Below are 72,089 nucleotides of genomic sequence, written 5' to 3' on the forward strand. Positions count from 1 at the left end.
CATCAGACATGGCCCAATGGGCACGCATAGATCTGGCCCAATAAGGTCCCCAAAGTTAGCCTCTAAATGGATCATTTATGCAATAAAATTCATTGCAGGGACCAATACCTAATTACGGTGTACTGTTCTGTAATAAAACTTGAGTGAAGGGACTAAATAATTTGTTGCCCAAGAAGACAACCCAAGAGGGGGGGTGAATTGGGTTTGGATTAAATCTTGACCAATTAAAAACTATGATTAGTAATTAACTAAATTTATTGCAAGCAAACTAGTTAAGTTACTAGATGAAGTGAATGAAGAGAGAGAGAGAGAGGACAGCAGCCAATACAAACACAAACCAATTTATAGTAGTTCGGAGCTAACCCTTGCTCCTACGTCCACTTCCCAAGCTTCACTTGGGAGTTCACTATAATTCCTTGGATTACAGTCGGTTGTTTTACAAGTTCACAACCCAACTTGTTGTTTTCGCGAGATCACAACGAACTCGGTCGGTTTTCACAGGCTCACCGACTAGAACCACCCGATTGTTTTTCCGGGATCACAATCGAACCCTTACACCGTTGGTTTCAACCTTGGCTCACCAACAAACCTTACAACCCTTGATTCAATCCCCTGATTGAATCAAGTAAGAAAATAGTTTGGAAAAAGTTACAAGGAAAGCTTCTTAATAAGCAAATATTAACCAATATGAATAGAGTAGAGTTAGAAGCCCTCAAACAGATTTTTGAAGAGGAAGAAGGGGCTTCTCGATCTCTGAGTCTCCTCTTTGAGTGCACTGAAGATCTGATGTCAGAGGAAGAGCCTTGAATGCGAAGGAAAGACTTCTAGGTATTGAATGTGTTTCTTCCTTCTTTTGCTTGTCTTTTCTCTCAATAGACTCTTGGTAGATGGAAAACACTTAATGCACAAATGGAGTAACTCTCTTGGTGTCTACTACTGTTCAATCAGGCTATTTAAACAGTCCCACTTGAGAAATAGCCGTTAGACACTGATTTATGGCCGTTCTGCACAGTCTGCACCTCCTGACAATGTATCCGTTGAGGTCGGAGTCGACTCGGCTGTTGCTGGAGTCGACTCTTGCTTTACTGGAGACGACTCGCCCACTGTACAGGATTTGAATTAAAGTGCTGTCCCGTTCTAAAGTCGACTCGGCCAAACCTGGAGTCGACTCACCAATATCCAAAGATGACTCGACACTTTTGGAGACGGCTCGTTCTCAGGGTTACAGAGATCTATATTGAAAGGGAATCCTAGGTTCTTCGGTATTAAGCATGCTGAATTTTTTTTTTTAAACCATGGTTGAATCTGATCGGGTTGCCTACATACCCCTTCATAAGGGGGATCAAGCCATACGTAGTTCTTTTTAAGTTTTAAAACGCAGCGGAAAAATCGAATCAAACAATTTATTTCATGCATGCTTACAAGATCAAATCTAGAAATCAGCACCTTAAGAACACATAGGATTATGCCGGAATCGTTTGAACAATTATGCTAAAACTTTCATGCATGATTAACTATCAGATCTGAAACTTAAGAACTCTATTTCGATTAATCTCCGAATATCCATCGAATGGATTCTGGAGATAACTCTGTGAGGAGCCCCAAAGGAGGGTAAAACCTCGGGGAATCAGACCTAGACCCTGACTACCAAAAAAAATATTGATGTGGGATTAATACCTTTTATGATGGAAGAAACTTATGGATCTGATCCTTGACTTCACAGCTGATAGTCAACTTTAAAGACCACGCAATAGCACGTATCTAGTAGGATAGTGATTACGGGTATCGATCCACAGGGATTGGGGTACAGTTGTTTTTCTTTTAAAAAAAAATAAAATATTTAAAAAGGAAGAGTTGGTGAAGAAAATTAAACTAAGGAATTTTAATAAAGCAAAATGCAATTAAAAAGATATCAGTTTGGGAGAACCTAGGGCAAGGAATTCACCACTAATATCGGAACAAGGGTTATTTATATTTTAATTTATTCTTGGATAAACATGCAAATTGGCTACAAGCCTAATAAGCATTTAAATAAAAATTCACAAAAGTAATTTGGGCATAATCCATCTTCAGTTGGCATGAAATGTCTACCCTAATCTAAGGTGGTAGCACATCGCATCTTCTCTAAGCATGGACTATCTTATATTTACTGAGTGATCATGAAGAACAGTTGTACGAACATCATACTTAAAATCACAGAAATTAAATATGATTCAAAAGAAGATATCCATTATAAACAATAAGTTCATACAACTCCAAGAATATAAATAAAATATAAAAACCCTTGGCCCTTTGTTAGGGCTACATCCAGCCCTAGTGAAGAAATCAGCCTTCCATGAAGTTGTAGGCGGCAGCAGCAGCACAGCAGCGGGCTCCCATTTTGCATCATGATCAGCTTCCTTTCTTCCTCCCTCATGCACTGGGATTTCAGCCTCCGAGAAGCGATGATCGAAGGAGGATAGCTCTTCTCCTTTTATAGCTTCACCAGCACCCCACCCTCCTTGCTTTGTGGTTGATCCGAACGGTGAAGCTGAAATTTGTTGGCCGCGGGAGAGTCGGACGCGGGAGGTTGGAGCTGAATTTCGTTGGTGGCTGGGGTCGCAGTCCGTGGAGCTGAGATGAAGCTTGGACGTTGGAGCAAGGATCTCGGTTGATTACGCGTGAAACAGGGGAGGCATGGCAGCTGGGATATGGGCGATGATGCCGTTGACGTGGGAATGGCTCGGGAGGTTACACGTGAAGCTCGGAAGAGATAGCTATGGAAGGAATCCAAAGGAGGTTGGTTGATTCGGCTGGGATACGGGGGAGCTATCCTGGCTGGCAGCGGGATTGGTTTTGTGATGAAGAAATGATGGAAAGATGACACGGACGGGAGGAAGAATCTGGGAATGACTCGGTTTGAAGATGTTGGAACAGGGGAGCTGAAACGGGCGCAGAGAAGATGAGAAGGAAAAACTTGGATGTTATTCGGAGAAGAGGATGAGGATGCTGGGACGTTGGAGAAGATCTCGGAGCTGTGAACGGTGGACACGGCTGATAGCGGAATGAGGATGACTCTGTTTGGATCCCGTGAATGCAGGGGAGTTCGGAAGGAGCTATCCGTGGGTGGTTGTCATCACGAATGGGATCTAGCGGAAGCTGGGAGGAAGTTGGATACGGTTCGGAAGAGAGATGATGTGGAGTTCGGGAGGATGAAGCAGATGGGAGCTTCTAATCCGTTAGCTGCTAGCTGGGAGAAGGGAATCGGATCCATGCGGCTGATGGAAGGGATGTGTGAGCAGATCTCGGGGGAAGAAAGCGGACGATGAAGACGCTGGGAGATGATCACGGAATAGGATTTGTTCCGCTGGAAACAGAGGAGCTGGGAGGTTTGGGAGTTCGTTGCTGGGAGAACACGGGAGAAGGGGAGGATGTTGCATGGGATTTGATCTTATCTCGTGAGCGTTTGAAAGGATTTCGGAACTCGGTTGGTTTGGTGAGCTGGGAGCTGTGCTTGCTTTTGGAGCTGGGAAGCTTGCGGACATGGGATGGATTTCGTGGTAAAAGCTCATGGCTAACCGTGGGATATGCGTGGGACTTGTTGAACGGTAATGAAGGGGATATAAGCTAGGAAGAGGAAGATGATTCGGCAGGATATGGCTCATGAACGGGATGCACCGAGATTCGTGAAAAGAATTTGTTCGGGATGAGCTCAATGTTGGAAAAGAAAATTGGGCTCGACTCTAATTGGTTGGAAAGGTCCAATTCATGGGGTGCATGCGATTTGGGTTCAGGGGTCGTCCCAGATGAATTTGATTCGACCTGCATCCATTAGACTCAACCAATAAGAAAAAGAATCTAACTTGAATAATTTATTTAAAATGAAAGGATGAAGGAAAATATATTTTTTTAGTTAAATTTATAAAATATGCAAATTAAAATAATGATAAGTGCTATGAATAAAAGGTTAATTTATGCATTATTTAGCACTTATCACACCCCCCAACCTACATTTTGCTAGTCCTCAAGCAAAATAAAATAAAAAAAACTAACTTACTTTCGCAGGAATCGCGATTGCATTTACCGTATGCAATAAGGCTTTAAACCTCTAGGTGGCCCTAGTGGACGAGTTTTGTCTCGTGAGGGTTTCCGGCTCAGATACCCACAAACTGCTGTCGAAAGAATTTATTTTATTATTTTATAAAATCTAATTTCAAATGCATAGGTGCCAAGAATTTCAAAAGCACACAAAGTTTTAATTACTAAGTCAGCCCAAATCCTAGGTCAGTATGCAATTTAAGTTGAAGTCATTAAGTTTCCGTTAGAGAGTTGTAAGGCTAATTTATACTTGGGTGCTCGGTGATGTCTGGACCATACACAAGCTAAGGCTTTAGATTCCCCAAAATACTGCTAAAGCTAGTAGGTCCCAAGAATTGGTCAGATAAGACCTATTCACTGATTCAAAATCACCCTGTCTTGCAGGATTTCGAGAGTTGTGGATGTTTACTTTAATACCTCATGGGCTTTATCTGTAATATTCCAGTTTACTCGAATTTTTACAACGACGGCTTTCACACTATCGTCTTTTTTCAAGGTCAATATTATTTTCTCTTTTTTTTTTCTCTTTAAATTTATAAATAAATTACGCATTTTTACTCTTGTAATGATTCCTCCGTGTAGCGAGCATTCAGTCAACACTCCCACACCAGATGGCGTAAGATGTTGGGCATCAAGACTCCCCTACGGACCTATGCTCGGGTTCCTCATACAAGCCCGCTGACCTTTGACAATAGGTAGCCCTTTTCGATGCACCTGACTAAATTCACTTCTCTTCTTTTTTTTGTTTTTCTTTCTTTTTTTTTTTTTAATAGTGAATTAGATAGGTATGATTCATCAGGATTCAAGGTTGCTACCAGACTTAACAACATCATGTTGAACCTAACCCTTAGAAGTGCAGGCCATGTGTGTTGTGAAATTCCAAAGTAAAAATTATCTTACAACTTACTAAAAGAACTTTTAATAAAAAGAACTCAAATTGACTTACTCCTGACTAGTTATTGGGCTTTTTAGATTTTATATACTTTGTATGTTTATCATTTCAGCACTCAAGCATAGAAATTAGGGTTTGTTTTTTTTTTTTTTTTTGAAATTCATTTAAAAATGTGAAAATGCGAAAAATTTCTTCAAAAATTCGAATCCTATACCCCCCAACCTAGATCAGACATTGTCCTCAATGTTTTTTTTTTTTTTGATGAATTTTTTTTTGAATATTATATTATTATTTTTATTGTTTTATTTTTTTTATTTTGGACGAAAATATGATGCATATGGAGGATAGAAGCATTTTACCGTAGTTGCATCAGTAATATGAGGGATCCTGTTAAGAAAATAAAAAAAAAATGCGACAAGAAAATATGCAAAAATAACCTATGAAAATTGGGTTGCCTCCCAACAAGCGCTAAGTTTAACGTCTTCAGCCAGACGCAGTACAACTTTATCAAATCATACCGGGTTCATGCGGAGTTCTCCAAGGAAGAAAATTCATGGGAAACTGATTGTCGGGCAGAAAATTGACTGCTTCTATGGTCTTTTCTATAGTAACGTCAAAATGGGTCAAGCATGTTTTCAGAGGGTCATCTGCTAAAATATAAGGAAGGGTTTCTTCTACAAGATCGTCCATTTTATCTATTAGGAAACACTCAACTTCCTTTGCGGGTTGATCAGAGGCATGAAATATATTTAACTTAACCTTCATATTTCCAAAGGATATATTCATCACCCCCGTTCTACAGTTAATACATGCATTGGCTGTGGCTAGAAAGGGACGACCAAGAATTATGGGGATCTGTTTCTTAAGATTGGGCACAGGTTCCATATCAAGGACGATGAAATCGACTGAAAAATAAAATTTGTCGACCTTGACTAGGACATCTTCAATTGTTCCTCGTGGTATTTTAACAGATCGATCAGCCAACTGTAGGGACACCGAGGTAGGCTTCAATTCACCTAATCCGAACTTTTCATAGACTGAATAAGGAAGGAGGTTAACACTCGCCCCTAGATCTAATAATGCTCGATCAATAGGATTGTCTCCTACCACACAAGAGATGGTAGGGGCACCAGGATCTTTGAACTTAGGAGGGGTTTTGTGCTGAAGGATGGAGCTTACTTGTTCAATCAGGAAGACCTTTTTAGGCATATGAGTCCTAGATTTTCGTTTCTGTGTACAAAGGTCTTTGAGAAATTTGGCATAAGATGGAACTTGTCTAATAGCATCAAGAAGTGGGAGGTTGATTTTGACTTGTTTGAAAACCTCCATCATCTCCTCTAGTGAAGTTTCTTTTTTGCCAAAGGGAGAGGGTGAATTGAGAGCATCAGGAAATGGGGCCTTCGGGATGTGAGTTTTGGCCGAAGCTGGAAGAGCTGAAGAAGAAGAAGGTTTTGGATTGTCATGTGATACATTTTGCTCTTCCTTTTTACCTTCTTTATTGTTACCCTCCCCAATCTTATTGTCTACTACACGTCCACTCCTTAGGGTAGTCAAAGCATTGGCCTGTTCATGATGAATTGTATTCGGTTGATTTTCTTGAGCCATGTATTGTCCCCTAGGATTACTCACTGGTTGGCTTGGAAGCTTTCCTTCCTCTCGCTTGTTCAGTGCATTAGCTAGTTGCCCCATTTGGGATTCTAGCTTGGCGATAGATTGCGTGTGAGAGTGCACCAATTGTGTAATGGTTTCCAAACCTTGAAGGGAGGTCAACACTTTCTCCTCAAAGGCTGTGTTTCTTTGGGGTGCTGGGGGAGTGTGTTGAAATTGAGTCGAAGGACGGTAGGGATTAACATTCTGGAATGGTTGAAAGTTTTGGGAATAAGGCTGGGAAGTATTGGAAGTCTGCTGCTTCCAAGAGAAATTTGGATGGTTGTGCCACCCCGGGTTATAAGTATTGGAAAATGGGTCATTACCCGGTCGGGACTGTGTTTGGGCAGCATTTACTTGTTCTTGCACAAATTCAGGAAATTGTGCTGCCGAAGGACACTCAAAGACAGTGTGAGATGGACTAGAACAGAGAGTACATAGTTGTGCTTGGTGAAAGTTTGGAAGCTGTTCTCTAGACATTAGCTGGTCCAATTTGCGGGATAGTGCATCTACTTTCTCAGATAGACCTATGGACTGGCTAACTTCATATATGGTCCCTTTTCGTTGAGAACTCGGGGGTGCTTGACGAGCGGAGAGAAGATGAGAAGGAAAAACTTGGATGTTATTCGGAGAAGAGGATGAGGATGCTGGGACGTTGGAGAAGATCTCGGAGCTGTGAACGGTGGACACGGCTGATAGCGGAATGAGGATGACTCTGTTTGGATCCCGTGAATGCAGGGGAGTTCGGAAGGAGCTATCCGTGGGTGGTTGTCATCACGAATGGGATCTAGCGGAAGCTGGGAGGAAGTTGGATACGGTTCGGAAGAGGGATGATGTGGAGTTCGGGAGGATGAAGCAGATGGGAGCTTCTAATCCGTTAGCTGCTAGCTGGGAGAAGGGAATCGGATCCATGCGGCTGATGGAAGGGATGTGTGAGCAGATCTCGGAGGAAGAAAGCGGACGATGAAGACGCTGGGAGATGATCACGGAATAGGATTTGTTCCGCTGGAAACAGAGGAGCTGGGAGGTTTGGGAGTTCGTTGCTGGGAGAACACGGGAGAAGGGGAGGATGTTGCATGGGATTTGATCTTATCTCGTGAGCGTTTGAAAGGATTTCGGAACTCGGTTGGTTTGGTGAGCTGGGAGCTGTGCTTGCTTTTGGAGCTGGGAAGCTTGCGGACATGGGATGGATTTCGTGGTAAAAGCTCATGGCTAACCGTGGGATATGCGTGGGACTTGTTGAACGGTAATGAAGGGGATATAAGCTAGGAAGAGGAAGATGATTCGGCAGGATATGGCTCATGAACGGGATGCACCGAGATTCGTGAAAAGAATTTGTTCGGGATGAGCTCAATGTTGGAAAAGAAAATTGGGCTCGACTCTAATTGGTTGGAAAGGTCCAATTCATGGGGTGCATGCGATTTGGGTTCAGGGGTCGTCCCAGATGAATTTGATTCGACCTGCATCCATTAGACTCAACCAATAAGAAAAAGAATCTAACTTGAATAATTTATTTAAAATGAAAGGATGAAGGAAAATATATTTTTTTAGTTAAATTTATAAAATATGCAAATTAAAATAATGATAAGTGCTATGAATAAAAGGTTAATTTATTTTTTTTTTTTATTTTTCGAAAATTTTTTGAAATTTTTTTTTTTAATAAAAAGGAAAACAACTATGCTACCAATCTCCGGCAACGGCGCCAAAAATTGATAGTCAACTTTAAAGACCACGCAATAGCACGTATCTAGTAGGATAGTGATTACGGGTATCGATCCACAGGGATTGGGGTACAGTTGTTTTTCTTTTAAAAAAAAATAAAATATTTAAAAAGGAAGAGTTGGTGAAGAAAATTAAACTAAGGAATTTTAATAAAGCAAAATGCAATTAAAAAGATATCAGTTTGGGAGAACCTAGGGCAAGGAATTCACCACTAATATCGGAACAAGGGTTATTTATATTTTAATTTATTCTTGGATAAACATGCAAATTGGCTACAAGCCTAATAAGCATTTAAATAAAAATTCACAAAAGTAATTTGGGCATAATCCATCTTCAGTTGGCATGAAATGTCTACCCTAATCTAAGGTGGTAGCACATCGCATCTTCTCTAAGCATGGACTATCTTATATTTACTGAGTGATCATGAAGAACAGTTGTACGAACATCATACTTAAAATCACAGAAATTAAATATGATTCAAAAGAAGATATCCATTATAAACAATAAGTTCATACAACTCCAAGAATATAAATAAAATATAAAAACCCTTGGCCCTTTGTTAGGGCTACATCCAGCCCTAGTGAAGAAATCAGCCTTCCATGAAGTTGTTGGCGGCAGCAGCAGCACAGCAGCGGGCTCCCATTTTGCATCATGATCAGCTTCCTTTCTTCCTCCCTCATGCACTGGGATTTCAGCCTCCGAGAAGCGATGATCGAAGGAGGATAGCTCTTCTCCTTTTATAGCTTCACCAGCACCCCACCCTCCTTGCTTTGTGGTTGATCCGAACGGTGAAGCTGAAATTTGTTGGCCGCGGGAGAGTCGGACGCGGGAGGTTGGAGCTGAATTTCGTTGGTGGCTGGGGTCGCAGTCCGTGGAGCTGAGATGAAGCTTGGACGTTGGAGCAAGGATCTCGGTTGATTACGCGTGAAACAGGGGAGGCATGGCAGCTGGGATATGGGCGATGATGCCGTTGACGTGGGAATGGCTCGGGAGGTTACACGTGAAGCTCGGAAGAGATAGCTATGGAAGGAATCCAAAGGAGGTTGGTTGATTCGGCTGGGATACGGGGGAGCTATCCTGGCTGGCAGCGGGATTGGTTTTGTGATGAAGAAATGATGGAAAGATGACACGGACGGGAGGAAGAATCTGGGAATGACTCGGTTTGAAGATGTTGGAACAGGGGAGCTGAAACGGGTGCAGAGAAGATGAGAAGGAAAAACTTGGATGTTATTCGGAGAAGAGGATGAGGATGCTGGGACGTTGGAGAAGATCTCGGAGCTGTGAACGGTGGACACGGCTGATAGCGGAATGAGGATGACTCTGTTTGGATCCCGTGAATGCAGGGGAGTTCGGAAGGAGCTATCCGTGGGTGGTTGTCATCACGAATGGGATCTAGCGGAAGCTGGGAGGAAGTTGGATACGGTTCGGAAGAGGGATGATGTGGAGTTCGGGAGGATGAAGCAGATGGGAGCTTCTAATCCGTTAGCTGCTAGCTGGGAGAAGGGAATCGGATCCATGCGGCTGATGGAAGGGATGTGTGAGCAGATCTCGGAGGAAGAAAGCGGACGATGAAGACGCTGGGAGATGATCACGGAATAGGATTTGTTCCGCTGGAAACAGAGGAGCTGGGAGGTTTGGGAGTTCGTTGCTGGGAGAACACGGGAGAAGGGGAGGATGTTGCATGGGATTTGATCTTATCTCGTGAGCGTTTGAAAGGATTTCGGAACTCGGTTGGTTTGGTGAGCTGGGAGCTGTGCTTGCTTTTGGAGCTGGGAAGCTTGCGGACATGGGATGGATTTCGTGGTAAAAGCTCATGGCTAACCGTGGGATATGCGTGGGACTTGTTGAACGGTAATGAAGGGGATATAAGCTAGGAAGAGGAAGATGATTCGGCAGGATATGGCTCATGAACGGGATGCACCGAGATTCGTGAAAAGAATTTGTTCGGGATGAGCTCAATGTTGGAAAAGAAAATTGGGCTCGACTCTAATTGGTTGGAAAGGTCCAATTCATGGGGTGCATGCGATTTGGGTTCAGGGGTCGTCCCAGATGAATTTGATTCGACCTGCATCCATTAGACTCAACCAATAAGAAAAAGAATCTAACTTGAATAATTTATTTAAAATGAAAGGATGAAGGAAAATATATTTTTTTAGTTAAATTTATAAAATATGCAAATTAAAATAATGATAAGTGCTATGAATAAAAGGTTAATTTATGCATTATTTAGCACTTATCAACAGCCACGCACATGAATGGCCTCTATGAGAAGTACACGCAAAGCCCTAGGTAGATCGTCTTCCGCGGGAGTGCTAGCTCGCGCAGGAACGCAGCAATGGCTGAAGCTTTCTCCTTCTAAATACTCAACCTTTGATTGTTCTTCAAGAAGATGGAGGATGGACGTGAGGAAGAAGAAGAAGAAGGGATGGAGGCCCTCAGAGAATTTTTTCAGAATTTTTTGAAACCTCTAATTAGGGTATATCTTGAACCCAAGGCATGGAGGTCTTTTATAGCCAAAAGACCACCCCATGCCTCACACCTAATTTAGCCAATTAATTTGGCTGATAAAATTTCCAAAAAATTCTGGTGGTTTCGCAGCTAAGAGGGATAAACATATCCAAATTTCGTGCATTTTGAATCCCTAAAAGATAGGAATTCATGCGTCCAAAGTTCAGCCGCAGACCACCCTATTTCATGCACCATGCAATCCCTACAAATTAGGAAATTCATCTAAATCTTTTTAGAAAGATTTAAGGCGCCATTTTTATAGAAAATATAGCCCCACGCCTCCTCTCTTCTCATGCCAATTTTTGGCCAAAAATAAAGAGGATAGGCATAGAAAATATTGGGGATAAATTAAGGTGTCATTCTTCTCTAAGAAGATAAGGATGGGTTCCTAAAATTTAGAGATTCTTCTTCTTATCCAATTCTGATTATTTGGACTCATAATCCTCATCAAATAAGGTCTTCTAATTGATTTGGATCAAGCCCAATCTAATTGGGTCAAGCTCAATCTACTTGGGTTGAACCCAATCCAATTAGGTCAAACCCTGATGCAGCCCAAATTGAATCCTATTCAATTTGGCTCAACCTAAGCCCAATTACTCAATCAAATTGAGTTCATTAGCAATCTAATTGCTAATTAATCCTCCAATAATTCAATAATTATTTTAATGCAATTTTTGCTTAGGATAATTTGTCAATCGAATTGACCAAATTACCCCTGAATGATTCTTAATCATCAATCAGCCATTTGATCAACCTAGAAACTTCTATGCGTGTGACCTCATAGGTTCGAACCTAAGCCGGTAGTATAGGAACATCTTCCTACACTAATCGATGTGACCATCTAGCAATGGTATCCGACGTCCGGATAGGCCGAATATATGCGAAGCAAATATTCTGGAACCCTGGACTATGGTTACTGTATAATTCAATCCCTTTGACTCCTAATGCCAGGATGACTTAGAGCTCACTGTCAACCCTATAATTAGTACATCCATTATGTGATTAACTTTAGATATCCCGTGACTCCTCACTGGAATTACCCTGATCAAGGTTTTGCTAAATTAATCACAAGACATTATCTTCTGTTTCTAGGAGGCGTCAATTCCATCTCGACTCACAACTGACTACGCAAGTACTTGACTGCACCCAGTGACCTTCCGTCACTGAATTAGAAATTCAGGTAGTCCGGTACCAAAGTACAGTGAGTTGCTTGCTAGTCACAGGTTCCGATCTCAGGTCAGAGGGCCAAACTTATACCCATATCCACTCGGAACATCTCTCGACAGTAGAGCATTCCGGAATTGGTCATGTTCAGTGAAATGTACTCCTACACTTCACCTGTATGGCATACCAGTGTCTTCACACTCCTTGGTTAAGAGGACAACCAACGTATATGTCACACAACGATCTAATCTCGATAATGTTGTCATCCTAGCAACAACATATCATTTGGTCGCGAACAAGTTTAAGAACTCAAAGATAAATCCTCCTTTATCATAACATAAGTCCTAAGGACTTCATCATATAAGAGTTCATTTGAAGATGAAATGATGAATAATGCCAAATAATATTTTATTAATTTGTCAATTTATTTAATCATCAACATGCTGACGATTGACATTTAGGATACAATTCCCAACAACTCCCACTTAGCCTAAAGCCAATCGGCACAGTATCTAATACCCATCTTCGACTTGTGTTCGTTGAACTCTTTGATGCCGAGGAGTTTAATAAATGGGTCAGCCAGATTTTCTTTTGTGTCAATCTTCTGAAGATCAATATCACCTCGTTCTATGATCTCTCGAACTAGGTGATAGCGTCGCAGAATATGCTTGGTCCGCTGATGTGCTTTAGGTTCCTTTGCCTGAGCTTTGGCTCCAGCGTTATCACAAAATATAGGAACTGGACCATCAATGAAAGGTGCCACTCCCAGCTCGGTGATGAACTTGCGCAACCATACGGCTTCCTTGGTTGCATCAGATGCTGCGATGTATTCTGCTTCACATGTAGAATCTGCCACTGTATGCTACTTGAAACTCTTCCAGCAGATGGCCCCATCCTTAAGAGTAAAGATATATCCTGACACGCTCTTGCTATCATCTTGATCTGACTGAAAACTTGAATCGGTATATCCCTCAAGTTTTAAGTCAGAATCACCATAGACAAGCCACTAGTTTTTAGTATTTCTCAAATACTTAAGAATGATTTTTACAACCTTCCAGTAGTTGCTACCTGGATCAGACTGGTATCTGCTCACTACTCCTAGTAAGTATGCCACGTCTGGTCTAGTACATGTCATGGCATACATTATAGATCCCACTGCCGAAGCATATGGAATTCTATCCATACTCTCTCTTTCTTGAGGGGTTGTCGGACAATCCCTTTTAGAGAGGTTAATTCCATGGTCCATCGGAAGATAGCCTTTCTTGGAATTAATCATACTGAACCTCTTCAGTATAGTATCAATGTATGTGGATTGGGATAATCCAAGCAATCTTCTAGATTTATCTCTATAGATCTTCATCCCTAGGATGTAAGATGCTTCTCCCAAATTCTTCATGGCAAATTGAGATGATAGCCAAACCTTTATTCCTTGTAATGCAGGAATGTCATTTCCGATTAAAAGAATGTCATCCACATATAAAACAAGAAATATGATAACTGAACCATTTGCCCATTTATAAATGCAAGGTTCCTCTTCATTCTTAATGAAGCCATATGATTTGATCACCTTATCAAATTGTATGTTCCAACTCCGTGAAGCTTGCTTTAATCCATAAATAGATTTTTGAAGCTTGCACACCTTAGACTCATCTGCAGATATAAAACCTTCAGGTTGCATCATATACACCTCCTCTTCTAAATCTCCATTTAGAAAAGCGGTTTTAACATCCATCTGCCAGATCTCATAGTCTAAATGTCCTGCTATCGCAAGCACAATCCGAATAGACTTGAGCATTGCCATAGGAGAAAATGTCTCGTCATAGTCAATACCATAATGTTGACGATATCCTTTGGCAACCAGACGGACTTTATAGGTCTCTACCTTTCCGTCTGCACCCCGTTTCCTTTTGAATATCCACTTACATCCTATGGGTTTAATCCCTTCGGGTGGGTCAACTAATGTCCATACATCATTGACCTTCATGGATTTCATTTCGGATTGCATGGCTCCAAGCCATTTATCAGAGTTATACCTCTGCATTGCATCCATATATGTGATCGGATCCTCATCATTTTCATCAAGTTCGATAGGATCCCTATCTCGGACCAAGAAACCGTAGTATCTGTCCGGCTGACGTGGTACTCTACCTGATCGCCTTAATGGTGCATCTAAGATGGATTCTGGATTTGATCTAATCAAATCCGACTCAAATGGTTCAGTGGATGGTGTTGGGTCTTCTACAGGTTGAACTTCCCTAAGCTCAACATTAGAGCTTTTAGTTTCTTCACTAAGGAATTCTTTCTCTAAGAAAATAGCTCTATTGCTTACGAACAACTTTTGTTCTTCAGCAAAGTAGAAGTAATATCCTTTAGTTTCTTTAGGATAACCAACAAAGAAATATTTGTCAGACTTGGGTTCAAGTTTGTCTGTCTTCAAACGTTTGACATATGCCGGACACCCCCAAACCCTAAGGTGAGAGAGCATTGGCTTACGTCCAGTCCACATCTCATGTGGTGTTTTATTTACAGGCTTACTTGGAACCTTATTTAGAATGTAGCAGGCTGACTCAAGTGCATATCCCCAAAAGGATATGGGCAGATCAGCAAACCCCATCATGGATCGAACCATGTCTAACAGAGTTCGATTTCTCCTTTCTGATACACCGTTATACTGTGGTGTACCAGGAGGAGTCCATTGAGAGAGAATCCCATTTTCTCCTAGATATGTCAAAAACTCACTGGTGAGGTATTCACCTCCTCGATCTGATCGAAGAGTTTTAATACTCTTTGCAGTTTGTTTTTCTACTTCATTACGATATAATTTGAATATTTCAAATGATTCAGATTTATGTCTCATTAAATAGACATAACCATACCTAGAAAGGTCGTCTGTAAATGTAATGAAATATGAATACCCACCTCTAGCATTTGTGCTTATTGGCCCACATACATCAGAATGTACAAGGGTCAATAAGTCACTGGCTCGTTCACCTTTTTCGGTAAAAGGTGATTTGGTCATTTTACCAAGAAGGCATGATTCACAGGTTGTCAATGATTCACAATCATTAACATCGAGGATTCCCTCTTTACTTAATCTGTTCATCCTGTTCTTGTTAATATGTCCTAGCCTATGATGCCAAAGGTAGACATCCGTGACATTATCTATTCTAGGGCGCTTATTGGACTTGTACATTACATGAACAGGCTGTGACAAAATGTAAATGCCATTACTCAGAGTTCCATTCATTACAGCAGCACCATTCCAAATGATATTGCAATAATCCTTTTTTATTGATATTTCATAACCATTTTTGGCCAAAAGGCCTACAGAAATGACATTCAATAAAAAACTTGGACAATAGTGACAATCACTAAGGACATTTACATGAGAGCTAAATTCAAGTTTAAGAATTCCTAAAGCTAGAACTGGAACTGATCTTCCATCTCCAACATTCAGAAACCTTTCTCCTTCTTCAAACCTCTCACTGACTTATAGCCCCTGCAACGAATTGCAAATATTAAAAGGACTACCGGTATCCAATACCCAGGTCGAATTATCACAAATAGAAAAATTGCAAGGTGTTATCATATAAGTACCTTGATTGGCAACTGATTGCCCACTTTTCTTAAGCCGGTTTGGATCGAGAGATGCAATGTAAAGAGGGCAGTTCCTCTTCCAATGTCCTTGCTTCTTGTAGAAGAAGCACTCCGCCTTGCTCTGATCAGCCTTTTTATTCTTTTTCTGACTAGGCTGAGCATGGTGCACTTGTTTCTTTTGGATTTTATTTTTCTTTTTTCCTTTCTTAAAGGGGCGACCCTTGGATGAGCCTCCCACAAAGTTCACCGTCTTCTTAAGAAGTTGGTGATCAATCTCAAACGTCTGTAGTAACCCCAACAATTGGTGATAATTCACTACAGGTTTCGTCATACGAAAATGAGTGAGAAAAGGACGATATGATCCAGGCAATGAGTTTAGTATGGCATCCTTCCCCAATTGATCATGAAGGGGAAAACCAAGAGAGCTTAGACGCTCGATCAACTCAATCATGTACAGTATATGATCAGTTACCGAGGTCCCATCTTTCATTCGGGCGCTGAAGATGGCACAACTAGTTTGTGCCTCTCAACGTCGTCAGGAACACCGAATGATTCATTCAACACTTGAATAATATCTTCCGGCTGCGTATTCTCAAAACGCCTACTAAACTCATCACTCATTGCTGCCAACATGATGCATCGAATAGTGATCCGGTTACTAAGCCACTTCTGATAAGTGTCTCTGGCCGATCTTGATGCATTAGCAGCGGGCTGCTCAGGTGCTGGATCCGTTATCACATAAAGGATCCTTTCATGCTCTAGCACTATTTTCAGTTTCCTATGCCAATTATTAAAATTTGGACCAGTCAACTTGTCATTGTCCAACAATGAGCGAAGTGACAAATTAGTGGCCATTTCTGCATAAAAAGAAAATTTGGCTATTAGTATATGAATTGACTAAACTTAATAGACTTGGACTTTAGTCTAAAAGTACTCTCACTATTTTATACAAATTGGTAGCCTCTACCTTCAATTCAAAAAATTACTCTATATTTTTTAGTGAGCACTAGAACCCAATAGATCGCATATAGGCCCGAGTGTGGCTCGGCTAACCCATATGCACCTATTGGTAGGTTCTTAACCAATTGCTTCACCAAGCAACTTCTAGTGATGATTTTGCCCTAGGTTCTTCGGCAGGCGTGTCGCGCCTCCACCGAATACCCTAGTCAGGTCCAACCATTAAATGATAGGGTTAAGTCTAATCAACTAATAGACGACCAAGCCCGAGTGTGGCTCGGCTCACCTGACCGCCTAGTGAAGGTACACTTAACTCATCATATATTGAATGACAATTCCAATGCTTGATAAGTACCAAGCGTGTCGCGCCTCCAATAATTATCAAAACATTGGACCCATTATCACCCAACTTAATGGGAGGCTATGACCTAGTTATCCCCATAACCATTTCATTTTAAGGACCTAATCATTTTAGAGAATTTCTTAATTAGGATAGATAAGAAGATCCGGTTAGTCTAATTTCTTCCACTGACTTCACCAAATCAGATTAGACTCAAACCGGTTAAGGAGGCACCTAAATCAGTCAAACTGATTTTCCTTATAGGCATGGGCTAACTCGAATTATTAAGTGATCCAATCAAAATGTGATTGACCATGTCGGCCAGGTAAGTGAGATCGGTGGAAGGGATATGCCATTAACTCGACAAAGACGAATCAGTGCGAGTCGCTCCTAATTAAAAACCACCGGTCAAAACTGCCAAACTTACCTTAGACACCGACTGGTTAATCAATTTCGATTTGATTACTCAAATGACTCGGGCTACACCTCTGAGCCTAAATCAAGTTCCATCTTGGTCTAATCAAAGACATGGACTTGATCCATCTACAACTATTGTAAATTGACCTAGAATTTTCTTGACCTAATCTAGTTACTACTTAATTAGATTTGATCAATTAATTCTATTTGTCCATGTATGATTCTAACCTTAGGTCTAACCCAATCCTAGGAACTTGATTCAAGCTAACCCATATGCCCAAATAATTATGCAATGTCAATTAATTGAGTTACAATTCTATTTCATAACACTTAATTCTCAATTAAGTTTAGACTTATGAAAGTTTTGATCATTGCATATTTCTTTTTAATTACATATTAATTACAATCTTTCAGTTCTTAAAACATATTTTCAGATCTGAGTTTTTGTAATTAATCACATGTAATCAGATTTAATTCATGTTTAAGTCATTATGTTTTATGTTTATGCATCACATATACACAACAACATGAATTAATTCAAACAACATACATCTTATGTATTTATTTTTTCACTTTTATTTTCAGATCTGATTTGTCCATTAAAATCAGAGATCATATAAATCATAAACTTTATTTAGATCTAATCTAAATAATATTATAATTTCAGATTTATTCATGTTGCTAATCCTAACACAAACATGCATCATATGCATCCAAAATTTCAGATCTACTTAATCATGCATAATCAGTAATTAAATCAATCATAAAAAATACTTTAGATCTAATCTAAATATGTTAATGATTTCAGATTTAATTACAAGAATTAAAACATAAAAGTTTAAACATGAACCTGGCTCTGATACCACTGAAAGAGAATCCTAGGTTCTTCGGTATTAAGCATGCTGAATTTTTTTTTTTTTTTTTAAACCATGGCTGAACCTGATCGGGTTGCCTACGTACCCCTTCATAAGGGGGATCAAGCCATACGTAATTCTTTTTAAGTTTTAAAACACAGTGGAAAAATCGAATCAAACAATTTAGTTCATGCATGCTTACAAGATCAAATCTAGAAATCAGCACCTTAAGAACACATAGGATTATGCCGGAATCGTTTAAACAATTATGCTAAAACTTTCATGTATGATTAACTATCAGATCTGAAACTTAAGAACTCTATTCCGATTAATCTCCGAATATTCATCGAATGGATTCTGGAGATAACTCCATGAGGAGCCCCAAAGAAGGGTAAAACCTCGGGGAATCAGACCTAGATCCTGACTCCAAAATAACACATTGATGTGGGATTAATATCTTTTATGATGGAAGAAACTTATGGATCTGATCCTTGACTTCGCAGCCACGCACATGAATGGCCTCTATGAGAAGTACACGCAAAGCCCTAGGTAGATCGTCTTCCGCGGAAGTGCTAGCTCGCGCAGGAACGCAGCAATGGCTGAAGCTTTCTCCTTCTAAACACTCAACCTTTGATTGTTCTTCAAGAAGATGGAGGATGGATGTGAGGAAGAAGGAGAAGAAGGGAGGCCCTCAAAGAATTTTTTTAGAATTTTTTGAAACCTCTAATTATGGTATATCTTGAACCCAAGGCATGGGGGTCTTTTATAGCCAAAAGACCACCCCACGCCTCACACCTAATTTAGCCAACTAATTTGGCAGCTAAGAGGGATAAACATATCCAAATTTCGTGCATTTTGAATCCCTAAAAGATAGGAATTCATGCGTCCAAAGTTTAGCCGCAGACCACCCTATTTCATGCACCATGCAATCCCTACAAATTAGGAAATTCATCTAAATTTTTTTAGAAAGATTTAAGGCGCCATTTATAGAAAATATAGCCCCACGCCTCCTCTCTTCTCACGCCAATTTTTGGCCAAAAATAAAGAGGATAGGCATAGAAAATATTGGGGATAAATTAAGGTGTCATTCTTCTCCAAGAAGATAAGGATGGGTTCCTAAAATTTAGAGATTCTTCTCCTTATCCAATTCTGATTATTTGGACACATAATCCTCATCAAATAAGGTCTTCTAATTGATTTGGATCAAGCCCAATCCAATTGGATCAAGTCCCATCAATTGGGTCAATCTCAATCTACTTGGGTTGAACCCAATCCAATTAGGTCAAACCCTGATGCAGCCCAAATTGAATCCTATTCAATTTGGCTCAATCTAAGCCCAATTACTCAATCAAATTGAGTTCATTAGCAATATAATTGCTAATTAATCCTCCAATAATTCAATAATTATTTTAATACAATTTTTGCTTAGGATAATTTGTCAATCAAATTGACCAAATTACCCCTGAATGATTCTTAATCATCAATCAGCCATTTGATCAACCTAGAAACTTCTATGCGTGTGACCTCATAGGTTCGAACCTAAGACGGTAGTATAGGAACATCTTCCTACACTAATCGATGTGACCATCTAGCAATGGTACCCGACGTCCGGATAGGCCGGATATATGCGAAGCAAATATTCTGGAACCCTGGACTATTGTTACTGTATAATTCAATCCCTTTGACTCCTAATGCCAGGATGACTTAGAGCTCACTGTCAACCTTATAATTAGTACATCCATTATGTGATTAACTTTAGATATCCCGTGACTCCTCACTGGAATTACCCTGACCAAGGTTTTGCTAAATTAATCACAAGACATTATCTTCTGTTTCTAGGAGGCGTCAATTCCATCTCGACTCACAACTGAATATGCAACTACTTGACTGCACCCAGTGACCTTCCGTCACTGAATTACAAATTCAGGTAGTCCGGTACCAAAGTACAGTGAGTTGCTTGCTAGTCACAGGTTGCGATCTCAGGTCAGAGGGCCAAACTTATACCCATATCCACTCGGAACATCTCTCGACAGTAGAGCATTTCGGAATTGGTCACGTTCAGTAAAATGTACTTCTACACTTCACCTGTATGGCAAACCAGTGTCTCCACACTTCTTGGTTAAGAGGACAACCAACGTATATGTCATACAACGACCTAATCTCAATAATGTTGTCGTCCTAGTAACAACATATCATTTGGTCGCAAACAAGTTTAAGGACTCAAAGATAAATCCTCCTTTATCATAACATAAGTCCTAAGGACTTCATCATATAAGAGTTCATTTGAAGATGAAATGATGAATAATGCCAAATAATACTTTATTAATTTGTCAATTCATTTACAAAATTCAATCATCAATATGCTGATGATTGACAATTAGGATACAATTTCCAACATATATTTCTGCATTTCTTTCTCGAGTCGACTCGGATCATCTTGGAGTCGACTTGGCTCTCAGAGCCCGAAAACTGATCCTCTGTCTTTAGAGTTGAACTGCCTTGGAGTCGACTCGGATGTTTAGGAGTCGACTCACTAAACTTCGGAGTCGACTCTTGCATGTTTAGGAGTCGACTCGCTAAACTTCGGAGTCGACTTGTAACCTTCTGGAGTTAACTCGGTAACAGGGTCCAAAAAACCATCGTTCTATCTGTTACCCTTTAGAGTCGACTCAAAACTGTCGGGAGTCGACTCGGCAAGCATCGGAGTCGACTCGAAATCGTCGAAGTCGACTCGATGACAGGGTCTGAAATTCATCTTTCTGTCCTTCTGTCTGTTCTCAGTCGGAGTCGACTCGTAGTGTACCGGAGTCGACTCGAGCTTGTGCTAGAACCTCTGAAACACTTGGAGTCGACTCGCAAGCTTCCGAAGTCGACTCGAGCTTCAGATTTTGGCTTAATTATGTTCAACACTTAGCCAAATAATCTTGAACAAAAGCTCGATGCTCTTAAAGATAAATTCACATATATTTGCCTGAAACACTAGATTGAATTCATTAGTACAATATGAAATATACTCAAATGCTTTGAGCTCATCAAAATCAAATAGGGGTATAACCAATCACTCCACAATCTCCCTCTTTTTGATGATGACAAAACATTGAGTATTTGTAAAGTGAATTGCTCAACCAAAAGATGATTTATAGTAAATTTTTGAAATGAATTCAAATGTCTAGTCATTTAATTTATCCAAAATTGAAAAGTATGAATTAGTAAATCCTGAAATTAGAGCTTCCCCTTTCATTTGGAATTATATAAGCCTTCATATCATGCAATCAATTGTTTGGCTTATATGTGTTTAATGAATTTGCTTTCTTAAGATTTCAGATTTTCCCCCTCAACATATGCATTCAATTTTGTTTAGGTTCTCTGAATTTTATTTTAATGTCATGAAACTTTTGAGCTTAAATTTTTACTTTCAGAGGAAAAATCTGTCAATTTATTCTTGAGTATGATTCAACTAATCTCCGAATATCCCTTGAATAGATTCTGGAGATTACTCCTTGAGGAGCCCCAACAGAGAGATAATGAGCCTCGAGGTATCGAATCCACTAAGAACAAATTACTTTTTGCTTTAAAGATTTTCTTTTTAGTGATTCCTTTTACATTTCAATTCATCATATTTTCTCCCCCTTTTTGTCATCATAGCAAAAAGGCACAAAACACAGAAAAAGTATAAGAACTCAAATTGCACAGTGTTGAAACTAACTTTTTACTCATTGTATTAAAGTCAAATTTGAGTACAAGTGTGATTACATAACAAAAAAAGTCCTCAAGGGACTGTACATCAAAAAAAAAAAAATACACTAGGGTTTCTTTGTAGTGGAGGATGTGGCTCCCATACTCAGTCTAGTATGTTTCATGACCATGCTTAGCCCCTCAGAGACGTTCCCTAGTTGTGCAATGATTTTCGAGGTGGCCCTAGACTATATCGAAGTTGTTAGAAGTATGCCCTAGAAGCCAATTTGGCTGACACATTATTTTATTCTGGAACATAAATTTGTACTTGACCTAATTAAGTTGGGCATTCTTTTCATTCATGTTCTTATGTGTCCATGAATCGTCCAAAGAATTAATAAGATGATGATGCATATTCTCAAGAGTTGAGAATTTGAGGCATGTGTCATTGGTGATTAATTCCTGAATTGCTCCTGATCGATGGATCATCACGAGGACGGTGATTGATCCGATCAGTGCACACATCACTTTCCTTACGGATGGACGAGACTCGAGTCCACAGTGTAGGGACACTGAAGTGATAGTGCAGGTGCTTGTTAGAGAACAAGGGTACTGAGCGTGACCAAGACAAGAAGTCACTTGGATGTCTATCCACTCGTCAGTGACTTGCTTGATGTTGCGGTAGTATGACTGGTCCTTTGATCTGCGATGCTTCGGCGGCTCACAGTGAGGTTATTGTAGTTTGACTGCACACATACATGGTCTCTAGCCATATGGGTCCATGCAGTGTAGATTGGCAGCAGTAGGTTCACTGTAGGAGTAGGGTATGCACCTATAAGGAATCTATCGACCTTAAAAGATAAGGAGAGATCCTATGTGATTTATAAGACTGAGTTCGTAAGACCTTGGCCGGGGCAGATTATACAGTGGAGAAAGAGTTTTCCACTCTCGAGCTTAAGTCGAATAAATCTTGACATATGACGGACGATGGGGTTTGACGAGTTGTCCATGACCTCCATCCTGTAGGGATCCATGATAGTAGGACTGTATCATACGATAACTGCACCTAGAGGTTCATCATTCCATTCTGCTGGATAGCCACTACATGCTGCTAGGTGTCACTGGTGGATGGTGAGACTCACAGGAATTATCTCGATGATCGATAAACCCTAATGAGTAGAGTTGGAATCGTTCCGACCCATTGAAAGGAGTTTTCAATGACATTGTGATAGAGATCATAATATATCTCACTACCAGTCAGAATAGAACCTATAGGGTCATACACACTAGAAGTATTGACCGATCCGATGGTTGAAAAGTGATTATGAATCACGAGTAATCAATTCAATTGATGAAAAATTGAGGAAGGAACAATAGGAATTAATTAATTGGACTTAAACACGAAACCTACTTGGAGTAGGATTTCTGGAGTCCTAATTGGATTAGGACTGGGAGTCCTACTTGGAGTAGGACTGGGATTCCTACTTGGAGTAGGATTCCTACAATCCTAATTAGATTAGGATTTTGAATTCAATTTGGATTCGTACTTAGAATAGGATTCCTAGAAGTCCTAATTGGATTAGGACTTCGGATTCAAATTAGAGTCCTAATTGGATTAGGACTAAAATTGAATAAATCCTAATTAGATTAGGATTTCTTAAGTCCTAATTAATTATTAATCTAATGAATTAACAAGACTCCTAATTGGATTAGGATTGAAGAGTTCAATTGAGTCAAACTTGATTTAAGATCTAATTGGATTAGGACTTACCTAGATTAGACCCAAAATTGGTTTACCCTTAGACTAAACCTAATTAGATTAGGGCTTAGCCACATTAGGACATCCCAATCCTCCTTAGAGGAGGATTAGGACTAACCAAGAGGGAGGGGCTTGCGCCCCTCCCCTTTTTCCTCCTTGGTGCGGCAAAGAAAAGAGGGGCCGGTGCCCCTCTTGGAAATAAGTCAAGGGCTCCTAACTTGTAGGAGCCCTTCATGCCTTTAAAAGGAGAAGTGGGCGGCACCCTAGGGCATTCAATTGAAGCCCTCTCCCTCTCCAATTGGTGGCCACCCTTTCTCCCCTTGGTTTTCAGCCGCAAGCAAGGTGAGAAGAAAAGAAAGCTTGGCGGCCATCTTCTTCCCTCCTCCTTGGTTCCAATGCAGGGAAAAGGAAGTAGGCTGCAGGGGCTTTGATTCTTCTTCAAACTTCATCCTTCTTCTTCCTCCTCCCAAGCACAATCAAGGGTTGATTCAAAGGAAGGACATCAGCCATTAAAAGAAGTCTCTGCAAGGGAGCTAGCATCCCGGGGAGACAAAAAAGCTTTGATCGGATCTCTACTTCGTGTGGATACCCGTAGAGGTCGGACGCTTGAACGGCTTCAAGCGAATCTTCATCCTAAACCATGAACTTCAGTTTGCGGTGATCATCTATCCGCACAAGGTGAAGATCTGATCTTCATAATTAGTTTAAAAGTTTTTAATTCTAATCTATCTACGAACGGTTATTGAACAACGTTCATAGGATGAACGATTGATCCCGCTTATGCCTCTTCCGCTGCATCTGAAATTTTTTTAAATTTTCTGCGGCATGGCAGGTTTCCAACAGTGGTATCAGAGCTTAGGCTTCGTAGACTAAGGTTAGAATTAATTATAAACAGGCTTGATAGATCTGAAATTTAAAAGGATATGTATGCTAAAAATTTTCTGAATGCAGAATTTTTCAGGGTTGTTGATTTTTGCATGCTGATTTTTATCTGATAAATTGATGATTCTAATTGCATTGTTAATGGGATTACAAAGTTTAGAATCATGTTTAGCATGATCAGCAACCCATGTCATAAAATAATCAATCAGATTTTAGATCTGAAAATTATAATTGTTGCATACGGTGATGATCATAGGATTCAAACCCTTTTGGTATCAAATGTAATGACCTGCGATGTGATCTGTAATGTCATGTAATTTTTCAGATGCTTGCATGCATCTTATTTGATGTTTTTAGAGGCCTGTGTGCCTACTAAAAGGAGATATAATTTATTATTATTTTTATTTTATATCTGGTTGTATTTCTGTGATGTGATGTACGTCAACGATCAAGTCGGAGATAGTGCATGAGATGAACGGCGATCTGAGCGGTTGATGGCGATTGGATCAAGAGTTGGTCAAGGATCGAATCAAGGAGGCTTGAAATCAATTCAAGAGTTGAAGACCAGTTGATCGATTGACGTGCATGTGCTTGTAATATGACCTAATTAGAATCCATGATCATCATCTATTTAAAGTTTAACTTTATTCATTGCTGCGATTATAACTGCTTGCGATGTGCTATTTGCATGTGATGTGAATGAGAGCGGGGTAGATAGGTTTACATGTGATGTAGCAAACCCAATGAGATCTAAACTAAAACCTTCTCAATCAAGTCGAAAGTGAACCAACATGAGCGAGTCATATTAGATTAATTGATCTAATTGGTGTCTAGGAAACCATGAAAGGTGGTTACTTAATTAGGACCTTACTCTCTGAGTAAGGGGAGCCTCCCACCTGCTTACCTGGCCAATTATTCGATTACCTCTTATGAAGAGCTCAAGGTTGCAAACACTAAGACATGATTAACCAATATTAAGTCAATAGGTCTTCCACCATAGTAGAGCTGCTAAGGTCTTTTTGATGTTGATTTGTCTCGGCTGGATATAGTGGGCAAGTTGCATCGGGGGGCTGGACCTCTCTATAGACATGAGATGTTGTAGGGTAAAGGTGGGATTGGGCACCAATAACTATTAGGTGAGGACCCAATGACGACTTTATTTCTACGGTTATACGGTGGGTCTGACTTAACTAAGAAATGGGACCAATAACTGTTAGGTGAGGTCTTCATAGCTTAGAGACCAAGTAGCACTGCAACATGCTTGAGAAGCATTGTACAAGAGTTGTACACTCATCCATTTATGTGTCACCAATAACTGTTAGGTGAGGTGGCCTATAAATCGGTGGGACCGCAGTACCCACTAGAAACCCTAGTCGTGTAGGTTTTCCATTTTTCTACCAGAAAAGTGTGAGAAATTCGAGAAAATAGTGGGAGGCACATTTGTTCTAAAAGACCCTAGAACAAATTAAGATCAAGTACAAAATTCTAACTAGAATCTTTACTCTCTGAGGTTTACAATGTCAGCTTCTAGACTTTTAACTCATATCCTATAGAACAACTGTTTGACCAAACCCAATTATAAAGACTGGCTCAGCAAATTTCAAAATAGTTTTGAATTGTGAGAAATTAGGGTATGTGCTTGTGGAGTGATTGATTAAAACCCCATTTGATTTTGATGAGCTCAAAGCATTTGAGTATATCTTGTGATTACTAATGAATTCAATTGAGTGTTTCAGTGAAAATCCTGTCCAAGTGTCTCTAGATTTGGTTCATAGTATTTTGGATAAGTTAAGAAGTCTGCTGAACCAAAGTCTGAGACTCGAGTCGACTCCCGAGTATCACGAGTCGACTCCAAGCATATCAAGTTCACTGGCACGAGCTCGAGTCGACTCCAGACTAGTACGAGTCGACTCCGACTGAGAACAGAAAGAAGAACGGAAAGCCTCATCTCAGAACCTGTCAACGAGTCGACTCTTGAAGTGCGCGAGTCGACTCCAATGTTCAACGAGTCGACTCCAGGGTAGTAAGAGTCGACTCCAAGAGGTACACAAAGAAAAGTCAGAGAGCAGTTTTCGAGTCTGAGATTCGAGTCGACTCCAGTGGAACGCGAGTCGACTCCGATGGTTGGCAAGTCGACTCCAGAGAAAGCAAGAGTCGACTCTCAGCGGTACACAAAGAAAAGGTCAAAGATCATTTTATGGACTCTGAGATTCGAGTCAACTCCCGCAATACGCGAGTCGACTCCGAGACTGTGCGACCATCGACAGACAGAAAACCATGTTACTGCCTCTGAGATTCGAGTCGACTCCCAGACAGCTCGAGTCGACTCCAAGACAAGCTTCACATCAAAAGGCAGAAGACCAACTTTCGGAAACTGAGAGCCGAGTCGACTCCAAGGAAGTTCGAGTCGACTCCAAGACTGGATGAGCCAAAAGACAGAGAATCGGGAGTTCGGGCTCTGAGATTCGAGTCGACTCCAAGGACAGTCGAGTCGACTCGAGTGGACAAAATTCAAAATTGGATCCACGGACTTCAGTGGATGAGCCGACTCCAAAATTGCCAGGTCAGCTCCAGAAGTTGACGAGTCGACTCCGGGTCAAGACGAGTCGACTCCCAGTCGTGACGGCAACTTTAATTCAAATTTGGAACAGTTGCCGAGTCGACTCCGGAAAAGCTTGAGTCGACTCCCGCTACAGCCGAGTCGACTCCTGATCGCGCGAGTCGACTCCAACCCACCAACGGTCATATTGTCAGGCTGCGCAGAGTGTGCAGAACGGGCAGAAAAAGCAGTGTAACGGCTAGTTTCCGTGGGGGTTGGCTTAAATAGCCACAGAAGACTGTAGCAAGGGAGAGAACAACCATTCCACTCCAAGCATTCAAGCTTTCAAGCTCTGCAACGTGCTCTTCAACGAAAAAGGGGAAGATCAGCATTTACTGCAACCAACTACATCTTCCCAGCAATTAAAGCCTCCTCCTCCTGCATTCAAGTCGACTACTCATTCTAGAGGAGACCGGAGTTCAAGAAGCCATTCCTCTACTTCAGCTTAAAAGCGTTTGAGGGCTTCTAAACTCCTCTTTTGATTATATTGTTTTACATCTGCTTTTGAGAAGCTTATTTTCCTTTCTTTCTATAACTTGTAATTACTTGGTTCAATCGGGGGATTGAATCAAGGGGATTAAGGTTGGTTGGTGAGCCAAGTTAAAAACCAACGTGTGTAAGGGTTTGATTGTGAGCCCGGGAAAACAATCGGGGTTGGTTCTAGTCGGTGAGCCTGGAAAAACCGACCGAGTTCGTTGTGAGCTCGTAAAACAACAAGTTTGGTTGTGAGCTTGCAAAACAACCGGCTGTAATCCAAGGGGGTTATAGTGAATTCCCAAGAGAGACTTGGGGAGTGGACGTAGGAGCAAGGGGTAGCTCCGAACCACTATAAAACTCTGTGTTTGCATTGGATTGTCTCTTCTCTTCTTCCTCTCACATCACTCACAGCACTTAGCATTAATTAAATAACTTGCAATAGTTTTTAATTAATCATCCATAACGTTTAATTATCCAAATTAATTTAAAACCCAATTCACCCCCCCCTCTTGGGTTGTCTATTTGGGCAACAGTGCTAGACCATGGAATTTCCGTATTACCAATCTGTCCGATCACTGATCAGCGTAAGATGCATGCCAAGTGGACGAATGATGACAATAAAGTTAGGTGCTACATAATGGCATCCATGTCCAATAAATTATAATGCCAGCATGAGAACATGAAGATTGCCAAGGATACATTAAATCACCTGCAATAGTTGTATGGTGATCAGAGTCACGCAGCTTGGTTTGAATGTCCAAGAGGCTCTTCAAGGCCAAGATGCGCGATGGGCAGTCTGTCCATGATCATGGTTTGACCATGATAAAGGACTTAGAGAAGCTTGAGAAGCTCGGCATGACCATGCACAAGGAATTGCAAACGGATTTGATCCCACAATTTCTTCTAGCTTCATATGAACAGTTTATAGTAAATTGCCATATGAACAAGATTGTATGCATCAAAACAGAATTGTTAAATAAATTGGTAACTACCTTAGGGCCCTTGAAGAGTTCAAGGGGCATCGTTCTCGCTGTCGAGTTGGTTTCTACTTCCAACAGAGAGTCTATTTGGAAGAAGAAGAAGCCTGCGAAGAAGCAGAAGACTGAGAAAACGCCAAGTAAGGAAGTTCCAAGAAAAAAGCCAATTGCAAGGAAAAGTGTTTCCATTACATCATGGACGGCCATTGGAAGAGGAACTGTCCTACATATATGGGAAGCATAAAAAGATGAAGGGTGACATACCTTCAGAAGGTATGTCAGATATGCTCAGGATACTTAGGGATTGTTACCTGTTGCTAGCAGAAATTTGATTTCTGTATCTTGTTTAGCACAGAAAGATTTTTATAAGCCTATTGTTCCATTTATTTGAGAAATAAATTGGTTCAACGTGGTTTTATGATTGACAGTCTCTATCACATACATATGGATGTATCTGTGAATGTATCTGAGCAAATAGTAAATACCATAGGATCTAATAGATCCAGAAATGAAATAAATCTAAAGTATTTGTGGCACCTCAGGCTTGGCCATATAGAAGAAGACAGAATAAACAAATTAGAGAAACATGAGCTTTTTGGCTCATTGACTTTCGAATCATATTTGATTTGTAAATTCTGCCTTCAAGGAAAGATGGCCAAATTATCCTTTGTAGGACACAGGAGGTCCACTGAAATACTTATCCTAGTACACACTGATGTGTGTGGCCCATTTGATGTACAGGCTAGGGGTTGTAATTTTTTACTTCATTTATCGATGATTACTCACGGTATGGATATGTGTATGATACACAAATCCGAAACTTTTGAAAGGTTCAAAGAGTTGAGATATGAAGTAGAAAAATAAACAGAAAAACTCATTAAGGTTCTTCAATCAGATCGAGGAAATGAATACCTTAGTGGAGAGTACCGTGATTATCTCAAGGAGAATGGTATAGTTTCATAATGGACTCCTCCTGGTACACCTCAGCTCAACGGAGTGTCAGAGAGGAGGAATCAGACTCTATTGGATATGGTCCGGTCCATGATGAGCTTCACTGATTTACCCTTGTTTCTTTAGATAGATGCCCTATTTTCAACTATTTACTTATTGAATAACATTCCCTCTAAAGTCCGTTCCTACCACACCATATGAGATATGACATGGTAAGAAGCTGAGTCTTGGTTATCTCAAGATTTGGGGATGTCCAGCTCAACTCAAACGACAACAGGCGGACAAGTAAGAGGATAGGACAATTAATGCTCATTTTATAGAATATCCTAAAGAGTCATTAGGATACGACTTTTCGTCCCAAAGGATCACAAAGTGTTTGTGAGCCTAGATGCTATCTTCATGGAAAATAGTTTATCCTTGACAGAAACAGTGGGAGGAAAATTGAGCTTGAAGAGAAAGTCTCTAAAACAGCAACAAGCCATTGCGCCTATAGAACCTATTTATATTAAGCCAGTACACGTAGTACCTCCTCCACCCCGTAAATCTAGTAGGATCTTCCGTCCGCCTGAAAGGTACTTAGGTATGCTTACAGAGGATGTAGAGGAAGTGTTCCTCATGGGAGATAGGGATCAAGGTAAGGATCTTAATACCTACAACGAGGCGATGTTAGACATCAATTCCTAGAGATGGCTGGAAGCGATGAAGTCAGAGATGGACTCCATCCATTCCAACTAAGTCTGGACCTTAGTAGATCCACCAGAAGGTATAGTACCTATTGGGTATAAATGGATCTACAAGAGAAAATTAAGTTCGGATGATTAGGTAGAGACCTATAAGGCAAGGCTAGTGGCGAAAGGTTATAGTCAGTGCGAAAGTACTGATTATAAGGATACTTTTCACCCTATAGCCATGCTGAAGTCCATTCGAATATTGCTTGCTATTGCAGCATAATATAATTATGAGATATTGTGATAGTGATCACAAGGTCTGTAAACTGCAAAGGTCCTTCTATGGACTAAAGCAAGTATCTCGGAGTTGGAACACTCGTTTCAACGATATAGTCAAATCATTTGATTTCATCAATAACGAAAAGGAACCATGTGTATATAAGAAAGTTAGTGGAAGGGCTATTGCATTCTTCGTATTGTACATAGATGATATCCTTCAAATTGGGAATGATATTTCCATACTAACTTAGGTCAAGGTTTGGTTGTGTAAAAAATTCTCCATGATAGACCTTGGAAAAGCATCCTATATCTTGAATTAAGGTCTATAGAGATAGATCTAAAAGGATGCTTGTCCTGTAATAGAATATGTATATAGAGGGAGTGCTGAAGAGGTTCGGCATGAAAACCTCTAAAAGAGGATTATTATCCCTTAGGCATGGGATAAATCTCTCCAAGAAGATGTGCCCCAATACATCTGAAGAGATTCAGCGGATAAGCAAGATCCCTTATGCTTCGGCTATAGGGAGCCTCATGTATACCATGCAATGTACGTGACTTGATATAGTACATGCTGTGAGTGTCACGAGCATATATCAGTCAAATCCAGGCAAGAAGCGCAAGATAGCTGTGAAGAACAGTCTTGAGTACTTAAGAAGAACTAAGGACATGTTCTTGGTCTTTGGGAGAAGATAAGAGTTGAAGGTAGAAGGATGCACACATATTGATGATAGGAAGTCTACATTAGAATACGTGCAACGGTGGTTCAGTAAATTGGAAGAGTTCCAAACAACCGATCATTGTAGATTCTACCTTAAAAGCTGAATGTCAAACCGTCTCTAAGGGTGCAGTGGAAACTTTTTGGTTTAAGAAGTTCATTGCAGAGTTAGGTGTAATGTCATCAGATGCCATAACACTCTACTGCAATAACAAAGGCACCATAGCACTAGCTAAGGAGCCAAAGGTCTCACCAAAAACCGAAGCACATAGAGCGACGGTTTAACCTAATAAGTGACTACCTTGAAAAAAAATAAATAGAGGATCAAAGAGTAGACTCCACAGGAAATATGGTGGACCCATTCACTAAGTAGATAAGTCAGCAGAAAACTGAAATATATCTTGAGAAGATGGGGCTTAGGTTTATGGCTGATTGGTTTTAGTGCAAGTGGGAGATTGTTAGAAGTATGCCCTAGAAGCCAATTTGGCTGACGCATTATTTTATTCTGGAACATAAATTTGTACTTGACCTAATTAAGTTGGGCATTCTTTTCATTCATGTTCTTATGTGTCCATGAATCGTCCAAAGAATTAATAAGATGATGATGCATATTCTCAAGAGTTGAGAATTTGAGGCATGTGTCATTGGTGATTAATTTCTAAATTGCTCTTGATCGATGGATCATCATGAGGACGGTGATTGATCCGATCAGTGCACACATCACTTTCCTTACGGATGGACGAGACTCGAGTCCACAGTGTAGGGACACTGAAGTGATAGTGCAGGTGCTTGTTAGAGAACAAGGGTACTGAGCGTGACCAAGACAAGAAGTCACTTGGATGTCTATCCACTCATCAGTGACTTGCTTGATGTTGCGGTAGTATGACTGGTCCTTTGACCTGCGATGCTTCGGCTACTCACAGTGAGGTTATTGTAGTTTGACTGCACACATACATGGTCTCTAGCCATATGGGTCCATGCAGTGTAGATTGGCTGCAGTAGGTTCACTATAGGAGCAGGGTATGCACCTATAAGGAATCTATCGACCTTAAAAAATAAGGAGAGATCCTATGTGATTTATAAGACTGAGTTCGTAATACCTCGGCCGGGGCAGATTATACAGTGGAGAAAGAGTTTTCCACTCTCGAGCTTAAGTCGAATAAATCTTGACATATGACGGACGATGGGGTTTGACGAGTTGTCCATGACCTCCATCCTGTAGGGATCCATGATAGTAGGACTGTATCATACGATAACTGCACCTAGAGGTTCATCATTCCATTCTGCTGAATAGCCACTACATGCTGCTAGGTGTCACTGGTGGATGGTGAGACTCACAGGGATTATCTCAATGATCGATAAACCCTAATGAGTAGAGTTGGAATCGTTCCGACCCATTGAAAGGAGTTTTCAATGACATTGTGATAGAGATCACAATATATCTCACTACCAGTCAGAATAGAACCTATGGGGTCACACACTAGAAGTATTGACCGATCCGATGGTTGAAAAGTGATTATGAATCACGAGTAATCAATTCGATTGATAATAAATTGAAGAAGGAACAATAGGAATTAATTAATTGGACTTAAACACGAAACCTACTTGGAGTAGGATTTCTGGAGTCCTAATTGGATTAGAACTGGGAGTCCTACTTGGAGTAGGACTGGGATTCCTACTTGGAGTAGGATTGCTACAATCCTAATTAGATTAGGATTTTGAATTCAATTTGGATTCCTACTTAGAATAGGATTCCTAGAAGTCCTAATTGGATTAGGACTTCGGATTCAAATTAGAGTGCTAATTGGATTAGGACTAAAATTGAATAAATCCTAATTGGATTAGGATTTCTTAAGTCCTAATTAATTATTAATCTAATGAATTAACAAGACTCCTAATTGGATTAGGATTGAAGAGTTCAATTGAGTCAAAATTGATTTAAGATCTAATTGGATTAGGACTTACCTAGATTAGACCCAAAATTGGTTTACCCTTGGACTAAACCTAATTAGATTAGGGCTTAGCCACATTAGGACATCCCAATCCTCCTTAGAGGAGGATTAGAGCTAACCAAGAGGGAGGGGCGCATTAGCCACATTAGGACATCACAATCCTCCTTAGAGGGAGGGGCGCAAGCCCCTCCCCTTTTTCCTCCTTGGTGCGGCAAAGAAAAGAGGGGTCGGTGCCCCTCTTGGAAATAAGTCAAGGGCTCCTAACTTGCAGGAGCCCTTCATGCCTTTAAAAGGAGAAGTGGGCGGCACCCTAGGGCATTCAATTGAAGCCCTCTCCCTCTCCAATTGGTGGCCACCCTTTCTCCCCTTGGTTTTCAGCCGCAAGCAAGGTGAGAAGAAAAGAAAGCTTGGCGGCCATCTTCTTCCCTCCTCCTTGGTTCCAATGCAGGGAAAAGGAAGTAGGCTGTAGGGGCTTTGATTCTTCTTCAAACTTCATCCTTCTTCTTCCTCCTCCCAAGCACAATCAAGGGTTGATTCAAAGGGAGGACATCAGCCATTAAAAGAAGTCTCTGCAAGGGAGCTAGCACCCCAGGGAGACAAGAAAGCTTTGATCGGATCTCTACTTCGTGTGGATACCTGTAGAGGCCGGATGCGTGAACGGCTTCAAGCGAATCTTCATCCTAAACCACGAACTTCAGTTTGCGGTGATCATCTACCCGCACAAGGTGAAGATCTGATCTTCATAATTAGTTTAAAAGTTTTTAATTCTAATCTATCTACGAACGGTTATTGAACAACGATCATAGAATGAACGATTGATCCCGCTTATGTCTCTTCCGCTGCATCTGAAATTTTTTTTAATTTTCTGCGGCATGGGTGGGTTCCCAACAGAAGTGAACTGTGTCAAACTTTCTTGGAGGGTGTCAAGTTTGGAGATCAAGGCATGTGCTAGCCTTTCTGCATCCTGACTTTGGCTACCAAATTCATTTCTAATGCTATCTCGCATCTTCCTCGTGTCATCCTTTACGTCGCTCATATTCCAATATTGAGCTTGGACAAGGCTCCTGATGTTGTAGATTTCCTCCTTCAGGTCTGCAACCATCTTGGACACGGCTGCTAAGGAGGAAACAACTTCAAAGGAGGGAGTACAGAGTGGACCTCGGAGCTCTCTCAACAAGTCTTCTCTCAGCTCCCTCACAATCTCCTGTCTCATCTCCCGGAGTTGCTCAGAGCTGATCCGGACTTCCAGGGGCTGCTGAGGTGGTGGTGCAGTAGAGGGTCCAGCTGAAGTGGATGGGAATGATGGACCGGATGTGGAAGGAAAAGTGGGAGGAGCTATGTAGTGGTCCTGGTCATGATCAGGACTAGGTGAGTGATGAGTGGTTGGGTCGGATGGAGTGGATGAAGAAGTTTTCCTAACCAGACATTGTCGACTTTATGGAACCCCATTCTGTGGAGAGTCCCCTCACCCATGTGATCGGTATTTCTAAGTGAACGAGAGGGTTCCTCCTCAAGAATAGAGACCTCTAACTCCCTAAAGAAGAGTGTGAATAGCATGCCATAAGGGAGACTCAATCTAGGTTTATCTAGGGGTTCACAGATGTATTTGTAGATGAGTTTTGGGAAGTTGATGGGAGTGTCTTGGAGAATATGGAACAACAATGCTAGGTCTCTCTCGGAGATGAAGTCAAACCTACCTGTTTTGGGAAAGAGAGTCCTAGAAATACTTAGGAGGAGCCGCATTTCAGCTGAAAGCTGATTTGCAAACACCTCCTCTATTGGGGATTGAGGTGGGCTCCCTAAGACGGTCGTAAGGGCCTCAGTCCTATCATGGGGATGAGTAGGAAAAATCCCCTCTCGGGAGAGATGGAGGATTCGAGCAATGAAGTCCTCCAAAATAAAGGCAGAGACACCTGCTACGGTTCCCTGGATACCACCACTACCTCGGGCTATAGTCCCATAAAATTTTCTAACTAATCTTGGGTAGGTAGGGAGGTCTAAAGAATAGAACAACTCTAACCCTTGAGCCCTAAGATGATGCCCTAGGGTGAACCATTCCCGGGAGAGGAAGTCAAAGTTGACTTTCCTCCCGGTAGAGACTGCCCTCCCGGCGCACGGACGCGAGGGAACCGGCCTAGGCAGGGAAGGAACCGGAGGTGGTGGCCTCATGGGTTCGTTCCGTGCCTTGGACCGTCGCTTGGCGCCGCTCGCGGAGAGAGGTCTCTTCCGGCTCGGGACAACGACTTTTCTAGACATTTTGACCTACAAACCGAGGTATGGACAAGAGAAATGGAAGAAAACTCGAGGGAGAGGACCTAGAACGGGTCGGAGACGAGGTTGGAGATGACTCTAGGGTTTTGGAACAGTGGCGGCCGAGAATAGAATTGAGGAATAAATGTTTCGATTAGGGTTAAAAATTGGATTTCCGACCTCGAGTCGACTCCGATAAGTCGCGAGTCGGCTCGACCTCAAGTCGACTCCTAAATATGCGTGAGTCGACTCGCCTACGAGCCGACTCTAAAATCTATTCGAGTCGCCTCGAACTCTGGCACGTAACTAACAAACTTGTTATTACCGTACCAAAGGAGAGAGCTATGGACATATCTAAGATTTAAAAACTGATTTGATGACCATAGATAAGAAATCTTATGTCTAACATAAGCTAATCATCAAAATCAATCAATTAGAGGGGAGTATCATAAGAATGGATCAATCACTCCTAACCCTCTTCTAAGAATACAAAATCGATCTTCACATAAGGGTTTAGTGAAGATATCAGCAAGTTGATCATCAGTGCAAACAAATTCAAGCACTACATCACCATTTAACACATGATCTCTTATGAAATGATGTCTTATCTTAATATGTTTAGTTCTTGAGTGTTGAATTGGATTTTTAGTTAGATTTATGGCACTTGTATTATCATAATTTATGGAAATCTTATCTTGTTTAATACCATAATCTTCAAGTTGTTGCTTGATCCATAAAATTTGAGCACAACAACTCCCGGCAGCAATATATTCGGCTTCAGTCGTAGATAATGCAACCGAGTTTTGTTTCTTGCTAAACCATAAAATTAAGTTTTCTCCTAAAAATTGATAAGATCCGCTGGTGCTTTTTCTATCAAGTTTACAACCAGCGAAGTCTGAATCAGTGTACCCTATTAAATTTATGCATGATTCTTTAGAGTATCATAGACCTATGTTTTTTATTTCTGTGAGATATTTAAAAATTCTCTTAACTGCAATTAGGTGTGATTCTTTAGGATTAGATTGATATCTAGCACACATGCAAACACTAAACATAATATCAGGTCTACTTGCTGTAAGATATAGTAAAGATCCTATCATACCTCTATACAGCTTTTGATCAGCTGATTTACCTGATTCATCTTTGTCTAGTTTGCATTATGAGCTCATGGGGGTGCCAATTGACTTATTTCCATCCATATCAAACTTCTTTAGCATTTCCTTGATGTATTTAGCTTGATTGATGAAAATTCCTTTCTTGGATTGTTTGATTTGAAGTCCGAGGAAGTAGTTCAATTCTCTCATCATGCTCATCTCAAATTCACTTTGCATTAACTCAGCAAACTCTTCGCAAAGGCGATTGTTAGTAGCACCGAAAATAATATCATCTACATAAATCTGCACTACCAACATATTTTTGTTTTTCTTTTTCAAAAATAGAGTTGTATCAACATTTCCTCTAGAAAATTCATGGTCTAATAGAAATTTGCTAAGTCTTTCATACCATACTTTAGGGGCTTATTTTAGACCATAAAGTTCTTTGTTTAGTTTATAAATATGATTGGGGTATTGATGATTCTCAAAACCAGGAGGTTGTTCTACATAAACTTCCTCATTAATATACCCATTCAAGAAGGCACTTTTTACATCCATTTGGAATAATTTGAAATCTTTATTGCATGCAAATGCTAGTAATAATCTAATTGCCTTAAGTCTAGCTACAAGAGCAAAAGTCTCATCAAAATCTATACCTTCTTCTTGATTATAACCCTTTGCTACTAGTCTAGCCTTGTTCCTAATCACAATTCCATTTTCATCAAGTTTATTTTTGTATATCAATTTAGTTCCTATTATTGAGTATTCAGTGGGTCTTTCAACTAAGTTCCATACTTTATTTCTTGTAAATTGGTTAAGTTCCTCTTGCATAGCATTTATCCAATTTACATCACTCTCAGCTTCTTCTATGTTTTTAGGTTCTAAATGTGAAACAAATGCAAGATGATTATTTAAGTTCCTAAGAGAGGCTCTAGTTCTAACAAGTTGAGATGGATCATCTAAGATTAATTCTTTAGGGTCACCATGAGCATACCTCCAAGCCTTAGTAAGCCCATGATCAACAATTGCCTCTTGGTTTGTTGATATATCTCCAATCTGTTTCGGTTCATTTTCTTGTAATGTCATGTCATTCATCTTTTCCTCAAGTATCCCTGCATCATCATCAAAAGCTACTCTCTTGCTAAAAGAGATATCATTAGTATCATCAAAAACAACATGTATAGACTCTTCAATAACAAGGGTTCTTTTGTTGAAGACTCTATAAGCTTTACTTGATGTAGAATATCCCAAAAAGATACCTTCATCAGATTTGGAATCAAATTTGCCTAAGTTATCTTTGCCATTATTATGAATGAAACACCTACACCCAAAAATATGAAAATAGTTTACTTTGGGCTTTCTATCTCTCCAAAGTTCATAAGGTGTTTTCTTTATAATTGGTCTCAATAAAACTCTATTTAATATATGACATGATGTGTTAATGGCTTCTCCCCAAAAATACTTAGGGAGGTTACTTTCACACAACATGGTTCTAGCCATTTTCTCTAGGGTTCTATTCTTTCTTTCCACAACTTTATTTTGTTGTGGTGTCCTAGGTGCAGAGAAATTATGAGTTATTCCCTTTTTACTACAGAATTCATCAAATAGATGATTTTCAAATTCTGTTCCATGATCACTCCTAATAGCTATAACTGAAGTATTTCTCGAGTTGGTTACTTTCTTATAAAATTTCTTAGATACAGAAAATGCTTCATCTTTATGAGCTAAAAATATGACCCATGTGTATCTAGAAAAATCATCTACAATGACAAGACCATACTTGTTTCCACCAAGGCTTGTGGTTCTAGTTGGTCCAAAAAGATCCACGTGAAGTAGTTCAAGGGGTCTTGCAGTAGATGTTGGAATAATCAACTCAAAGAACTCAAATAAAACTTAAATAATTTAATATCACTGAAACAACTGATTCCAATGCATACCTCTTTGATGTCGTTTTCTTTAGATCCAAAATAAAATAGATAATACCTGTAGATCGGTCCGAGGCGTGTAGTCACTGTCTTTGAAAGAGGTTCGCCTCCTTATATGCACCGAATTCTGGCGATCCCTTCTTAAGATACAACGGACCGTTGATTTTGTAGACGTGCACAATACTACAAAATCTCTTGAACTCCGCAGGAATTTTTCTCTTTGCTCGTACACTATGGTTTGATAAGAAATGAAGAAAGAATAGAAAAAGGAAGAGTACAGAGCTTGAAATGATCACTCTGCTTAAAAGACCGTGAAGGAAACCAAGCTTAAAAAATTCAAAGAAAGGGATGAAAGAACTCTGTTTTTTTTTTTTTTCTCTCGGTGAAGCCCCTTTATCTTTGGCTTCACACCAGGAGACGTTAGGCCCCAACGTCTCCCTATTCAAGAGGTTTTAATGACGGTCTTCCATTGATTTTTTCAATGGGTGGATCATACAAGGGTCAGTTTCAAAACGTAAGAAATGAGAGACGGTTTCGTAATCGTTCTTCTCAAATTTCAAAAACTTCTTACATTTCCCCACCATTTTTGAAATTTTAAAAATTTAAAATAATTTTGAAAATAATAGAAATTCTGAAAATTCAAAGTACGAGCAATCAGTACACTTAGCTTTCGATAAAAGGTGTCTTCCGGACTTGAACCTTCTTCTAGTTGGTATTTTGCCATCCACACCGGTCCGAAGTGAACAAAGTCTTGAACTTGGACTTTATGTATAGATTTTAAAATACCGAACAACTAAGAGTTGACCCTGCATGTGAGTTCCATCGGGGTAGCGCATTACGGCCGTGCGCAGGTATCTTATTTTGTGAGTATCTCCTAGAGAACAAGCCTTAATTCTCTATTTGACTGCGGCCCCACAGTCACACTCACATCGGTGATATCTCCAAGGGTATACTGCAACTCTATACCCTACTATAATAGCCTTGATATCATTAAGGCATTACGCTATCCTCCTGTCTAGTGCAGTTGAGCACCTGCTCCATAGAGATGGGTAGTGAACTGAGTTCACTTTAAATTTGGTGCTCCTACCAACCACTCAGTCAGCTTGTTTGTCCCATTGAACCTACATCTTGGGATCTCCAGTCAGATAGGTTGGGTTGCCGCTGACGGTGACTCAAAAATAGGCTTTAAACCCATCCCCCTCGAAGCATATTGAACTTGTCCTCTCGACAAGCCCTTGGTCAGATGATCTGCCAAGTTCTCCACTGATTTAATATAACTTAAAATTATAACTCCAGTAGAGGTGAGCTTCCTTAAAATTTTATATTGAAGCTCAATATGCCTAGACGACTTCGAGTTGTGATTTTTACTTTTCACTTTTGCTATAGTCGCCTGATTATCACAGTTAATTAGAACAGTAGGAATAGGCTTATCCATCATGGGAATATCTGATAACAGACCCTTAAGCCAATCTGCTTCTCCACCAGCTTGTTGGGAACCCGCCCATGCCGCTGATATTTCAAAACAAAAATCAGATGGCAGCGGAATCGGCATGCACGGGTTCGACGTTCATCGCATGAACGTTGTTTCTAGACCTTTCGTAATTAGGTAAGAATTAAAACTTTTAAAACTATTAGGAAGATCAAATCTTCACCTTGCGCGGGTAGATGATCACCGCAAATCTGAATTCGTGGTTTTGGAAGAGGGTTCGCTTGAAGCCGTTCAAACGTCCGGCCTCTACGGGTATCCACACGAAGCAGGATCCGATCCAAGCTCTCTATCTCACCGGGGTGCTAGCTCCCTTGCAGAGATAGCTTTTGATGGCTGATCTCCTCTCTTTCAATCAACCCTTGATTGTGCTTGAGAGGAGGAAGAAGAAGGATGAAGATGGGAAGAAGATCAAAAGCCCCTGCAGCCTTCTTCTTTTTCCATGCGTTGGAGCCAAGGAAGAAGACCAAGAGGAGGGAGACGCCTCCTCTTCTTTCTCCTTTGCTGATGGCGGCTGAACCAAGGAGAGATGGAGAGGGGGTGGCCACGTGATGAAGAGGAGAAAGGTCCATCTAGGGCGCCGGCCCTAGTCCTCCTTTAATAAGGATGAAGGGCTCCTACAAGTTAGGAGCCCTTGACTACTTTCCAAGAGGGGGCGCCGGCCCCCCTTCTCTCTTCATGTCGCACCAACTAAGTGAAGAGGGGCTGATGCCCCTCTTACTTGGTTAACCCAATCCTCTTCCAAAAAGGATTAGGTGCCTCTCTCATGGTTTAATCCTAATCTAATTAGGATTAGCCAAATTTGGGTTCATTCTACGCTAGTCCTAATCCAATTAGGACTTGAATGAATCATGACTTAATTGAACTCTTCAATCCTAATCCAATTAGGAGTCATGTTGATTCATTAGATTAATAATTAATTTAGACTTAAGGAATCCTAATCCAATTAGGATTTGTTTAATTTTAGTCCTAATCCAATTAGGACTTTATTTGAATTCGAAGTCCTAATCCAATTAGGATTTCTAGGAATCCTACTCCAAGTAGGAATCCAATTTTAATTCAAAGTTCCTAATCTCATTAGGATTGTAGGAATCCTATTCCAAGTAGGAATCCCAGTCCTACTCCAACTAGGATTCCCAGTCCTAATCCAATTAGGACTCTAGGAATCCTACCCAAAGTAGGATTCTTGTTTCAAGTCCAATTAATTAATTTCCTTTCCTTCTTCAACTTCTTATCAATCAAATTGATTACTTGTGATTCCTAATCACGATTTCAACCATCGGATCGGTCAATACTTCTAGTGTGTGTGACCCCATAGGTTCTACTCAGACTGGTAGTGAGATATATTCTGATCTCTATCTCAATATCATTGAAAACTCCTTTCAATGGGTTGGAACGATTCCAACTCAACTCATTAGGGTTTATCGATCATCAAGATAATCCCTATGAGTCCCACCATCCACCAGTGACACCTAGCAGCATGTAGTGGCTACCCAGTAGAATAGAAAGATGAACCTCTAGGTGCAGTTAACGTGTGATACAGTCCTACTATCGTGGATCCCTACAGGACGGAGGTCATGGACAACTCGTCAAACCCCATCGTCTGTCATATGTCAAGATTTATTCGACTTGAGTTCGCTAATGGAAAACTCTTTTTCCACTTTATATTACTGCCCTGGCCAAGGTCTTAGAACTCAGTCTAACAAATCACATAGGATCACTCCTCTTCTATCAAGGTCGATAGATTCCTTATAGGTGCATACCCTACTCCTACAGTGAACTTACTGCAGCCAATCTACACTGCATGGACCCATATGGCTAGAGACCATGTATGTGTGCAGTCAAACTACAATAACCTCACTGTGAGTAGCCGAAGCACCGCAGGTCAAAGGACTAGTCACACTACTGCAACATCAAGCAAGTCACTGACGAGTGGATAGACATCCAAGTGACTTCTTGTCTTGGTCACGCTCAGTACCCTTGTTCTCTAACAAGCACCTGCACTATCACTTCAGTGTCCCTACACTGTGGACTCAAGTCTCGTCCATCCAGAAGGAGAGTGATCTGTGCACTGATCGGATCGATCACCGTCCTCGTGATAATCCATTGATCAGGAGCATTTAGAAATTAATCACCAATGATACATGGCTCAAATTCTCAACTCTTGAGAATATGTATCATCATCTTATTAATTTCTTGGACGATTCATAGACACATAAACAATATGAATGAAAGGATGCCTTTTATTTATTCAATAATAAATAGTCAAGTACAAAATTATGTCCCTAGAATCAACAATGTGTCAGCCAAATTGGCTTCTAGGGCATACATCTAACAATCTCCCACTTGCACTAAAGCCAATTGGTCATATATCTTAGGCCCATCTTCTCAAGGTGGGCTTCAGTCTTTTGCTGACTCAGCTGCTTAGTGAACGGGTCTGCCACGTTATCCGCGGAGTCTACTCTCTGCACCTCTACATCATAGTCGCGTATGAAATGAAAGCGCCGTTCTATGTGCTTGGACTTCTGATGAGACCATGGCTCCATAGCTAGTGCTATGGTGCCAATGTTATTGCAGTAAAGTGTTATGGCATCTAATGACATTACACCTAACTCTGCAATTAACTTTTAATCAGAAGGTTTCCACTGCACCCTTAGATACGGCTTAACATTCAGCTTCTAAGGTAGAATCTATAATGATCGGTTGTTTGGAACTCTTCCAATTTACTGAACCACAATTGCACATATTCTGATGCAGACTTTCTATCATCAATATGTGTGCATCCTTCCACCTTCAACTCTGATCTTCTCCCAAAGACCAAGAACATGTCCTAAGTTCTTCTCAAGTACTTAAGACTGTTCTTCACAGCTGTCCAGTGTTCTTCACCTGGATTCGACTGATATCTGCTTGTGACACTCACAGCAAGAGCTATATCAGGTTGTGCACACAGCATGGCATACATGAGGCTTCCTATTGCCGATGCATAGAGAATTTTGCTCATGTGTTGAATCTCTTCAGATGTGTTGGGGCACATCTTCTTGGAGAGATGAATTCCATGTCTTCGGGGTAAGAGACCCCTCTTGGAGTTTTCCATGCTGAACCTCTTCAGCACCTCCTCTATGTACATCTTCTGTGAAAGGCCAAGCATCCTTTTAGATCTATCTCTATAGACCTTTATTCCCAAAATATAGGATGCTTCCCCAAGGTCTTTCATGGAGAATTCTTTTGACAACCAGACCTTGACCGAGGTTAGCATGGGAATATCATTCTCTATCAGGAGAATGTCATCTACGTACAGTACGAGAAAAACGACAGCACTCCCACTAACCTTTTTGTAAACACACGGTTCCTCTTCGTTTTTGATGAAATCAAACGTTTTGATTGCGTCATTGAAACGAGTGTTCCAACTCCGAGATGTTTGCTTTAGTCCATAGATGGACCTTTGCAGCTTGCAGACCTTGTGATCTCCATCACTGGAAGTGAAACCCAAAGGCTGTTCCATATAGATATCTTCATCAAGATGTCCATTCAGGAAAGCAGTTTTCACATCCATCTGCCAGATTTTATAATCATGAAATGCTGCAATAGCAAGCAATGTTCGGATGGATTTTAGCATGGCTACAGGTGAAAAGGTCTCCTGATAGTCAATGCCTTCGCGCTGACTATACCCTTTCGCCACAAGCCTTGCCTTATAGGTCTCTACCTGTCCATCCGAACTTAAATTCCTTTTGTAGATCCATTTGCATCCAATAGGTACAATACCTTCTGGTGGATCTACTAAGGTCCAGACTTGGTTGGAATGCATGGAGTCTAACTCTGACTTTATAGCTTCCAGCCATTTCTCGGAATCGATATCAGATATCGCCTCGTTGTAGGTTTTGGGATCCTGTATGTGATCTCTATCTCCCACTAGGAACATTTCCTCGGTATCCTCCTAAGTATCTATCGGGAGGATGGGAGACCCTACTAGATCTACGAGGTGGTTGAGGGACATCGTGCACTGGCTCTTTATGAATGGGTTCTATAGGATCCATGACTCGTTGCTTTTCAGAGATTTTCTCTTCAAGCTCAATTTTTCTCCCACTGCCTCTATCAAGGATAAACTGTTTTTCCAAAAAGATGGCATGACGGGTCACAAACACATTGTGATCCTCTGAGATGTAAAAATTGTATCCTAATGACTCTTTAGGATATCATATAAAACGAGCACTTATGATCCTAGCCTCTAACTTGTCTGCCTGTAGTCTTTTGACGTGGGCCGGACATCCCCAAATCTTGAGATGACCCAGACTTGGTTTCTTACCATGCCATATCTCATACGGTGTGGTAGGAACGGATTTAGAGGGAACTCTATTCAATAAATAAATCGCCGTGAGTAAGGCATCTCCCCAAAGGAACATAGGTAAATCAGTGAAGCTCATCATGGACCTGACCATATCCAATAGGGTCCGATTCCTCCTCTCTGACACCCCGTTGAGTTGAGGTGTACCCGGAGGTGTCCATTGTGAGACTATGCCGTTTTCTTTGAGATAGTCCCAGAATTCTCTACTAAGGTATTCTCCTCCTCGATCTGATCGAAGAGCCTTAAGAGGTTTTCCAGTTTGTTTTTCTACTTCATTCTTGAACTCTTTGAACTTTTCAAAAGACTCAGACTTGTGTCTCATAAGATACACATACCCATACCGTGAGTAATCATCGGTAAAGGTAATGAAGTAAGAATAACGTCCCCTGGCTAGCACATCGAATGGGCCACATACATCTGTATGTACTAGGGCAAGTAATTCAGTGGTCCTCTCCCCATGTCCTACAAAGGGCAGTCTTGCCCTTTTTTCCTTGAAGACAGGACTCGCAAACTGGATATGACTCGGAAGTCAATGAGCCTAAAAGCCCATCTTTATCCATTTTGTTCATTCTGTCCTCTCCAATATGGCCAAGCCTGAGGTGCCACAAATATCTTTGGTTTATCTCATCTCTGGATCTTTTGGATCCTTTGGCACTCACATCTTGCTCGGTAACATTCACAGATACATCCATATGTAAATGATAGAGACTGTCAATCATGAAACCACGTGCGACTATTTTATTTCTCAAATAAATCGAACAGCAGTCTTTGTCAAATGTAAAAACATGACCTTCTTGTGCTAGACATGAAACAGAAATCAAATTTCTGCTAGCAACAGGTACATAATAGCAGTCTCTAAGTATTAAACTAAATCCAGACGGTAGTCGCAGATGGTAGGTGCCCACAGCCACAGCAGCAACTTTTGCCCCGTTGCCAACCCGAAGGGTTACCGCACCTTCCGCCAGCCTTCTACTTTCCTTTAGACCCTGCATGGTAGTGCACAAATGAGCACTAGAACCAGAATCTATAACCCAACTAGAAGTAGAAGAAACCGTTAGATTAGTTTCAATTATGAGCAAGTCTATACCTTCTGAAGGTGTGTCACCTTTCTTGTTCTTCAGGCTCTCGAGGTATGAAGGACAGTTCCTTTTCCAGTGGCCTTCGACATTGCAGTGGAAACATTTTCCTTTGTCGTTAGCCCTTTTCTTTTGAACTTCCTTCTTTGGCTTCTTGTCTTTCTTCTGCTTCTTAGCAGGCTTCTTTTTCTTCCAAGTAGACTTTCTCTTGGAACCAGAAGTCAACTCAGCAGCAAGGACATTGCCCCTTGAACCTTTCAAGGCTCCCTCAGCAGTTACCAACATGTTGATTAGTTCAGTCTTAGTGCATTCAATCTTATTCATGTGGTAGTTTACTATAAACTGACCAAATGAATCAGGAAGTGACTGTAGGATCAAATCCACTTGTAATTCCTTGTACATGTCCATACCGAGCTTCTCAAGCTCCTCTAGGTCCTTGATCATGGTCAGACCGTGATCATGGACAGACTGCCCTTCGCGCATCTTCGCTTTGAAAAGCCTCTTGGACACTTCAAAACGAGCTGTGCGACTCTGCTCACCATACAACTCTTGCAGGTGTGCCAGTATGTCCCTAGCAGTCTTTATATTTTCATGCTGGCATTGGAGTTCATTAGACATGGATGCCATCATATAGCATTTTACTCTAATGTCATCATCCAACCACTTTTTATGCAACTCACGCTGAACATCAGTAGGACGTGCTGGTAGTGTGGGGATATCTGAATCGAGTATGTAGCCTATCTTCTCACAGTCCAAAACTATTTTGAGATTTCTAAGCCAGTCTTTGTAATTGGTTCTGGTCAGTCGGTTGGTCTCAAGAATACGGGTCAGAGGGTTTGAAGCCGACATTGTATCTGCAGAGAGTAAAGATTCTAGTTAGACTTTTGTACTTGATCCTAATCTGTTCTAAGGTCTTTTAGAACAAATGTAACTCCCACTATTTTCTCGAATCCCTCATACTCCCCTGGTAGGAAAACGGAAATCCTACACGACTAGGGTTTCTAGTGGGTACTGCAGTCCCACCAATTTACATGCCACCTCACCTAACAGTTATTGGTGACACATAAATGGATGAGTGTACAACTCTTGTACAATGCTTCTCAAGCATGTTGCAGTGTAACTTGGTCTCTAAGCCATGAAGACCTCACCTAACAGTTATTGGTCCCATTTCTTAGTTAAGTCAGACCCACCGTATAACCGTAGGAATAAAGTCGTCATTGGGTCCTCACCTAACAGTTATTGGTGCCCAACCCCACCTTTACCCTACAACATCTCATGTCTATAGAGAGGTCCAGTCCCCCGATGCAACTTGACCACTGTGTCCAGCCGAGACAAATCAATATCAGAAAGGCCTTAGTAGCTCTACTACAGTGGAAGACCTATTGACTTAATATTGGTTAATCAGGTCTTAGTGTTTGCAACTTGAGCCCTTCATAAGAGGTAATCGAACAATTGGCCAGGTAAGCAGGTGGGAGGCTCCCCTTACTCAGAGAGTAAGGTCCTAATTAAGTAACCACCTTTCATGCTTTCCTAGACACCAATTAGATCAATTAATCTAATATGACTTGCTCATGTCGGTTCACTCTCGACTTGATTGAGGAGGTTTTGATTTAGGTCTCAATTGGGTTTGCTACATCACATGTAAACCTATCTACCCGACTCGCATTCACATCTCATGCAAACGGTACATCACAGGCAGTTATAATCGCAGCATCAAATAAAGTTAAACTTTAAATAGGTGATGATCATGGATTCTAATTAGGTCGTATTACAAGCACATGCACATCAATCGATCAAGTGGTCTTCAACTCTTGAATTGGTTCTAAGCCACCTTGATTCGATCCTTGATCAACTCTTGATCCCATCGCCATCAACCGCTTAGATCATCTTTCATCTCATGCCTTTGCTTCAACTTGATCGTTGATGTACATCACATCACAGAAATACAACCAGATGTAAAATAAAAATAAAAATAAATTACATCTCCTTTTAGGAGGCACGCAGGCCTCTCAAAACATCAAATAAGATGCATGCAAGAATCTGAAAAATTACATGACATCGCAGATCACATCGCAGGTCATTACATTTGATACCAAAAGGGGTTGAATCCTATGATCATCACCGTATGCAACAATTATAATTTTCAGATCTGAAAACTAACTGATTGTATCATGACATAGGTCGCTGATCATGCTAATCATGATTCTAAACTTTGTAATCCCATTAACAATGCATTTAGAATCATCTTTTTATCACATAAAAATCAGCATGCAAAAAACAGCACCCCTGAAAAATCTGCATGCAGAATTTTTCAGCATGCATGATCATTCAATTTTCAGATCTAATATGCCTTTAGATATTTAATTCTTACCTTAATCTACGAAGCCTAGGCTCTGATACCACTGTTGGGAACCCGCCCATGCCGCTGATATTTCAAAACAAAAATCAGATGGCAGCGGAATCGGCATGCACGGGTTCGACGTTCATCGCATGAACGTTGTTTCTAGACCTTTCGTAATTAGGTAAGAATTAAAACTTTTAAAACTATTAGGAAGATCAAATCTTCACCTTGCGCGGGTAGATGATCACCGCAAATCTGAATTCGTGGTTTTGGAAGAGGGTTCGCTTGAAGCCGTTCAAACGTCCGGCCTCTACGGGTATCCACACGAAGCAGGATCCGATCCAAGCTCTCTATCTCACCGGGGTGCTAGCTCCCTTGCAGAGATAGCTTTTGATGGCTGATCTCCTCTCTTTCAATCAACCCTTGATTGTGCTTGAGAGGAGGAAGAAGAAGGATGAAGATGGGAAGAAGATCAAAAGCCCCTGCAGCCTTCTTCTTTTTCCATGCGTTGGAGCCAAGGAAGAAGACCAAGAGGAGGGAGACGCCTCCTCTTCTTTTTCCTTTGCTGATGGCGGCTGAACCAAGGAGAGATGGAGAGGGGGTGGCCACGTGATGAAGAGGAGAAAGGTCCATCTAGGGCGCCGGCCCTAGTCCTCCTTTAATAAGGATGAAGGGCTCCTACAAGTTAGGAGCCCTTGACTACTTTCCAAGAGGGGGCGCCGACCCCCCTTCTCTCTTCATGTCGCACCAACTAAGTGAAGAGGGGCTGATGCCCCTCTTACTTGGTTAACCCAATCCTCTTCCAAAAAGGATTAGGTGCCTCTCTCATGGTTTAATCCTAATCTAATTAGGATTAGCCAAATTTGGGTTCATTCTACGCTAGTCCTAATCCAATTAGGACTTGAATGAATCATGACTTAATTGAACTCTTCAATCCTAATCCAATTAGGAGTCATGTTGATTCATTAGATTAATAATTAATTTAGACTTAAGGAATCCTAATCCAATTAGGATTTGTTCAATTTTAGTCCTAATCCAATTAGGACTTTATTTGAATTCGAAGTCCTAATCCAATTAGGATTTCTAGGAATCCTACTCCAAGTAGGAATCCAATTCTAATTCAAAGTTCCTAATCTCATTAGGATTGTAGGAATCCTATTCCAAGTAGGAATCCCAGTCCTACTCCAACTAGGATTCCCAGTCCTAATCCAATTAGGACTCTAGGAATCCTACCCAAAGTAGGATTCTTGTTTCAAGTCCAATTAATTAATTTCCTTTCCTTCTTCAACTTCTTATCAATCAAATTGATTACTTGTGATTCCTAATCACGATTTCAACCATCGGATCGATCAATACTTCTAGTGTGTGTGACCCCATAGGTTCTACTCAGACTGGTAGTGAGATATATTGTGATCTCTATCTCAATATCATTGAAAACTCCTTTCAATGGGTTGGAACGATTCCAACTCAACTCATTAGGGTTTATCGATCATCAAGATAATCCCTATGAGTCCCACCATCCACCAGTGACACCTAGCAGCATGTAGTGGCTACCCAGTAGAATAGAAAGATGAACCTCTAGGTGCAGTTAACGTGTGATACAGTCCTACTATCGTGGATCCCTACAGGACGGAGGTCATGGACAACTCGTCAAACCCCATCGTCTGTCATATGTCAAGATTTATTCGACTTGAGTTCGCTAATGGAAAACTCTTTTTCCACTTTATATTACTGCCCTGGCCAAGGTCTTAGAACTCAGTCTAACAAATCACATAGGATCACTCCTCTTCTATCAAGGTCGATAGATTCCTTATAGGTGCATACCCTACTCCTACAGTGAACTTACTGCAGCCAATCTACACTGCATGGACCCATATGGCTAGAGACCATGTATGTGTGCAGTCAAACTACAATAACCTCACTGTGAGTAGCCGAAGCACCGCAGGTCAAAGGACTAGTCACACTACTGCAACATCAAGCAAGTCACTGACGAGTGGATAGACATCCAAGTGACTTCTTGTCTTGGTCACGCTCAGTACCCTTGTTCTCTAACAAGCACCTGCACTATCACTTCAGTGTCCCTACACTGTGGACTCAAGTCTCGTCCATCCAAAAGGAGAGTGATCTGTGCACTGATCGGATCGATCACCGTCCCCGTGATGATCCATTGATCAGGAGCATTTAGAAATTAATCACCAATGATACATGGCTCAAATTCTCAACTCTTGAGAATATGTATCATCATCTTATTAATTTCTTGGACGATTCATAGACACATAAACAATATGAATGAAAGGATGCCTTTTATTTATTCAATAATAAATAGTCAAGTACAAAATTATGTCCCTAGAATCAACAATGTGTCAGCCAAATTGGCTTCTAGGGCATACATCTAACACAGCTAACTCTAAGGCTACCATCTCAGCCTCCATGGTGGATCTAGTAATCAAGGTCTGCTTGGAAGATTTCCAAGCGACTGCACCACCACCTAGTGTAAAGACAAATCCACTAGTGGCCTTTGTATCTTCGGAATCAGAAATCCAGTTAGCATCACTATACCCTTCTAGTATAGTAGAAAAACCAGAATAGTATATCCCATAGTTAATGGTACCCTTCAAATATTTAAGAAGCCTTTCTATTGCATTCCAATGTGTTTTATCGGGATTACTAGTGTATCTACTTAGTCTTCCTACAGCATAGGAGATTATCTGGTCTTGTACAGTTAGATAAATACATAAGACTTCCAATTAATTGAGAATACTTTAATTAGGAAACACTATCCCCACCATTTTTCTTTAATTTTATGCTAGGATCATATGGGGTACTAACTGGCTTGTAATTTTCGTACCCAAATTTCTTTAACACCTTTTCAACATAGTGAGATTGACTTAGAACAATCTCATTTTGTGTCCTTCTAATTTTGATTCCTAAGATTACTTTAGCTAATCCTAGATCTTTCACGTCAAAATTATCACTTAAGTATTTCTTCACTTCAAAAATTGTGACATGTTCACTACCAAAAATTAAAATGTCATCAACGTATAAACATAGGATAATAATAGACCTATCAAATATTTTCCAATATACACATTTATCGAAGTCACAAATATTAAAGCCATATGATAAAATGACTTGGTCAAACTTTTCATGCCACTGTCTAGGAGCTTGTTTTAATCCATATAAGGATTTGACTAGCTTACACACTTTATTCTCTTGACCAGGAACTACAAAACCTTCTGGCTGCTCCATATAAATTTCTTCATCTAACTCGCCATTAAGAAAGGCTGTTTTCACATCCATCTGATGGATTTCAAGTTTATAAGATGCCGCCAATGCTATAAGCACTCGAATTGTAGTTATCCTAGTGACTGGAGAAAAAGTGTCAAAATAGTCCATTTCTTCTCTTTGACTAAAACCTTTAGCAACTAATCTAGCTTTGTATTTTTCAATGGATCCATCAGGATTTTGTTTCCTTTTAAAGACCCATTTGCATCCTAGTGGTCTAGACCCTGGAGGTAAGTCGGTTAACACCCATGTATTGTGTGAAAGGATTGATTCCATCTCACTTTTAATGGCTTCCTCCTATAGAGGTGCATCACTAGATTTCATTGCTTCAGCATAAGTCAAAGGTTCATCTTCAACAAGGAATGTGTAGAAGTCATCTCCTAGGTTTTTCTCTATTCTAGGCCTCTTGCTCCTTCTATGTTCAACTTGGGGTTCTATTTCAGTGTTATCATTTTGTGATTTAGAGGATTCTCCTATTTCTAACTTTCTCTTTTCTTTCATAGGAAACACATTCTCAAAATACTGCATCATTCGATTCTTTAATAGTGTTCGGTGTAATGTCAGGTACATCTGATCGTACTACTAAGAATCGGTATGCGTTACTATTTTCCGCGTATCCTATGAAAGCTGCATCGAAAGTCTTAGAAGACAGTTTAGTCATCTTGCTAGAGTTAATTTTAACTTTTGCAAGGCAACCCCAAACTTTAAAATATTTTAGACTAGGTTTTCTACCCCACCATAACTCATATGGTGTTTTCTGGTTATCTTTAAATGGTATACGATTAAGTATTTTACATGCTGAAATTAGAGCTTCACCCCATAAATTGTTGGAAAGACCAGAACTTATAAGCATTGAGTTAATCATGTCAAGAAAAGTTCTATTTTTTCTTTCAGCAACTTCATTTGACTGAGGAGAATAAGGGGCAGTAATTTCATGTATAATCCCATGTTCCTCACAGAATTTTCCAAATTCTGTTGAACTATATTCTCCTCCTCTATCTGACCTGAGTCTTTTTATTGTTTTCTGGGTTTGATTTTCAACCTCTGATTTATAAATTTTAAATTTTTCTAAGGCTTCATCCTTAGTTTTTATTAAATATACATAGCAGTATTTTGACATATCATCTATAAAGGTAATAAAGTATCTTTTTCCTCCTCTCGTCAAAATACCGCTCATCTCGCAAATATCACTATGTATTAAATCAAGTAGGTTAGAACTTCTACTTGTTGATTTAAATGGTTTCCTAGGTTGTTTAGCTTGAACACAAATTTCACATTTTTTGTTCTTCTCTAAATTATATTTAGGAATTAAATCTAAACTCATCATTCTTTTGAGAGTATTGTTATTTACGTGTCCAAGTCTACCATGCCACATCTCTAAAGAGTCGATATGCATAACAAGTGGAGAAGAAATATTTTTATTCATATTGTAGCATGGTAATACACTCAATTTAAATAACCCATCAGCAACATAACCCCTCCCTACAAATGTCCCACCTTTGGTAATTACAACCTTATTTGATTCAAACACTAATTTAAAGCCTAATTGACTCAAAAGAAAACCACTAACAAGATTCTTGCGAACATCTGGCACATGTTGCACGTTGTGGAGAGTAATAATTTTTCCAGATGTGAACTTCAATTTTACTTCTCCTTCTCCAATCACTTGTGCAATACTGGAGTTGCCCATGGTCACAGTTCTCCCTTTAACCTCCTGGTAGAAAGAAAAAGAGGAAATATCAGAACATATATGGACAGTAGCTCCTGTATCAATCCACCATTCAGTTGGATTGTAGGCCAGATTTAACTCAAGTTTTGAGATTACTAACCTGTCCTCGATTCCAGTAGAACCAGAACCTGTTATCATATTTGCCTCTTGACTTTGTCCTTTCTATGTCTACACTATTTGGCAAAGTGTCCTGGTTTTCCACAGACATAACATGTTCTCTTGCTCTGTTCCTTTTTAATCTTTGGTTTTGGCTTCTCAAAGTGTTTCTTGGGTTTATTTCTCCAGAAGTTAGTTTTCTTCGTTTCTACTAAGTTTGCCTTTGCATTAACTTCTGAGTCAATACCCAAATCCTGTTTATGGTTATTCCTGTATTTTTCTTCTATTTGAAGGGACACAAGTACTTGATCCAAAGAGAGGGTGTGTCTCTTATGCTTCAAAGAGACTTTAAAATTTGTCCAGGAAGATGGAAGCTTTTCTATAAGGGTTGCCGCCTGAATTCTCTCATCTATAGAAATTCCCATTGCGACGATCTTCGCCACTATATTCTGGACTTCATGTGCTTGATCAATTACTGATTTTTGATCTACCATTTTGTAAGAAAAATATTCTCCTATGATGAACTTTTCTTCTGATTCAGTTTCTTTACCATATTTCGACTCAAGTTCATCCCACAATGTCTTAGCTGTACCCTCAGCTCTAGAGTAGATGTCGTATAAGTTATCATTTAGTGCACTAAGTATCAAACTTTTGCACAAACGATCATCTTTATCAAATTTGTATTTAGCAGCTGATCTGCCGGGTTCATGATCCATTGGGTCCTTAGTTGAAGGATTGTTTGAAACCATATAAAATAAATCTAATGTGTCTAACCAAGACTCCATCTTTGTTTGCCATCTAACAAAATTCTTTCCATCAAATGACTCGGGTTTCAGGATATCATTTAATGAGTTCTTAACTTTATCCATCTTTGTATTTCAGAAGCGAAAATCTCTTTCAAAAATGTGTCTATAATCAACTCAAAGAACTCAAATAAAACTTAAATAATTTAATATCACTAAAACAACTGATTCCAATGCGTACCTCTTTGATGTCGTTTTTTTTAGATCCAAAATAAAATAGATAATACCTGTAGATCGGTCCGAGGCATGTAGTCACTGTCTTTGAAAGAGATTCGCCTCCTTATATGCACCGGATTCTGGCGATCCCTTCCCAAGATACAACGGACCGTTGATTTTGTAGACGTGCACATGACTACAAAATCTCTTGAACTCCGCAGGAATTTTTCTCTTTGCTCGTACACTATGGTTTGATAACAAATGAAGAAAGAATAGAAAAAGGAAGAGTACAGAGCTTGAAATGATCACTCTGCTTAAAAGACCGTGAAGGAAACCAAGCTTAAAAAATTCAAAGAAAGGGATGAAACAACTCTGTTGTTTTTTTTTTTTTCTCGGTGAAGCCCCTTTATCTTTGGCTTCACACCAGGAGACGTTAGGCCCCAACGTCTCCCTATTCAAGAGGTTTTAATGACGGTCTTCCGTTGAGTTTTTCAACGGGTGGATCATACAAGGGTCAGTTTCAAAACGTAAGAAATGAGAGACGGTTTGGTAACCGTTCTTCTCAAATTTCAAAAACTTCTTACAGTAGAGACACAATTTATGGATTTAAAGGAACTTCTAGATTGTTTGCCATATTCACATGCTTCACAAATTTTATTTTTCTCAAATTTTAGCTTTGGCAAACCAATCACAGAATCTCTTTTAACTAATTTAGATATTGTATCCATACTTGCATGACCTAATTTACGGTGCCATAACCAACTTGCATCACTAACCTTAGTATCATTAGCTACTAAGCAAGGACTATTTTTAGCAAGATCTTCAAGATCTACTACATAGACGTTACCACGTCTAATTCCTTTAAATACTAAGCCATTGTCAATTGAGTTGGTTATGATGCATAAAGATGGCTTAAACAAAACATCAAAACCTCTATCACATAATTGACTAACGCTAAGTAAGTTATGCTTAAGACCATCTACAAATCGTACATTATCAACGAAGGTTGAAGAGGTGATTTGTACTTTACCTATACCAACAATGTGACCTTGGTTATTGTCTCCAAAAGTCACAGCACCTCCCTTTTTAGGCTCTAGGGTGAAGAATTGCTTCTTGTCACCCGTCATGTGTCTTGAGCAGCCACTATCCAAGTACCAACAGTTTTTGTCGACCTTGGCTGCAAGACACTCCTACACAAAGAAATCATACAATTCTAGGTACCCAAGTTTTCTTGGGTCCTTCAAGGTTAGTAATGTTGGTTCCTTTTGGAACTCAAATCTTTTTAATCTTTCTTTTAATTTCAGAGTTTTTGTGGTTACATACATTGGCTATATGTCCTACTTTACCACAACGAAAATAAGTTGCATTTCTGGTTTTACTTTCTCCGGCTTTTACAAAGAAGTTTTTAAGAAATTTTTGTTTGTTGTTAGGCTTATACCCTAAGCCGGTTTTACTAAATACAGCTCTTTGACTATTAAGTATCATGTCTAGTTTTTCAGAACTAAAGGTAAACTTCTGTTGCCCAAGAAGACAACCCTAGAGGGGGGGTGAATTGGGTTTGGATTAAATCTCGACCAATTAAAAACTATGATTAGTAATTAACTAAATCTATTGCAAGCAAACTAGTTAAGTTACTAGATGAAGTGAATGAAGAGAGAGAGAGAGGACAGCAGCCAATACAAACACAAACCAATTTATAGTGGTTCGAAGCTAGCCCTTGCTCCTATGTCCACTCCCTAAGCTTCACTTGGGAGTTCACTATAATCCCTTGGATTACAGCCGGTTGTTTTACAAGTTCACAACCCAACTTGTTGTTTTCGCAAGATCATAATGAACTCAGTCGATTTTCACAGGCTCACCGACTAGAACCATCCGATTATTTTTTCGGGATCACAATCGAACCCTCATATCATTGGTTTTAACCTTGGCTCACCAACAAACCTTACTACCCTTGATTCAATCCCCTGATTGAATCAAGTAAGAAAATAGTTTGAGAAAAGTTACAAGGAAAGCTTCTTAATAAGCAAATATTAACCAATATGAATAGAGTAGAGTTAGAAGCCCTCAAACAGATTTTGAAAGAGGAAGAAGGGGCTTCTCGAACTCTGAGTCTCCTCTTTAAGTGCACTGAAGATCTGATGTCAGAGGAAGAGCCTTGAATGCGAAGGGAAGACTTCTAGGAATGTATTGAATGCGTTTCTTCCTTCTTTTGTTTGTCTTTTCTCTCAATAGACTCTTGGTAGATGGAAAATACTTAATGCACAAATGGAGTTGAGGATGATAGTGTTATTTTGATGATTAACAAGCAATTATCTAGAGTATGTTATAAGTTAAATCAATACTTCATTTATAAGTCCATTACTCTCAGTATATTTGTATGAATTCACATAGATATATTTCATTGTTCATTTGAATGAATCTAACATTGAGATGCAGCAAAGAGTGGATTAAGTTGACCCAAAGATTGATTGGGTCGACCCCGGCACATCAAGAAGTCATTTGGCACACTTCTGCAAAATTGGCACAGATGAACAGTGAGTTGGGTCGACCCAAGGAAAGCATGAGTCGACCCAAACAACAAGATTCTTGAAACAAAACAGAAAGTTGGCTCTCTGGATTTACTGAGAGGGTCGACCCAAACAGTGGTTGAGTCGACCCATGCTTGAGTCGACCCAAACCCTGAGAGGGTCGACCCAAAGGCAAAACAGAAAAAGAAGTTAGGAAATGGTTCTCTGGAATCACTGAGAGAGTCGACCCAAAAAGAAGTTGAGTCGACCCAAGTGAACTTTGAGTCGACCCAAAGAATGGTTGGGTCGACCCAAGGGAAGGAAGGCTGAATTTCAAGTTTCTGTGTTTTCTGAGAGGGTCGACCCAAGGAATGTTTGAGTCGACCCAAGTGAAAGTTGGGTCGACCCAAGGACAGGTTAGCCGACCCAAACACGGGCTGAAGCATAATGGCTAGTTCTGCAGATGTACTTTTTATCCTTCCCAAGGTCAGTAACGGCTAGTTTTTCAAATCTAACCATTGGGGCTTGTCCAAAGGATGTGGGAAGCTATTTAAAGGGGCACTATTCATCAGATAGAACAACTTTTGAAAGAGATATCAAAGAGTACACAAAAAAACAAAAGTGCCCTAATCTTCTTCATTCAAGTGCTTCATTCAAGAATCAAAGAAAGGGGTTGAGCAGATTCAAAGAGTCATCAAGAGCTCCATCCTCCCTTGAAGAGTGAAGCATCCTTGACAAAGAAGAGCAAAGCCACTTCAAAGCGATAAATACTTTCTAACTCTTCTTTGTAGTTAATATTGTTTCATTTGCTCATTTAGGAGTTTGAATCTTTCTTTTTTGTTTGTCAAACTATTTGTAAAGGTTGGTTGGTGAGCCCGAAAAACCAACGAAGTAGGTTGATTGGTGAACCCGGAAAACCAATTGTAAAGGTTCGTTGGTGAGCCCGTAAAACCAACAAAGGTTTTTGGTGAACCCGAAAAACCAAATTGTAAAGGTTCGTTGGTGAGCCCGTAAAACCAACAAAGATTTTTGGATTGTGAGCCCGAAAAACAATCCAACTGTAATCCGCGAGATTATAGTGAATTCCCAAGGGGTCGCTTGGGGAGTGGACGTAGGTGCTAAGGAGAGCACCGAACCACTATACTTTGTGTTGTTTGTGTTGTGAATTGCCTTAGCTTACTAACCATCTATTTGACTTGAGTAAGATAGTTTAAATTTGAAAGAAACCAATTCACCCCCCCCCCCCCTCTTGGCTTGTCACCTTGGGCAACAAGTGGTATCAGAGCAAGGCGCTCTAATAGTACTCATTGATCTCACAATCAAGAGTTAAAGATCATGACAACCCAAGTGGGATGTTCTATGAGTGAGGGGCAATCCACAAATAGACCACCTCTATTTAATGGCACAAACTACACATATTGGAAAGCTAGAATGAGGATATTCATTCAAGCTTCAGACTATGAACTATGGCAAATCATCACTAGAGGACCTCACACACCCACACTTAACATAGAGGGCACTATCATACCCAAACCAGAAATGGATTGGAATGAAAGTAATAGAAGATTAGCACAGTTAAATGCAAAAGCTATAAATGTACTTTACTGCTCATTAGATGTAAATGAGTTTAATAGAATATCTACTTGCACTACTGCCAAAGAAATTTGGGACAGACTTGAGATCACACATGAAGGGACCAATCAAGTTAAGGAGTCAAAGATAAACATATTAGTACACAAGTATGAATTGTTTAAAATGAAATCTACTGAGTCCATAACTGAAATGTTTACTCGTTTTACTGACATTATAAATGGGCTTAAGAGTTTAGAAAAATCTTACTCTAACTCTGATTTGGTGCGAAAAATTCTCAGGTCTCTACCAAGGAATTGGGAGGCCAAGGTAACCGCTATTCAAGAAGCAAAGGACCTCAACATACTACAGTTAGAGGAGCTTCTAGGATCACTCATGACCCATGAGTTGACAATGAGGCAAAATTCAAAAGATGAAGTCAAGAGAAGAAAGCCCATTGCTCTAAAGACTACCACCCCTAAACAACTAACTGAATCGGAAGATTCGGATGATGATGAAGAAATCGATGAAGAAGGGATGGCTGTGCTTGGGAGAAGATTCAGAAAATTTATGAGAGGTAAGAATAGGTTCCATAAAAAGAAACCCTTTCTTAAAGGTAACTCAAGCAAAGAAAAGGGTAAGGACAAAAAAAAGAAAAAAGAAACTCCCATTTGCTATGAGTGTAACAAACCCGGGCATTATAAGATAGATTGCCCAGATTTGAAGTGGATGGCAAGAAAGTTGAAAAAGAAAAATTTCATGGCTGAATGGAGTGAAAGTGAGGAATCAAGCTCAGAGGAGGAAGATCATCAAGAGATGGCCCAAATGTGTCATATGGCCAATGACGATGAGGTAGATTCTGAACTTGACTGTGATTTTACTGTTGATGAATTACATGATGCATTCTTAGAACTCATGGAAGAACATAAGAAACTAATTAATAGAAATAAAGTTCTAAAAGAAGAAAATCAATCTCTTGTCAAAGATAAGTTAAAGCTGTCACATAACTATGAAACATTAAGTAGAAAACTTGCAAATGAAACCAAGAATCTAATTGCTGAAAATATCAAGCTAAAAGAAGATGCTGAAGAATATAAATCATTGGTAGATAAATTTACTCTTAGTTCTACCAAATTAAATTTGATTCTTGATAGCCAAAAAGCTGTATATGATAAGGCCGGTTTAGGATATAGAACGAATAGGAAACAAAAATTCTTAAAGAACATTTTTGTAAAAGCTAAAAGTGAAAATATTACTTGCTATTGCTGCAATAAGTTAGGACATAGAGCATATGAATGTAACTTTAGAAAGTCCAGTCAAAACAAGTTAAGTTATAATCAAAAGATTAAATTCAAGAAAGTTTGGGTTCCAAAAGGAACATGGAGTACTAACCCTAAAGGACCCAACTTAGTTTGGATACCTAAAGTTTCTTCTTGATCTTGATTGTAGGTGTGTCTTGCAGCTGATAAAGTGGAAAAACGATGGTATCTAGATAGCGGCTGTTCAAGACACATGACCGGTGACGAAGATCAATTTGTCACCTTGGAATCAAAGAAGGGTGGAGTAGTAACCTATGGAGACAATGGTAAAGGGCATATCATTGGAAAGGGTAAAATTTTCATTGCTCCATCTATTTTTGTAGAAAATGTCTTATTAGTTAAGGGTTTGAAACATAACCTTCTTAGCATAAGTCAATTTTGTGATAAAGGGTTTAAAGTTACATTTGAAGCATCTGTATGCATAATTACTAATCCTAAAGATAATAGCATTGTACTTGTAGGACAAAGGCAAAGAAATATTTACTTAGTAGATCTTCATGAGTTAGGCAAGAAAAATGGTTTATGCTTAATTACTAATGAAGAAAAGAAAAATGAAACTAGTTGGCTTTGGCATCGAAGATTAGGACATGCTAGTATGGAATTAATATCAAAACTAGTTAAGAAGGAATTAATAAAAGATGTGCCAAAACTGATCTTTGAAAAGGACAAAATATGTGGACCATGTTCATTGGGAAAACAAACTAAATCATCTTTCAAATCGAAGAATGTAGTATCAACAACTAGACCATTTGAACTCATACACATGGACTTATTTGGACCTACTAGAACTACAAGTCTAGGAGGGAAGAAATATGGACTAGTTATTGTTGATGATTTCTCAAGGTATACATGGGTTTCATTTTTGGCACATAAGAATGAAGCATTTTCAGAATTTTTGAAACTATATAATAATATCATAAATGAAAAGAAATTCACCTTAGTAGCAATTCGAAGTGATCATGGTACGGAATTTGAAAATCAACACTTTGAAGAATTTTGCACTAAAAATGGAATATCACATCAATTTTCAGCACCTAGAACGCCTCAACAAAATGGGGTTGTTGAAAGGAAAAATAGGACATTGGCAGAAATGGCACGCACAATGTTGTGTGAGTCAAATCTTCCAAAGTACTTTTGGGCTGAAGCTATAAACACTTCTTGCCATATTCTAAATCGAGTTTTAATACGACCTATAACCAAGAAGACTCCTTATGAACTCTGGAAGAATAAGAAATCAACTGCTAAATATCTTAAAGTGTTTGGATGTAGATGTTTTATCTTAAACAATGGCAAGGAGGATCTAAGTAAATTTGATGCCAAGTCAGATGAAGGTATCTTCTTAGGATACTCCACATCTAGCAGGGCATACAGAGTATTCAATAAAAGAACCTTAGTAGTGGAAGAGTCAGTCAATATTATATTTGATGAGTCTGATAGTGAGTCTGCTAGGAAAGAAAATATTGTTGATGATGATACAGGAATTATCGACTTTGAAAAGTTGAATATTGATGACGTGCCAAATCAAGATAAGGGAGATGATTGCGTGCCGCCACAACCCCAAAACTTGCCAAAAGAATGGAGGTATGCACATGGACATCCTAAAGACTTAATCATTGGTGATCCATCTCAAGGGGTAAGAACTCGATCATCTCTTAGGAATTTAAATGATTATCTTGCTTTCGTTTCACAATTAGAACCTAAGAATTATGAAGAAGCTGAAAAAGATAATAACTGGATAAATGCCATACAAGAAGAATTAAATCAATTCAAAAGAAGTAATGTATGGACATTAACTGAAAAACCAAAGCATAATTCAGTAATTGGAACAAAATGGATATTTAGAAATAAATTAGATGAAAATAGATTAGTTATAAGAAATAAGGCTAGACTTGTAGCTAAGGGATATAATCAAGAAGAAGGAATAGATTTTGATGAAACATTTGCTCCTGTAGCTAGATTAGAGGCTATTAGATTACTTCTAGCATTTGCATGTTTTATGGATTTCAAATTATATCAAATGGATGTGAAGAGTGCATTCTTAAATGGTTTTATTGAGGAGGAAGTATATGTAGAACGACCTCCAGGTTTTGAGAATCATGAATTTCCAAATCATGTGTTTAAACTACATAAGGCATTATATGGATTAAAGCAAGCACCTAGGGCTTGGTATGATCGATTAAGCAAATTTCTGCTTAATAATGACTTTAGTAGAGGAAATGTAGATAAAACTCTATTTCTCAAAAGAAAGGACAAAAATCTATTAGTGGTACAAATATATGTAGATGACATAATCTTTGGTGCCACAAATGATACTCTTTGCAAAGAATTTGCTGATTTAATGCATGGAGAATTTGAAATGAGTTTGATGGGAGAACTAAGCTTCTTTCTAGGATTACAAATCAAACAAACTAAAGAAGGCATTTTCATTCATCAAACTAAGTATACAAAGGAAATACTAAAGAAGTTTGGGAATGAAAATCATAAGGGAGTTGGCACTCCAATGAACCCTACTAGTAAGCTAGACAAAGATGAAAAAGGGAAGAGTATTGATATTAAGCTCTATAGAGGAATAATTGGATCCTTGCTCTACCTTACTGCTAGTAGACCCGACATCGTATTTAGGGTAGGAATATGTGCTAGATACCAATCCGATCCTAAGGAGTCATATTTAAGTGCTGTTAAGAGAATCCTTAGATATTTAAGAGGAACTACCAATATAGGTTTATGGTACTCAAGAGACTCATGTCTAGATTTGCTTGCATATTCAGATGCTGATTTTGCCGAATGCAAATTAGATAGGAAGAGCACAAGTGGCACATGTCAATTCTTAGGAAACAACTTAGTATCATGGTTCAGCAAAAAGCAGAATTCAGTGGCACTGTCCACAGCTGAAGCTGAATACATAGCTGCTGGTAGTTGTTGTGCTCAAGTATTATGGCTTAAGCAACAACTAGAGGACTATGGAGTTAAACTAGATAATATTCCTATTAAGTGTGATAATACTAGTGCCATCAATCTTACTAAAAATCCAGTTCAGCACTCTAAAGCCAAACACATAAAAATAAGGTACCATTTTATTAGGGATCATGTGCAAAATGGAAATATATGTATTGAGCATATATGCACTGAAAAATAATTAGCCGACATATTTACGAAACCATTGAGTGAAGATAGATTCTGCATGCTAAGGAGGGAATTAGGCATATGTGATCCTTTTTATTGAAGAAATATAAAAGGAAGCTAGTAGTCTCATGATACATTCCTCTAATTTCTAAAATCCCATGAAATATGAGTCAAACTTGTTATCTATAGATTCCTTACTCATGTATCATTGTCCCAGAAAGAAGTTATAAGGATTGGAAGCAAGAAAAATTTTTAGAAGCGAAAAGGAAGAGAAAGAAAAAATTTCTGAACTTGGGTCGACCCAACCCAGAATAGGGTCGACCCAACGTTGAGTCGACCTAAGAAAATTCTTGAGTCGACCCAACGTCGGGACCCCACTGTTAAAAGGGGGACCCGAGAGCATATCTAGGGCACTGTTTACCCTTTGTCCTCTTTCGAAAACCCTTTTCCCCACTCTCAAATCTTCTTCAATCATCTCCAAACAGTAGATTTCCTTGAGATCCTAGAGAAATGGGACCCAAAAGAGCCGTAGCCAAGAGATCCGGAAGAGTCACACGGATTCAACGGGAGGAAAGGCAACCTACGGAGCCATCTCCCGTGTCTCCACGACGTGAGGCACATGCGGAGGCCCCTCCTCCTCCTTCCCCCTCAGTGATACTTGCAAGATTTGCGGGAAGGCCGGTTACAACGGGGAGAAGGATCCATTCCGAGTTCTTTGATCAAGAAGGGTTTCGGTTGAGGGAATGGATCCAAAGGCAAGGTTGGGAGTATCTTTGCTCCCTAGATGTGGTAATCTACCCCGAATTGGTTCAGGAGTTCTATGCCTTCCTCAAAACTGGTATGGGAGGGCTTGTTTCGGAAGTTCGAAGGGTTCGAGTTCGAGTTTCCGAGGAGAGCTTGAGTGAGCTACTTCATCTACCCTGCATAGGAGCCACTCCGGAAAAGCCAGAAAACAAAATGAGAGCTCTAAAGTTGATCATGGAAAATGAGAACTTCGACTTTTCCACGAAGGTAATAGCTAGTTCTCTTTCCGCTGAAATGAGATTACTGCTCAGTATAATAAATAGGATTTTATTTCCAAAGACCGGGAGATTCGATCTCATCACAGAGCGAGATCTAGCAGTGATGGAGTGTATGATTCAGGGGATTCCCCTAAATCTTCCGGCCATGATACTGAGACAGATGAGGAAGGTGATGTGCAGCAACAGGGTATCACTACCTTATGGTATGATACTCACCTTGATTTTTCGACAGCACGGTTTAGCTCTCGAGGAGGAGGCATCCAAGAGTCTGCATCATACTGACACATACACTGCACGGACACTTATACGCATGGGATATGAGAAAGTGAACGGGCAATGGATTCACACTGGAGCAGGCATTCAGGGTGAGGCACCAGAGGGAGATGCACCAGAGGATGAGGATGAGGAGCATATGGATCATCCTCCTGCACCTTCAGAGGCTGGACCATCATCATCCGTTCCTCCGAGAGATACGGATGAGTTCTGGAGCAGGATGACTGAGCTCATGTCAGCTCAGGCGAGGACTATCACTGACGGGCTGACGAGCCGATTGGACGCCCGGTTGGATGTCATGTCTGCTGAGATCAGTGATCTGAGGCAGCAGATAGGAGCACTCCGGAGAGAGAGAGAGACCCATGGACCATCTGTGCCACAGGCTGCTGAGTCAGAGATTTCGGCACAGAGTCATCCAGCTCGTCGTGCTCCACGCCAGACACAGTCTCACCAGGCACGACCTCCCCTCGCCACATACACTAGGAGGATGAGGACTAGATTCCAGCCGTTAGAGTCTTCCTAGGCTGATCTTAGCATTTATGTTTAGAGCCTAGGCCAGATATCTAGTTCTCATGTGTATTTTGCTTTTATCATGTATCTTTAAACTTTGATTGAGGAACATTGTATTTGTTTTCATTTTGGGGATGACTGTATTAAAATGTTCCTATTTTGATCAATGAAGTTTGAAGTTTGCTATTTATTGCATCTTTCCCATGTATCTTTTTGATGATAACAAAAAGGGGGAGAAGTAAAGTAAGAGTATTTATTTTAGGAGAAGTAAAGATCTTAGGGAAGAGAAGTAAAGATTTTGTAGATTAGATAAAGTAACAAAAAAGGGGAGAAGTAAAGATATCTTTAGAGTAAGTAAAGAAAGGTTGATAAGAGTAAAAGTAAAGAAAGAGGAATAGTAGAGAAAGGAGAAGTAAAGAAAGTTAAAGAAAGGAGAAGTAAGGAAAGTTAAAGAAAGGAGAAGTAAAGAAAGTTAAAGAAAGGAGAAGTAAAGAAAGAAAGAGAAATAACTTGTAAAACAAATTGAAAATCATATAAGAAAGCATATACATCTAAGGGGGAGCAATTTGCAACAATGAAAATGATCAAGTCAAAAATTTATATCAAATTTCAGAATTTGGCACGCACCTCTCGCACCCCGATACATAACCTGAAACTCATATTTTATCTCAAATTTTTGAAGTTTCATCGCTAATGAATTATAAATGAAAGGGGGAGCAATTCAAAAGGTCAAATTGGCAACATTTAAATGATATAGGGGGAGATTTCACTCTAATATATGAAAAGCTGAAATTCAGCAAGTTAAGCCCTTTCAAAAACTGATTTCAAAGACAAATAACAATAGGTTCATACTCTTTATTTTGTAATCATCAAAAAGGGGGAGATTGAGGATGATAGTGTTATTTTGATGATTAACAAGCAATTATCTAAAGTATGTTATAAGTTAAATCAATACTTTATTTATAAGTCCATTACTCTCAGTATATTTGTATGAATTGACATAGATATATTTCATTGTTCATTTGAATGAATCTAACATTGAGATGCAGCAAAGAGTGGATTAAGTCGACCCAAAGATTGATTGGGTCGACCCCGGTACATCAAGAAGTCATTTGGCACACTTCTGCAAAATTGGCACAGATGAACAGTGAGTTGGGTCGACCCAAGGAAAGCATGAGTCGACCCAAACACCAAGATTCTTGAAACAAAACAGAAAATTGGCTCTCTAGATTTACTGAGAGGGTCGACCCAAACAGTGGTTGAGTCGACCCAAGCTTGAGTCGACCCAAACCCTGAGAGGGTCGACCCAAAGGCAAAACAGAAAAAGAAGTCAGGAAATGGTTCTCTGGAATCACTGAGAGAGTCGACCCAAGAAGAAGTTGAGTCGACCCAAGTGAACTTTGAGTCGACCCAAAGAATGGTTGGGTCGACCCAAGGGAAGGAAGGCTGAATTTCAAGTTTCTGTGTTTTCTGAGAGGGTCGACCCAAGGAATGTTTGAGTCGACCCAAGTGAAAGTTGGGTCGACCCGAGGACAGGTTGAGCCGACCCAAACACGGGCTGAAGCATAACGGCTAGTTCTGCAGATGTACTTTTTGTCCTTCCCAAGGTCAGTAATGGCTAGTTTTTCAAATCTAACCATTGGGGCTTGTCCAAAGGATGTGGGAAGCTATTTAAAGGGGCACTATTCATCAGATAGAACAACTTTTGAAAGAGATATCAAAGAGTACACAAGAAAACAAAAGTGCCCTAATCTTTTTCATTCAAGTGCTTCATTCAAGAATCAAAGAAAGGGGTTGAGCAGATTCAAAGAGTCATCAAGAGCTCCATCCTCCCTTGAAGAGTGAAGCATCCTTGACAAAGAAGAGCAAAGCCACTTCAAAGCGATAAATACTTTCTAACTCTTCTTTGTAGTTAATATTGTTTCATTTGCTCATTTAGGAGTTTGAATCTTTCTTTTTGTTTGTCAAACTATTTGTAAAGGTTGGTTGGTGAGCCCGAAAAACCAACGAAGTAGGTTGATTGGTGAATCCGGAAAACCAATTGTAAAGGTTCGTTGGTGAGCCCATAAAACCAACAAAGGTTTTTGGTGAACCCGGAAAACAAAATTGTAAAGGTTCGTTGGTGAGCCAGTAAAACCAACAAAGGTTTTTGGATTGTGAGCCCAGAAAACAATCCAACTGTAATCCGCGAGATTATAGTGAATTCCCAAGGGGTCGCTTGGAGAGTGGACGTAGGTGCTAAGAAGAGCACCGAACCACTATACTTTGTGTTGTTTGTGTTGTGAATTGCCTTAGCTTACTAACCATCTATTTGACTTGAGTAAGATAGTTTAAATTTGAAAGAAACCAATTCACCCCCCCTCCTCTTGGCTTGTCACCTTGGGCAACAGGAGTAACTCTCTTGGTGTCTACTACTGTTCAATCAGGCTATTTAAACAGTCCCACTTGAGAAATAGCCGTTAGATACTGATTTATGGCCGTTCTGCACAGTCTGCACCTCTTGACAATGTATCCGTTGGGGTCGGAGTCAACTCGCTCGATCTGGAGTCGACTCGGCTGTTGCTGGAGTCGACTCTTGCTTTACTGAAGATGACTCGCCCACTGTACAGGATTTGAATTAAAGTGCTGTCCCGTTCTGGAGTCGACTCGGCCAAACCTGGAGTCGACTCGCCAATATCCGGAGATGACTCGGCACTTTTGGAGACGGCTCGTTCTCAGGATTCCGGAGATCTATATTTCTGTATTTCTTTCTCGAGTCGACTCGAATCATCTTGGAGTCGACTCGCTCTCAGAGCCCGAAAACTGATCCTCTGTCTTTGGAGTTGAACTGCCTTGGAGTCAACTCAGATTATCTTGGAGTCGACTCGGCTCTCAGAGTCCAAAAACTGATCCTCTGTCTTTCGAGTTGAACTGCCTTGGAGTCGATTCGGATTATTTTGGAGTCGACTCAGCTCTCAGAGTCCGAAAACTGATCCTCTGTCTTTCGAGTTGCACTGCCTCGGAGTCGACTTGTACTTTGTTAGGGTCGACTCGGCTGACTTGGGGTCGACTCTCGTATTCTCGGAGTCGACTCGTTCACAGAGTCACTTTGTTTGGTTTTCTACCTTTCAGTCTGCTTTCCTCTGAGAGTCGACTCTTGCATGTTTAGGAGTCGACTCGCCAAACTTCGGAGTCGACTCGTAACCTTCTGGAGTCGACTCGGTAACAGGATCCAAAAAACCATAGTTCTGTCTTTCTGTCTATTACCCTTTGGAGTCGACTCGAAACTGTCGGGAGTCGACTCGGCAAGCATCGGAGTCGACTCGAACTCGTCGGAGTCAACTCGGTGACAGGGTCTGAAATTCATCTTTCTGTCCTTCTATCTGTTCTCAATCGGAGTCGACTCATAGTGTACCGGAGTTGACTCGAGCTTGTGCTAGAACCTCTGAAACACTTGGAGTCGACTCGCAAGCTTCTAGAGTCGACTCGAGCTTCAGATTTTGGCTTAATTGTGTTCAACACTTAGCCAAATAATCTTGAACAAAAGCTCGATACTCATAAAGGTAAATTCACATATATTTGCCTGAAACACTAGATTGAATTCATTAGTATAACATGAAATATACTCAAATACTTTGAGCTCATCAAAATCAAATAGGGGTATAACCAATCACTCCACAATCTTCCCCTTTTTGATAATGACAAAATATTGAGTATTTGTAAAGTGAATTGCTCAACCAAAAGGTGATTTATAGTAAATTTTTGAAATGAATTCAAATGTCTAGTCATTTAATTTATCCAAAATTGAAGGGTATGAATCAGTAAATCCTGAAATTAGAGCTCCCCCTTTCATTTGGAATTATATAAGCCTTCATATCATGCAATCAATTGTTTGGCTTATATGTGTTTAATAATTTTGCTTTCTTAAGATTTCAGATTCCCCCTCAACATATGCATTCAATTTTGTTTAGGTTCTCTGAATTTTCTTTTAATGTCATGAAGCTTTTGAGCTTAAATTTTTACTTTTAGAGGGAAAATCTGTCAATTTGTTCTTGAGTATGATTCAACTAATCTCCGAATATCCCTTGAATAGATTCTGGAGATTACTCCTTGAGGAGCCCCAACAGAGAGATAATGAGCCTCGAGGTATCGAATCCACTGAGAACAAATTACTTTTTGCTTTAAAGATTTTCTTTTTAGTGATTTCCTTTACATTTCAATTCATCATATCTTCTTCCCCTTTTTGTCATCATAGCAAAAAGGCCCAAAACACAGAAAAAGTATAAGAACTCAAATTGCATAGTGTTGAAAGTAAATTTCTACTCATTGTATTAAAGTCAAATTTGAGTACAAGTGTGATTACATAACAGAAAAAGTCCTCAAGGGACTGTACATCAAGGAAAAAAAATACACTAGGATTTCTTTGTAGTGGAGGATGTGGCTCCCGTACTCAGTCTAGTATGTTTCATGACCATGCTTAGCCCCTCAGAGACGTTCCCTAGTTATGCGATGATTTCCGAGGTGGCCCTAGACTGTATCGAAGTGAACTGTGTTAGACTTTCTTGGAGGGTGTTAAGTTTGGAGATCAGGGCATGTGCTAGCCTTTCTGCACCCTGACTTTGGCTACCAAGTTCATTTCTGATGCTATCTCGCATCTTCCTCGTGTCATCCTTTACGTCGCTCATATTCCAATATTGAGCTTGGACAAGGCTCCTGATGTTGTAGATTTCCTCCTTTAGGTCTGCAACCATCTTGGACACGGCTGCTAAGGAGGAAACAACTTCAGAGGAGGGAGTACTGAGTGGACCTTGGAGCTCTCTCAACAAGTCATCTCTCAGCTCCCTCACAATCTCCTGTCTCATCTCCCGGAGTTGCTCAGAGCTGATCCGGACTTCCAGGGGCTACTGAGGTGGTCGTGCAGTAGAGGGTCCAGCTGAAGTGGATGGGAATGATGGACCAGATGTGGAAGAAAAGTGGGAGGAGCTATGTAGTGGTCCTGGTCATGATCAGGACTAGGTGAGTGATAAGTGGTTGGGTCGGATGGAGTGGATGAAGAAGTTTTCCTAACCCAGACATTGTCGACTTTATGGAACCCCATTCTGTGGAGAGTCCCCTCACCCATGTGATCAGTATTTCTAAGTGAACGAGAGGGTTCACCCTCAAGAATAGAGACCTCGAACTCCCTAAAGAAGAGTGTGAATAGCATGCCATAAGGGAGACTCAATCTAGGTTTATCTAGGGGTTCACAGATGTATTTGTAGATAAGTTTTGGGAAGTTGATGGGAGTGTCTTGGAGAATATGGAACATCAATGCTAGGTCTCTCTCAGAGATGAAGTCAAACCTACCTATTTTGGGAAAGAGAGTCCTAGAAATGATACTTAGGAGGAGCCGCATTTCAGCTGAAAGCTGATTTGCAAACACCTCCTCTATTGTGGATTGAGGTGGGCTACCTAAGACGGACCGTAAGGGCCTCAGTCCTATCCTGGGGAATGAGTAGGAAAAATCCTCTCTCGGGAGAGATGGAGGATTCGAGCAATGAAGTCCTCCGAAATAAAAATAGGGACACCTGCTACGGTTTCCCTGGATACCACCACTACCTCGGGCTACAGTCCCATAAAATTTTCTAACTAATCCTGGGTAGGTAGGGAGGTCTAAAGAACAGAACAACTCTAACCCTTGAGCCCTAAGATGATGCCCTAGGGTGAACCCTTCCCGGGAGAGGAAGTCAAAGTTGACTTTCCTCCTGGTAGAGACTGCCCTTCCGGCGCACGGACGCGAGGGAACCGGCCTAGGCGGGGAAGGAACTGGAGGTGGTGGCCTCACGGGTTCGTTTCGTGCCTTGGACCGTCGCTCGGCGCCGCTCGCGGAGAGAGGTCTCTTCCGGCTCGGGACAACGACTTTCCTAGGCATTTTGACCTACAAACCGAGGGATGGACAAGAGAAATGGAAGAAAACTCGAGGGAGAGGATCTAGAATGGGTCAGAGATGAGGTCGGAGACGACTCTAGGATTTTGGAACAGTGGCGGCCGAGAATAGAAGTGAGGAATAAACGTTTCGATTAGGGTTAAAAATCGAATTTCCGACCTCGAGTCGACTCCGATAAGTCGCGAGTCAACTCGACCTTGTGTCGACTCCTAAATATGCGCAAGTTGACTCGCCCACGAGCCGACTCTAAAATCTATTCGAGTCGACTCGAACTCTGGCACGTAACCAACAAACTTGTTATTACTGTGCCAAAGGAGAGAGCTATGGACATATCTAAGATTTAAGAACTGATTTGTTGACCATAAATAAGAAATCCTATGTCTAACATAAGCTAATCATCAAAATCAATCAATTAGAGGGGAGTATCATAAGAATGGATCAATCACTCCTAACCCTCTTCTAAGAATACAAAATCGATCTTCACATAAGGATTTAGTGAAGATATCAGCAAGTTGATCATCAGTGCAAACAAATTCAAGTACTACATCACCATTTAGCACATGATCTCTTATGAAGTGATGTCTTATCTCAATATGTTTAGTTCTTGAGTGTTGAATTGGATTTTTAGTTAGATTTATGGTACTTGTATTATCATAATTTATGGAATCTTATCTTGTTTAATGTCATAATCTTCAAGTTGTTGCTTGATCCATAAAATTTGAGCACAACAACTTCCCGGACAGCAACATATTCGGCTTCAGCCGTAGATAGTGCAACCGAGTTTTGTTTCTTGCTAAACCATAAAATTAAGTTTTCTCCCTAAAAATTGACAAGACCCGCTGGTGCTTTTTCTATCAAGTTTACAACCAGCGAAGTCTGAATCAGTGTACCCTATTAAATTTATGCTTGATTCTTTAGAGTACCATAGACCTATGTTTTTGTTCCTATGAGATATTTAAAAATTCTCTTAACTGCAATTAGGTGTGATTCTTTAGGATTAGATTGATATCTAGCACACATGCATACACTAAACATAATATCAGGTCTACTTGCTGTAAGATATAGTAAAGATCCTATCATACCTCTATACAGCTTTTGATCAACTGATTTATCTGATTCATCTTTGTCTAGTTTGCATGATGAGCTCATGGGGGTGCCAATTGACTTATTTCCATCCATATCAAACTTCTTTAGCATTTTCCTTGATGTATTTATCTTGATTGATGAAAATCCTTCCTTGGATTGTTTGATTTGAAGTCCGAGGAAGTAGTTCAACTCTTCCATCATGCTCATCTCAAATTCACTCTGCATTAACTCAGCAAACTCTTCGCAAAGGCGATTGTTAGTAGCACCGAAAATAATATCATCTACATAAATCTGCACTACCAACATATTTTTGTTTTTCCTTTTTCAATAATAGAGTTGTATCAACATTTCCTCTAGAAAATTCATGGTCTAATAGAAATTTGTTATGTCTTTCATACCATGCTCTAGGGGCTTGTTTTAGACCATAAAGTGCTTTATTTAGTTTATAAACATGATTGGGGATATTGATGATTCTCAAAACCAGAAGGTTGTTCTACATAAACTTTTTTATTAATATACCCATTCAAGAAGGCACTTTTTACATCCATTTGGAATAATTTGAAATCTTTATTGCATGCAAATGCTAGTAACAATCTAATTGCCTCAAGTCTAGCTACAGGAGCAAAAGTCTCATCAAAATCTATACCTTCTTCTTGATTATAGCCCTTTGCTACTAGTCTAGCCTTGTTCGTAATCACAATTCCATTTTTATCAAGTTTATTTTTATATATCCATTTAGTTCCTATTATTGAGTATTCAGTGGGTCTTTCAACTAAGTTCCATACTTTATTTCTTGTAAATTGGTTAAGTTCCTCTTGCATAGCATTTATCCAATTTACATCACTCTCAGCTTCTTCTATGTTTTTAGTTCTAAATGTGAAACAAATGCAAGATGATTATTTAAGTTCCTAAGAGAGGCTCTAGTTCTAACAGGTTGAGATGGATCATCAAAGATTAATTCTTTAGGATGACCATGAGTATACCTCCAAGCCTTAGTAAGCCCATGATCAACAATTGCCTCTTGGTTTGTTGATGTATCTCCAATCTGTTTCGGTTCATTTTCTTGTAATGTCATGTCATTCA

The sequence above is a fragment of the Phoenix dactylifera genome, unplaced genomic scaffold (genome assembly GCF_009389715.1).
Source record: "Phoenix dactylifera cultivar Barhee BC4 unplaced genomic scaffold, palm_55x_up_171113_PBpolish2nd_filt_p 000306F, whole genome shotgun sequence".
Classification (NCBI taxonomy): domain Eukaryota; kingdom Viridiplantae; phylum Streptophyta; class Magnoliopsida; order Arecales; family Arecaceae; genus Phoenix; species Phoenix dactylifera.